Below are 65732 nucleotides of genomic sequence, written 5' to 3' on the forward strand. Positions count from 1 at the left end.
CCCTTCTGATTATAATAAGTACAATGGAAAGGAAACATTTGCTTATGTTGACCAAACGGTTGTGCACGTGACTCATTTGCAAAAATAGATTGTTCTTTAAAATTATTTTGCAAATGGGAAACTCTCTTCAAATCAAAACAAAACTTGGTCAAATGACCAAATCTACCACAATGATCACACTTAAACTTTTGTGGTCTTTTATAATGAACAATGGGTGCATGTGTGTGTACATGTGATGAAGAGACTTGATGAGATGCACAAGGAGCATTGACATTTTTATATTTGTGTGCATCATAGCAAAATTTAGCTAAATGGCCTTTACGACCACAAATGGAGCACTTGTAAACTTTGCTATACAAGTGTGCATAGTGTGTAGGTGATTTATAAGTTATAGCACTAGAGCCTTTACGGCCGCAAATAGTGCATTTGTAGACTTTGTTATATATGTGTGCATGATGAGTAGATGATTTTGACTTAGACTTGACACACATATTCACAAGCTTCTTATGGTTGTTAATGCATGTATTAAGAGTTGAATCTAAAGAAGAAATACGGTTTTTAACATTGTTCAACTCATCATTAGGCATATTAGCATTAACTTTAGAAGTAGAACATAAATAATTATTTATAAAAGAAGTAGTATCATTTTTTATGTTCTCTACTTCTAACATGACATTATCTTTTTCATGAGTTAAACTAGCAACATTTGAAGTTAAAGAAACATGATCCAATTTTCAATTTTCATTGTTTTCTTTAAGGATCATATTTTTATTAGAAATAGTTTCAAACTTAGATGCTAACAACTCATGATCGGATTTTAAATCCTCATGCTTGCTTTGTAAATCAATAAAATCTTTATGCAATTTGTTATAGCATGCTTGCTTTGTAAATCAATAAAATCTTTATGCAATTTGTTATAGGCATGCAATAATTTTTTACTAGAACAAGCAAGTTCATCACTAGATAAACCATTAGTGGTTTCGAACTCGTAAACCTCACTAGGGCTATCGCCTAATGGCCGTGTGCATGATGATCCATATGAACTTGAAGCCAGATCCTCCAAATCTTGTCAGATTGCCTCCAAGTCCCTTGATGTGCTTCAATAAATTTTCATAAGGTGTAAGCACTATCAAAATAAACAAACTTGTTAGGCATAGATGAATCAAGAGCATTTAGCAAGTATTCTAACAAAATATTGTTCATTGTAAACATATGATGATCATTTTTATTCCACTTGGATTTCTCCGAAGTGGGTATAATATAATCATCATCTATAATTTCCCATAAATCAAAATGTTTAGATTGAACAAAGAGTTTAAATCTAACAGACCATTGGGCATAGGGGAAATTATCTAAACGGGGAGTAAAATTAATGACATAACCTAAACAAGGTGCAACGTGCATATCCATAATGTATATATGTGCAATCAAGATAACAATAAAATCACAAAACTAGATTAGCACAAAAATACGATAACTTGGATCTTTAACTCAAGGCGAGTAGTCCTTAAATCAAAGAGCACCAAACTCTGATACCAATTGTTAGACCCTAGAGGGGGGTGATTATGGTCTTATGCTAATCTAATTTAATTTTATGCCAATTAAAAACTAATTAATAAATTATTCTTGTAAGATAGATATACAATATGTTACAAGCAAGAATAAGCAATATGAACAAATGAATATATCCTAGCAATGAGATATTATAAATATATGAGCAAGTATATATAAACTAACACAAGGGTGATATAATCAAACTACAAATGTGATAGGGCAAAATATACAAGAGTAATAGGCAATTGGCGATATAAGAAAAATGCATACGTAAATGTGCCAATGACAAACTCAAACACACTCAAATGATCACGGAGTTCGGACCTTCCGTCCTACGTCTCCACTCCCCACTCCCGGGGAGAAATCCACTATCATGACCGGGTTTTCTACGCTCACCCGAATAACGTTTACAACCACACTATGTCGGTTTTCAATGCTCACCGATCAATGTACACAATCACTCACAATGTCGGTTTACAACATTCACCGATCAACGTCCACTCCTCACACTCGGCTTTCTAGCTAACCGAAAACTTTACAATCTCACAATTATAACATATAATAAGTTTGTTCTCTACAAAAGATGAGAAGTCAATATAGCTCACTCTCAATTGTTACAACTCCCCACAACCCAAATTATACTTATGAATGTAAATACAATAAGCTCAATGGTTGTGTGTGTAAGCAATGGGAAAATAAAATCAATTCTAAACTCAATATAAAAACTAGTTTTAAAGAATGATAATCAACTAACTAAGTAAATGTAAAGCTAGAAAAGAGTTTAGAAAACTTCCCAATAGATGAAGAGGTAGAGGAAGAGTAGTTGGATGCTCAAACACCAATAGATAATCTCCTCAAGTTCTTGTGAAAGTTATCTTCACAAAACCAAACTTCCAAATGCTTAAAAGCTTTTAAACAAACTTAAACCAAACATAAACCCACTTAAACACCCTTATAAAACTTGTTTAAAAACTTCTTGGATTGCTCATGAAAGATGAGAGCAAGGGGGTATATATAGCCTCCCAAAATCTCAGCCAAAACCCCAAAGGAAAAGATCAAAAAACCCAAGAATCAGAAATCTGATGTGAACGGCGGTCGACCGTGAAAATCTCGCGGTCGACCGCGAGCCACTTTCGAAGCTGAGAATTTTCCAAAGACTTTGGCGCTCGACCGTGGTGGTCAACCGTGGGAAAATTCGACCTGACGATCGACCATGGCGGTCGACCGCGAAAGTTCTTGTTTGACTCCGTAGGTAAAAACTCAGGTACGGTCGACCGTGGCAGTCGACCGCAAACTGATACATGAACAGAACAGTTTGAAAGTTAATTTTTTGATTTTAAAACCCTGTTTAAAAATATCAAATAAATTCAGAAAAATATAAAACTTTGAGAAATGATTGTAGACATGATAATACATATGCTATAAAAACTGGTTTTTAAAAAGGACTTCCCAAATGAAAAATATCATCATTTTGCAAAATAGTCCAAAACATGAAAATGTGAACACATGAGTTTTGACATTTTAGCTTAACCATGTTTTGAAATATTACAAAATTATTTTGTAGACTTAATAAAAGATCTATATGGTTATTGTTAAGTCTATAAATCAAGAAAATAATATTTTCACAAATACAATAGAAAATGAAACATATGAGTATGTATATGAAAATATATTTGTTTCATATCTAAGTAGTTAAACCAAATCATAAAAATAAATATGAAATATGTAATTTCATATTTATAAACATGAAAACCAAAACTTGTGTTGTATATATATATGACTACATATATATAAAGAAACCAATAAAATGTGTGTGTATATGATATTGAGCTTAACATACTTAACACACATAATATAACACCTAAACTAAATTACCCAAGCTTGATCTTGATCTTCATTGTAGCTCAACTTGGTAAACTTGCGATGAAGCTTGAACTTGGATCTTCAATTTGAGTTGTATGGCTTCACTCCACAATTTCGCCAACCTCCATTAGATATGATCATGAATGCGTAATTCCATCCATCCTCCAACACGTTGTTTGCCTAGAATAAATACGAAAACACAAATACTAGACAAACAACATTAGGAGTAAATTGTTTGTTAAACATCATCAAAACAAGAAGGCCAACAATCTCCCCCTTTTTGATGATGACAAATAATTTACAAAAAGGATATATGCATGAAAGAAAATGAATATATAAATTATAATTCACATGCATATAGACAAGAAAGAATATACTCATAATATTTCTCCCCCTTTGACAACATCAAAAAGGGAACAAATGGATGAAGAGAGCGAAATCTCCCCCTATCATTATGTATGGGTGGGTATAACACATAGAAAGATATAGGGATTGCTCCCCCTATCAAAATGCTTTAATGAATATATGCAATGAATGTTAAGGCATACATATGTGAGCAAGCAAGAAACATGCTAAACACAACTCACATACAAAAAGATAATGAGAACACATATAAGTATGTCAAAATGAAAATAGTGTCTCATTAACACAAAAAATATAAAAGCCATATAAAAGAATAGATTTATGAAAACAAAAGAAGAGGAACATGAGAATCATGCAAAAAGTTTTCAAATGAAAACGAATCAACCAAAAGAAATCATAAATAAAAGTTTAAATCCAAAAACGATTAGAACTTGATCAAAGCACTCATAGAATACATTATAAAGCATATATGAAATTTGAATCATCTATTTGTGCTATATAATGAATTCAAAAGAACAAATCAAAACAAAATTTTCATAGTTCAAAAATAAGATTACAAATCATACAAAAATCATGAACTATGAAAAAAATCATCTTTAAAGTATAAAGTCAAATCATCATTGATTTTTAAAAATCAAGAGAGTCAACTATATCTAGCTCTTGAGCTAGTAACAACCCATATAAACATTTAAGCATCCGGTAAACATGATTTGGGAATAAACACCCAATAGACCCGGAGGGTTATATAAACACAAACCTCTCATCAAAACAAAACAAATAATCATGAAAACAAAAGAATTTGATCAATAAAAAATTGTTTTCATAAACAAAAGATTTTTAAGACATAATTTTCAAAACCAAGAAAAGAAAAAATAAGAACACTAAAATTCTTGGTTTAAAAATTAAATTTGTTTTAGTACCCAAGATCTCTTGGTACCAAAAGATTTAGGGACATGACCTCTATCATTTAAGCTCAAAGTCCTATGGTTATGAACCTATTTAGATACATGTGGTGCACTAACACGGTCAAAACAAAAATTACTCAAATGACCCTTCTGATTACAATAAGTACAATGGAAAAGAAACATTTGCTTATGTTGACTAAACGGTTGTGCACGGGACTCATTTGCAAAAATAGATTGTTCTTTAAAATCATTTTGCAAATGAGAAACTCTCTTCAAATCAAAATAAAACTTGGTCAAATGACCAAATCTATCACAATGATCACACTTAAACTTTTGTGGTCTTTGAAAATCATTTGGCAAAAGTGAAGTCTTTTTCAAATCATAGCAAAATTTTACCAAATGGCCAAAACGTCCACAAAGATCACATTTGAATACATTAGCATGTTTATGATGTGCATGATAAGCATATGCATGTGTATGTGATGAAGAAGCTACATGAGATGCACAATGAGCATTAGCATTGTTATGTTTGTGTGCATCATAGCAAAATCTAGCAAGATGGACTTTACGACCGAAAATTGTGCATTTAAAGACTTTGCTATATATGTGTGCATGATGAGTGGATGATTTTGACTTAGACTTGACACACATATTCACAAGCTTCTTATGGTTCTTAATGCATGTATTAAGAGTTGAATCTAAAGAAGAAATACGGTTTTTAACATTGTTCAACTCATCATTAGGCATATTAGCATTAACTTTAGAAATAGAACATAAATAATTATTTATAAAAGAAGCAGTATCATTTTTTTGTTCTCTACTTCTAACATGGCATTATCTTTTTCATGAGTTAAACTAGCAACATTTGAAGTTAAAGAAACATGATCAAATTTTAATTTTTTATTGTTTTCTTTAAGGATCACATTTTCATTAGAAATAGTTTCAAACCTAGATGCTAACAACTCATGATCGGATTTCAAATCTTCATGCTTGCTTTGTAAATCAATAAAATCTTTATGCAATTTGTCATAGGTATGCAATAATTTTTTACTAGAACAAGCAAGTTCATCAATAGATAAATCATTAGTGGTTTCGAACTCGCAAACCTCACTAGGGCTATCGCCTAGTGGCCGTGTGCATGATGGTCCATATGAACTTGAAGCCGGATCCTCCAAATCTTATCAGATTGCCTCCAAGTCCCCTTGATGTGCTTCAATAAATTTTCATAAGGTGTAAGCACTATCAAAATGAACGAACTTGTTAGGTATAGATGAATGAAGAGTATTTAGCAAGTATTCTAACAAAATATTGTTTATTGTAAACATACGATGATCATTTTTATTCCACTTGGATTTATCCGAAGTGGGCACAATATAATTATCATCTATAATTTCCCATAAATCAAAATATTTAGATTGAACAAAGAGTTTAAATCTAACAGACCATTGGGCATAGGGGAAATTATCTAAACGAGGAGCAACATTAATGGCATAATCTAAACAAGGTGCACCGTGCATATCCATAATGTATATATGTACAAGCAAGATAGCAATAAAATCACAAAACTAGATTAGCACAAAAATACGATAACTTGGATCTCTAACTCAAGGCGATTAGTCCTTAAATCAAAGAGCATAAAACTCTGATACCAATTGTTAGACCCTAGAGGGGGGGGGGTTAGGGTCTTATGCTAATCTAATCCGATTTTATGCTAATTAAAAACTAATTAATAAATTATTCTTATAAGATAGATATACAATATATTACAAGCAAGAATAAGCAATATGAACAAATGAATATATCCTAGCAATGAGATATTATAAATATATGAGCAAGGATATATAAACTAACACAAGGATAATATAATCAAACTACAAATATGATAGGGCAAAATATACAAGAGTAATAGGCAATTGGCGATATAAGATAAATGCATAAGTAAATGCGCCAATGACAAACTCAAACACACTCAAATGATCACGGAGTTCGGACCTTCCGTCCTACGTCTCCGCTTCCCACTCCCGGGGAGGAATCCACTATCATGACCGGGTTTTCTACGCTCACCCGAATAACGTTTATAACCACACTATGTTGGTTTTCAATGCTCACCGATCAACATACACAATCACTCACAATGTCGGTTTTCAACATTCACCGATTAACGTTCACTCCTCACACTCGGTTTTTTAGCTAACCGAAAACTTTACAATCTCACAATTATAACAAATAATAAGTTTGTTCTCTACAATAGATGAGAACTCAATATAGCTCACTCTCAATTGTTACAACTCCCCACAACCCAAATTATACTTATGAATGTAAATACAATAAGCTCACTGGTTGTGTGTGTAAGCAATGGGAAAATAAAATCAATTCTAAACTCAATATAAAAACTAGCTTTAAAGAATGACAATCAAATAACTAAGCAAATGTAATGCTAGAAAAGAGTTTAGAAAACTTCCCAATAGATGAAGAGGTAGAGGAAGAGTAGTTGGTGCTCAAACACCAATAGATATTCTCTTCAAGCTCTTGTGAAAGTTATCTTCACAAAACCAAACTTCCAAATACTTAAAATCTTTTAAACAAACTTAAACCAAACATAAACCCACTTAAACACCCTTATAAAACTTGTTTAAAAACTTCTTGGATTGCTCATGAAAGATGAGAGCAAGGGGGTATATATAGCCTCCCAAAATCTCAGCCAAAACCCCAAAGGAAAAGACCAAAAAACCCAAGAATCATAAATCTGATTTTGTACCAAAACTAGTCGTTGGAGTGAATGACGGTCGATGGTGAAAATCTCACGGTCGACCGCGAGCCACTTTCGAAGCTGAGAATTTTCCAGAGACTTTGGCGGTCGACCGTGGCGGTCGATCGTGGGAAAATTCGAGCTGACGATCGACCATGGCGGTCAACCGCGAAAGTTTCTGTTTGACTTCGCAGGTAAAAACTCAGGTACGGTCGACCATGACGGTCGACCGCAAATTGATACATGAACAGAACTGTTTGAAAGTTGATTTTTTGATTTTAAAACCCTATTTAAAAATATCAAATAAATTCAGAAAAATATAAAACTTTGGGAAATAATTGTAGACATGATAATACATATGCTATAAAAACTGGTTTTTAAAAAGGACTTCCCAAATGAAAAATATCATTATTTTTCAAAATAGTCCAAAACATGAAAATGTGAACACATGAGTTTTGACATTTTAGCTTAACCATGTTTTAAAATATTACAAAATGATTTTGTAGACTTAATAAAAGATATATATGATTATTGTTAAGTTTATAAACCAAGAAAATAATATTTTCATAAATACAATAGAAAATAAAACATATGAGTATGTATATGAAAATATATTTGTTTCATATCTAAGTAGTTAAACCAAATCACAAAAATAAATATGAAATATGTAATTTCATATTTATAAACATGAAAGCCAAAACTTGTGTTGTATATATCACAAAAATAAATATGAAATATGTAATTTCATATTTATAAACATGAAAGCCAAAACTTGTGTTGTATATGTATATGACTACATATGTATACAAAGAAATCAATAAAATGTGTGTGTATATGATATTGAGCTTAACGTACTTAACACATATAATATAACCCCTAAACTAAATTACTCAAGCTTGATCTTGATCTTCATTGTAGCTCAACTTGGTAAACTTGCGGATGAAGCTTGAACTTGGATCTTCAACTTGAATTGTATGGCTTCACTCCACAATTCCACCAACCTCCATTAGATATGATCGTGAATGCGCAATTCCATCCATCCTCCAACATGTTGTTTGCCTAGAATAAATACGAAAACACAAATACTCGACAAACAACATTAGGAGTAAATTATTTGTTAAACATCATCAAAACAAGAAGGCCAACACTTTCGTCCTAAAAAGCAAGCGTCCAAAAAACGCCACGTCAAAGTGACGATCAATATGGTTGGTAAAGGCAAGGGTAAAACCCAAGCTGATTCATCTGAGTCCTCCGATCTTGAGTTTTCCCTAGTATTACGAGAAGCACTCATTGAAAGATAAGGTGCATACCAACACACCTGTACCCGTACTGGAGCAAGGATTCTGTTGGATTATCGAAAATTAGCGGGTATGTCCTATAATGTCGATGAAGAGCCTAAAAACTCTGTCATTGCAACATCCCAACCTTCCAGCACCGATCAAAATGAGCAAGTGAGTGCTCACATAGCCGGGAATGAATAAGAAATTGCAAGAAGGATGGAATAACAACATGTTGCTCTCCTCCAACAACAAGAAACCATCAGACGCTTGGAGGATATGGTGGACAAACTCCTCAAGAAGAAGAAAAGAAGAAAGCTACAGCCGAATCCTCAGGATCAAGGTACCGGTGACCTTCACCCAGTGCTCGGGAATCTAGTCGTCAAAATCAAGATGACGATAATGAAGAAGATGAGGAGGAAAATATTTTTGATATTCACTCTGAATCATCCAAAGCTGAGTTCAATCCTCACAAGAAAGAGCAAGACTAGAAGTTGGATGACTTTCAGAAGCAGATTGATGCTTTGAAGCTTCATAGAAACTTCAGAGAACTAGGGGTGGTTAGACCGTACCCTGCTGAATGGGATGTCATCCCCTATCCTCCGAAGTTTAACCCACTCAACCTCCTATAGTTCGGTGGCAATGGGTCTCCTACCCAGCACATATACTACTTCCAGGCGCAAACTGGACACATAGTGGAGAATGATCCCATTATGACTCGATTGTTCATAAGCATCCTCAAAGGAATCGCTTTTGAATGGTTTCGCAAGCTGGAACCAGTTTCCATCAAATCTTGGACTCACATGGAAAGGCTCTTTATGGCCAGATTCTTCGACGATGACACAGAAGTATCTATGGCCATCCTACTAACTAAAAAGCAGAAGAAGACAAAGTCTGTCAGTAACTTTGTTAAGATATTTAGAACTCAGTCGCTACATTGCTGTGATCAAGTCTCTGAAAGTTCGTTGATTAAGATGTGTCGCAATAATCTCTTAATCCATATTTTATCCAAGATTGGAGCGGTGAAGACCTGAACTTGGAAAGAGCTTGTTCGCCAAAGAGAATAGTTGAAAGCATGGTCAAAAGACTAGATGCTGAAGAGCCATATGATTTTCAAGGAGGTGATGACCAAGACAAACTCACCCCACTGACTTATGTAAAAGGGAAAGATGCTTTGACGGTGAAAACCACTTCTTCCCCTAAATCTTCGTCAAAGCAGAAGGGCTAATCTTCGGATAACTGCTTTTAGTAGAAGTACGACTTCGAAGATGAGCAAATCATCCCGATACTCAAATTCTTGATCAAGACGAAAAAGATCAAGCTCCCAGAATCGATGCGACTTGAGGAGATGTCTAGAACAGATGATCCCAACTATTATGCGTATCACAGGAGGGTTCATCATCCCACCTCTAAATGTTACACCCTGAAGGATAAGATCCAAGCCTTGTTGGATGTAGGAGTCTTTATCCTTCAATCCTGATTTACATCTATCGCTGGAGTGGGGGTAGTTTCGGTTTCTCTGCAAAATCGTGTACTACCTCATGCTTTCTCTCTGATGGAGCTATGACGACCCAAAACTCATCATAAATCAACTCCAAGGTGAGTCCAAAGTTAGACATGAGCATCTGGTCCCTTACCAAAATACTATCACGTTAATGATTACCTCTGATAGTCACTTCCTCCAAATTCTCTCGCCAATCCTCTCCAATAGGATGGTAGGACTACAAAACTATCATGTTAATAATTACCTCTGATAGTCACTTCCTCCAAATTCCCTCGCCAATCCTTTTTAATAGGATGGAGGGGTCACAAAACTAACAAGTTAATAATTACCTCTGATAGTCAACTCTTACCCCCACTTAAAAATAATTTGTTAAGTAGTGTTCTACCATGTGATGATCACCTACTTGTCACTCGATCAAGATAGTGATCTACCATATGATGATCCACTGTCTGGTCTTTTTTGAACGTTTTATTTCCTTAGAATGATCGAAGATAGTGACCTACCACACGATGTGTCACTATTCCAATCATAGTCGTTATACTCCTATGTCATTGAATAACTTGATTATCTCTATATCGTCATTCCTACCGGTGACGTTGTTTCCAAAGTGGCCTATCATTCAATTAACATCTATTTCAATCATAGTCGTTATACTCCCATGCCACTGAACTACTTGATTTCCCTCGCCAAGTAGTGTTCTACCATGCGATGAATACCTACTTGTCACTCGATCAAGATAGTAATCTATCATGTGATGATTCACTATCTGGTCTTTTTTGAACGTTCTATCTCCTTAGAATGATCGCAAATAGTGGCCTACCATGTGATGTGTTGTAATTTTAATCATAGTCGTTATACGTTCACGTCACTGAACGACTTGATTACCTCTACACCGTTATTTCTACAAATGACGTTGTTCGTTGATAGTGGCCTACCAAGCGATGAGCCCCTATCTTCGTCATTGTTTCTAAATAGTGACTTACCATACGATGAGTCACTATTCATCAATGATACCACATCATCCAAGTGGGCCTATCATGCGATGAGCCTCACTTTCAAAATACCAGGTTGAGTTGTTATACTGAACGACACAACCAAACGCTAACACTTAATCCAACGCCTTGAATGGCTAAGGATAGAGAAGAAATCTTAGCATTAAACTTAAGAGAAACTCCTCGACAACTTACCATGCTAAGGGCAAAAGCATGGCTAGTCCAACTCAAACGGTAGTTTGTAAAGACATGTCAAGTCCGTTGATAGCTGAGAGTTTGTTAAAAATCCTGGATGGCGATCATTAGCCGCGTCTAAAGAGTTTAACTTTACCAGAATGGACAAGTTCGTTGGAAAGCTCCTCATTTCATCTGAATAGTGCTCATTTTGTAAGCCTTAAGATCCAAAGTATTTTAGACCTCATGCAACCTGATTTGGGTCTGAAAACTATGGAGGGGGTTTTGTAGGCAATAAAAATTACCTTAATTCCTAGCAAATAAGCTCAAAACTAACAAAAAACGCTAATATCTCTAAAACCGTAAGAAATTTGATGGAATGGACAAGAGCAAACCGAATCCTTTGGGGTCAGTTTGGTTGGCTTCATCTCATTGAGATAGTCAATTTTCATATATAATTCGTCCAATTCCGACTTACGGTTTGAAAGTTATGACTCGTTCTTCACAGCATGTTCTGAAGTCCACCTGCAAGACTGGACTTCGCCTGAACATTGAAGTTTGCCTGTAATGCTTAGTTCGCCTGATAACTTAGCTCACCTGAACTGATTGAAGCTCATGTGACAGCTTCGCTTACGGGGTTCGCCACGCAGCGAAGCTCGACATCAGAAGACGAGGTTCGCCATGCAGCAAAGCTCAACATCAGAAGACGAGGTTCTCCATGAAGCGAAGCTCGACATTAGAAGACGAGGCTCGCCATACAGTAAGGCTCAATATCAAAAGATGAGGTTCGCCACGTAGCGAAGCTTGACGTCAAAAGACGAGGTTTGCTGCATCGCAAAGCTCGACATCAAAGTTTATCACTGTGGACAAAGCTACTCTGGAAGATGAAGCTCGTCATTGAAGACAAGGTTCGAAGCTCATCATTGGAAACGAAGTTCAAAGCTCATCATTGGAAACGAGGTTTGAAGCTTGTCATTGGATACAAGGTTCGGAGCTCATCACCAGATGTGTAGCTCATTAGTGAAAATGAGGCTTGTCAAAAGGAAATTCACAAAACTTACTACGTAGTTAGACTCAACTATCAAAGATAAAGCTCATTAGTGAATACGAAGCTCATCAGACGGCATCAGTAAAGACAGAGTTCGCTATACTGCAAAGTTGCCCTTAGAAAACGAACATCGCTGCATATTGAGACTCGTTCAATCATGTTGGTTCTTTAAAAATTAGTAGCTTCTCTACTACTACTTGCTGGTACAAGAGATCAAGCTGGTTCTTTAAAAAATAACTTTAAAATATAGCACGTAATTTTTTTCCTTTAACCATATATGTTTGTTAAATTTATTTTCGGAAATAAAAAAAGGAAACTGTTCACTGGTGTCAATCCATTGTGTTAATAGTGCATCATACATTAACTATTCAGCTAATGCACAAAATTCTAATGCTCTAATATATTGATTTGATATCTCTTTGGTACCTCATTATTCCAATAGAACCATTGCATACTTCTCAACAGAAAGGCTAACATGTGATGAGTAATAAAGTTTCGAGAGAAAGAGAAACTAAATGAAATGTACTAAAGCTAAATAATTTTTTTCTTTTTCCCTCTTAACTTTTGCCAAACACTCCAACAAAGTTGAGTAAACTTGCAATATTTATTTCGAATACTGCCTTAATAGTTTGCTCCGCTCTCCCCTGATCCACGCTCTGTGCTCCGTCTCCTCATCCCCTGCTTGCCGTCGTTGAGCACCCTCAGCCGCTTGCCCTCCTCCTACCCCGTAGTCCGTCTTAACCCGGTGACAGGACGCCTCGCCCCCACTGACTCTCCTCCCTTATCTCCAAGCCTCCTGCTCCGCAACCTCCGCCTCCCTAGCCTCCGACCGATCGCCGCACAACCACATCCAACTCCTCAAGTCGCTCCCTGGCTCCAGATCCGCCCGAGTCCAAGCCGTCGCCCGAACCCAACCCTCGCACCTCCCAACACGCGACGACCAGCGCCTCCCTCCTTCCCAATCATGTCGCCTTCCCCAGATCCATCCCCTTCGGATGCTACTCCTTAGCGCCGCCACGAACCTGCTAGCTCCTTCTCCGTCGACAAAGCTCCAACCGACGAGCGACGGCCTGACCCCTCTCCTACCAGACCAGAACCGCTCACTCCGTCGCCGTCTATCTCCAATCGCAGATTGAACCCTCCCTCGACCTCAGATCTCGTCATCATCATGTCCTCTCGCTGACGTCGCAGACCGCTCATCATTCAGCCCCCGTCCGTACCCTCGCCCTTCAGACTACCGTCACCGCCCATCCTAGCTGGCGTCTCCGCCTCGTCCACAGGCCCCTCGGCCTCGTAGGAAAGACCCCGATTCTCATTTAGTTTTATTTCAATTATTATGTTTGTCGTAAATTAATTATGTGCAAGATCCCTCTTGCTCAAATCTAAATTTTAGATCCATTATAAATTATATGCATATATTTGGCTGTATTGTGATTTGTTGTAGCATGTATACTGTGATATAATTATCTGCGTATGATTTTTTGATGAATAATATTCTGTAAGGAAAAGAATTTTATTTTGACAAAATATTATTTTTAGAATAATTATTATAATTTAAAAGAATTTATTTTGAAAGAGAGAATATTAAAAAGAATATTTAAAGAATATTTTTAGAATTATTTAAAAGAGTTTATTTTGGAGAATATTAAAAAGAATATTTAAAGAATATTTTTAGAATTATTTAAAAGAGTTTATTTTGGATAAGGGATTTTTTTGAATTGTTATAATAATAAATAATTTAAAAAGAGTTATTTTGAAAAAGGGTTTATGTTGAATTAGTATATGAGAAAATAATTTAAAGGAAATTATTTTGGAAAAAGGTTATTTTTTTGAATTACATAGTTGTTGTTCATAATTTACGACTCTTAATTTTGATTATTTGTGATATGCCATAACATTAATGCATATGATCAGTTGCATTTATTGTTCTTATTGTGTTTGAAAACCATTAGTAGTTCATGACTTAGTGGCCTTGTGCGTCATGAACAAGACTTAGTGATATGTGTGTGTGTGTATTGACTGAATTTAGGAGGTGGGCGAGAGATCTAGTTCATGTTATGATTGTTGACTTAGAGAAACAAGAAGAGTTTGGATGGGAAAGTCTTGGTTCATATGATCAGATGTGCTTGTTGATGTATCTTCCAAACCCGCATCGGTGAAAATCGTGTAGTCACTGGGGTTGGTTTGTTGGGCCAAAGAGAAAATCGTGTAGTCACTTTGGTCATTGAAAATCATGTAGTCGCCCGAGTTTTGCTTGAGTTCGGACTAGGCCGAAATCGGATTGCGTGTAGTCCTTTGACCGATATCGTGTAGCAGCATTGGATGCATGTAGAGGATTTTTGAATAGTCAATTATCCAAGAATATGAACTTTGACCTATTTGAGATGTGGACCAGTGAGTTATTATAGGATGGTTAGTAGTGTGACCCATGTGGACCAGTGAGTTATTATAGGATGGTTAGTAGTGTGACCCCATTCTTGGATGAGTTGGATTTTTCCTCCTGACTATTATAATCTAGTGGTGATTTGTAGTAGTGTGACCCCATTCTTGGATGAGTTGGATTTTTCCTCCTGACTATTATAATCTAGTGGTGATTTGCATCTAGTTGTTAGAATTACAATTGCATACTTCTGTTTTTATTATTACTGTCATTGCATTGGTCATTCGACCGTTTCTTTTCTCCCTTGTAGGATCTTGTCGTATGTCATGCACGCTAACGTACACCTGTTTTCACTGGTGTATGTCAGATTTAGAGGATGGACAGGTCCAGTATGATGATGCATTAGAGCTGGAGTATTCCCAGCCGAAGTGTCTTCCAGATGGAACGGAAGAACAAACTGGAGCTTAGTTATTTTCTCTTTTGTAGTTGTTTATGGATACTTGATTACTTTTGTAGCACTTTCTATTTCTGTTTGATCGATGTATTTCTATATCTCTTTAGCATTCAGTTGGATAGTTTGTATAAGGGCATGTTGACCAGAATATTATGTCTGGGATGATATTTCAGTTGTGATATGTATTATTTTGTTCTGAGTTATTTATTATATTCTCGCTACTATGATTAGAGACTCGTGCCTTCGTTTTATATTGCTTGACGCTTAGCGTATTAGATTGAGTAGAAAATCTAGTACTTATTTATACTCAGTCTAATACGTCACGAGCTTGTTCACGTTCTGATTCTCCGGTATTTTGGAAAGCAGAGCGTGACACAGAACGATTGCAAACATCTAAGGAATCAAAAATTCTGCTAGAGAATGCTTTTATTCAGGAAGTAGATTATGAATATATACGTCTAGGATGTCCTTATTGTTGAAGTTGTACAGGAGTTTAGATATGTGTACTTAACTATTTCATTTTGTGGTGATTTTGTAGCGATGTTTTTGGGAAGTGATGATCTTGGACACTGAATATAAAATGTCCATTTAACTTTGTTATTTGAAGTTGTATGTTGTGTTGCATAGTGTGTTAATTTTTGTAGTGGTGATGTGTAAATGTTATTTCATGATGTAATTGTGTTCTTATTGGTTAAATTGCATCGTTTTTGATCTGTGTACTTGATGTTTCATGTTGTGTTGGCTTTGTAGTGGTGATTTTGGATTTATTTTCATTCAATCTCCTTGATGCATTTATCTATTGATCTTGGAATTGTTGTACACTAGTTTAAAGCTATGTACTTGATTGTTTAATGGTTGATAGATATGAATGATGCTCTAAAGGTTCTATAATTCCTTGACCACTTATTGGTTAAATCGCAACTTTGTTCAAATCCCAGCTTTGCTCAAATCTGCTATGTGCTTGATTTATTTTTTAGTTTTTAAAAAAGGATAACTCTTTATAGTAAAGTATAGCACCTTATCATGAAAGTATAGATCTATATGCCAAAGTATAGCTCTTTATGATCGTAGTATAGCTCTTTATTGATAAAGTATAGCTCTTTATAGTTTCTAAAAATTCTGAAACTCTGTGGAATATATCAAATCAGTTTTTTTGGAGTAATGTAAACATGTGATGATGTATACAATGTGTTATTTGATCAATTATTCATGTCGTCAAGAGGTCCACTCTTAATTTTTTAGTTTTTTGGAAAAGTATAGCTCTTTACAGTAAAGTGTGTCACCTTATCATGAATGTATAACTCTTTATGACCGCAATATAGCTCTTTATTGATGAAGTATATCTCTTTATGGTCTCTAAAATTCTAAAATTTTATGGAATATATCAAATCAGTTTTTGTGGAATATATCAAATCAGTTTTTTCTGAGCAATGTAAACGTGTGATGATGTATACAATGTGTTATTTGATCAGTTATTCATGTCGACGAGACGTCCACTCTTAATTTTTTTAGTTTTTGAAAAATATAGTTTTTTACAATAAAGTGTAGCACCTTATTATAAAAGTATAGCTCTTTATGCCAAAGTACAGCTCTTTATAACCGAAGTATAGCTCTTTATTGATTAAGTATAACTCTTTATGGTCTCTGAAAATTCTAAAACTTTGTGAAATATATCAAATTAATTTTTTCTGAGCAATATAAACATGTGATGATGTATACAATGTGTTGTTTGATCAATTATTCATGTAGACGAGAGACTCACTCTTAATTTTTTAGTTTTTAGAAAAGTATAGCTCTTTACAGTAAAGTGTGACATCTTATCATGAAAGTATAACTCTTTATGCCAAAGTTTAGCTCTCTATGACCACAATATAGTTTTTTATTGATTAAGCATAGCTCTTTATGGTTTTTGAAGATTTTGAAACTTTGTGGAATATATCAAATTAATTTTTTTCTCAGCAATGTAAACGTGTGATGATATATACAATATGTTGTTTGATCAATTATTCATGTCGACGAGAGGTCCACTCTTAATTTTCTAGTTTTAAAAAAAGTATAGCTCTTTATGGTAAAGTGAAGCATATTATCATGAAAGTATAGCTCTTTATGACCATAATATAGCTCTTTATTGATAAAGTATAACTCTTTATGGCCTCTAAAAATTATAAAAACTAGTGATAAATCAAATCATTTTTTAACAATGTAATTGTGTGATCTTGTATACAAGTTGTTATTTAATCAATTATTCATGTTGACGAGAGGCCCACTCTTAATTTTCCAGCTTTTTGGAAAAGTATACCTCTTTATAGTAAGGTGTAACTCTTTAGGTCAAAGTATAGGTCTTTATGTTTTCATTCTCTCCCTTTTATTTCTTTGTTTTTATTTTTTAAGATGTGGAACTAATTCTTATAGGAATTCTAGAATTGCATGAAACTAGTTTAATTTCTTTTATGAATTATGAATTACTCTCTTATACTTAAAATAATCATGTTTAGCATAATCAACTAGAGAACTAATTGATTGGAGGAATTCTAGATTACTGTGTAGTTGTTGTTCTTTTCATAAATGTTAATTTTACTTAGATGATAATTTGATAGGTTATGCTTTCCTTAAGTGGTTTGATAGTCTATGCTTAATAAATTTAAAGTAAAATATGATAAAAAGAGTATGGTTCATAATTTATAATTAAAATTGACTAGTGGATTCAATTCTAGATTCCTCATATCTTTAATTGAATCCTCTATCTTTTACTTTCTTGATTCCATAGTATAGCTTTTTATTGATAAATTATAGCTCTTTATAATCTCTGAAAATCTTGAAATTTAGTGGTAAATATCAAATTAGTATTTTCAGAGCAATGTAAACATGTGATGTTGTATACAATGTGTTGTTTGATTAATTATTCATGTCGACTGGAGGTTCACTCTTATTTTTCCGGTTTTTGAAAAATATAGCTCTTTATAGTAAAATGTAGCACCTTATCATAAAATTATAGTTCTTTATGCCAAAGTATTTTTCTTTATGACCGTGGTATAGCTCTTTATTGATAATGTATAGCTTTTTATGGTCTCTGAAAATTCTAAAACTTTGTGGAATATATTAAATCAGTATTTTCTGAGCAATATAAATGTGTGATGATGTATACAATACGTTGTTTGACCAATTATTCATGTCGACGAGAGGTCCACTCTTAATTTTTTAGTTTTCAAAAAAGTATAGCTCTTTACAGTAAAGTGTGACATCTTATCATGAAAGTATAGCTCTTTATGCCAAAGTATATCTGCGGTCTCATTGCAGGACCCGACTAAAGCACTTGGAGTATAGTCCATCCGCAGTATCATTGCGGGACTTGACTAACCCCACCCAACCGATCATAATTATAATATATATAATAATAGTCATTACTCTTAACGATTGTAACCTATTTGGATACCCCAAACAATGTAATCATGCGTACCCAAACCCCGTACATGTACTCTTTGAACTATGCGTGAATATCAGCTCACGTCTTGCACAAAAATGCTCACCAAACAAACACACAAGCAAAACGTTCAATCTCACAAAAGCTGACCTAATCAGTCAACCGACAACCTCATCGGTCGACTGATAGGGTTGTTCACAAAACAACAGGGCAAACACAAGCCCGTCAGTTGACTGATGGCAACTTCAGTCGACTAAACAGGCCGAAAATACACAATTTGTTCTTCTCTCGTGTTTTCTTCAAAAACTCGGGTTTTTATTAGATTATATGAATAAAACTTGATTCCATTATCATGTATACTTAATCAGGGGTTTGTTTAAACAAGATGAATAACATGAACACATAGATCTAGGGTTTAACATGCAAAACAACCTAATTCTTGTTTATTTCGACAATCTAAAGGATCTAGGGTTTAACATGCAAAACAACCTAATTCTTGTTTATTTCGACAATCTAAAGCATATAAATCATATTAAACTATAATTAACTCATTAAACAATCTAAAGCATATAAATCATATTAAACTATAATTAACTCATTAAAATAAATCCTAATGATCATGATCAGATCAATATCTTAGTTTTAGATTCGTTCTGCTATTCTTGACATAAGATTTAATCATAAACATCACATGTAACATGTTTAACATTAGATTTAAACCCTAAACATAAAGTTAAACTTATAAATCTCTTAAAAACATGATTTTTATTCAAGGAAAAGGTTTGGACTGAAGTGATCTTGCCTTTCCACGTGTACAAGCCTCTGAAAAGAATAACAAGTGATTACCCCGTCGCCAAACACCAAAAATCCCAACTTTTCCTCGACGTTCTCCTTACAAACTCTCCCAAAAACTCACTTTAGAATATATATATATATATGCAAACCCGAAATAAACTCATTTGACCTGAACCAGGAAACCTAGTCTGACTGGGAAATTAACTTTTGGTATTTTAGCTGTAACTTTCTCATTTGACCTCGGAATAAGATGATATAAGATTTTTGGAAATCTGTTAAAGAGACCTACAACTTTGATCTTTTGAGTTTTCTAGATTCAAATTGCATCGGTGTATAAAACATATAAACTCTTAACTGGTCATTTTTTCAGATTTCTCTTCGTGCATGTTTTATGCATGTGCACTCATATAATCACAAATATACATTGAATTGATCTCAAATCAATTCATATCATTCTCAAACATTAAAATATGTTATTTTTCACCATATAGCATATTATTTTTTATTTTTTACACATAATATTCAAATTTTTGAGATTTTACATTCTTCCCCCTTAAAAAGAATTTCGTCCCCAAAATATCGCAATCGTATCCTAGAGATTAATAATACCAGAAAAGCACGTTGAGAAGATAATCTAGACAAGGAAACCCTCACATACACACATCGTACCATTAATCTCCGAATATGAAACATAACTATATCTACACTTAACAATCTAGAATATGAATACTCCCACTTAACTCCTAACTAAAGGGAACTAGTACGTCAGGTGAAAAATCCAAATAAGGAACCCCCTCATATATATACCATGTGTTCCGAATGATTCAGAGTCAAGTGTTAATACCATCATTCCAGCGTTAAGTATAAACATGACTAAACAACATATATAATCATAACTACCAATGCATATAAGCACATATAAATATCAACATCTTACATGCTCAAAGAGGTGTGGGTAGTCACAATGTACATCTTCCTCGCACTCCTAAGAAATCTCTTCAGCTCCATGCCGGCTCTACTGAACTTTTACTAATGGAATAACTTTATTTCTAAGCTTTTTATTCTCTTTAGCAAGAATACATCCCAGAATCTCTACAGTAGTCAAATCATCCTGGATCTCGATCTCTGGTGCATCAATCATCCTCTCCTGCTCCTCGTCGTGCAAATGCTTCTTGAGTATCGAAATATAAAAGACATCGTGTACACTTGACATCGTTGTTGGAAGTTCTAATCTATAGGAAACAGCTCCAATACGCTCAATAATCCTGAAGGGACCTACATATCTCAGGGTAAGCTTTCCCCGTCTACTAAATCGTTGAACACCCTTTATCGGTGATACTTTTAATATAATTAAGTCTCTGAGCTGGAACTCTAGTGGTTGTCTCCGCTGATCTGTATAACTCTTTTGTCGACTCTGTGCGGCAAGAATACACTCTCTAATCAATACCACATTCTCTGTGGTCTGCCTAATTAGTTCCGACCCAAGTAATAGGTTATCCTCTGGCTCTGTCCAACATATAGGCGATCTGCAAGGCCTCCCGTATAATGCTTCATATGGTGCCATCCCGATAGTAGCTTGATAACTATTATTATATGCAAATTCAATCAATGGGGTGTGGTCCTCTCAGCTACCCTGAAAATCTATCACACATGCTCGTAGCATATCCTCTAACACCTGATTCACCCTCTCTGTCTGACCATCAGTCTGGGGGTGGAAAACACTACTAAATAACAACTGGCTGACAAACGTATTTTGAAAACTCCTCCAGAAATAGGATGTGAAGACTGAGCATCGATCTGATACGATCCTCTCTGGGACTCCATGTAATCGTATGATCTCTCGGATGAAAATCCTCGCATATGTATTCATCGTATAAGTCATCCTCACAGGTAAGAAATGCACCGACTTTGTCAATCGATCTACTATCACCCAAATAGAATCATTTCCTTTCTTTGTTTTAAGCAACCCTACAAAAATCCATAGAATTATCTGCCCACTTCCACTCAGGAATGAGTAAAGGCTGTAGGGTCCCTGTAGGTCTTTAATGTTCTGACTTAACTTGCTGGCGGGTAAAACACTTAGCTACATACTCTGCAATCTCTCTACACATGCCACTCTACTAGAAATGCCTCTTCAGATCTTTATACATTTTTGCCGTGCCTAGATGCACTGTACATCTGCTACGATGCGCCTCATCAAATAGATCTCTCTTCAGTAGTGGATTGTTCGACATAACTAATCGACCCTTCATCTGAAGGCCTCCATCTGCTCCAATAGTCCAATTAGCCTTGGGTTCCTTGGAAATCTCCCCCTTATGGGTTTGAATCCAAGAGGTCTCTAGCTAAGCTCCGATCACTCTATCACTCCAAGATGGCTGTACTGATAAAGCTCCTATGAAAGCACTGCTCCCCCCAATTCTGGCCTAAAATCATAGTGGCTGAGGGTATAAAGATCTCGATATAATGAACACCTCAAAGCTACAAGCCCGCGACGTTGCTTCCTGCTTAACGCATATGCTACCACGTTCGTCTTTCTCGGATGGTACTGTATAACGAACTCGTAATCCTTAGTAAACTCTACCCATCGCTACTGCCTATGGTTGAGTTCTTTCTATGAGAAGAGATATTTTAAGCTCTGGTGATATATGAATAACTCAAACTACACTCCATACAAATAATGCCACCACGCCTTTAGTGCAAAAACCACTGCTGTTAGCTCCAAGTCGTGCGTGGAATAATTTTACTCATGAGTTCTCAGTTGCCTCGAAATATAGGTCACAACTCTCTGGGTCTGCATCACAACACCTCCTAGACCCACTAACTATGCATCTGTGTAGACGACAAATATTTTATTAATGCTTGGAATAACCATTCCTAACGATGTATCCAATTTCACATTTAGAGTCTCAAAGGCTTCCTGGCACTCTGTGCCCCTAATCAAACTGTACACCGCGTAAGGCGTGTAAGTAGTGTTGCAATCTTCGAGAAGTCTTGAATGAACTTCCTATAATAGCTGACCAAACCTAAAAAAAATTATGAATATCTGTAACTGTCTTCGATGGCTCCTAATTAAGTACTGCTTTCACTTTAGCTGGATCCACTATAATGCCCTCCTTGCTGATAATATGATTAAAAACTTAACCTCAGAACTGATGCTCCCGTAAAGTCTGTAATGCCAAAAAAAGATGCTACTCGTGCTCTACCTCTAATCTCGGATAGATAAGGATGTCATCGATAAAACAATCACAAACTGGTCCAAACATAGATGAAAAATCCGGTTCACCAACATGTGCATTGGTCAGCCCAAATGGCAAGACAGGAAACTCGAAAGACCTATATCGAGTCAGAAAGGTGGTTTTGGGAATATCCATTCCCCGCACTCGTAACTAAAAATAATCAAAACGAAGATCAATCTTTAAAAAATGCTACACTCCCTGTAGCTAGTCAAACAAGTCATAAATCCTCGATAGTGGATACCTGATCCGGGAAGTGACCTTGTTCAACTCATTATAATCTATACATAATTGCATGCTATCGTCCTTCTTCTCCACGAAGAGGACCGGTGCTCCCATGACAACGACTCCAAAAAATAAAACTCTGAGATAACAACTCATCTAGCTGAGTTATAGCTCCCTCATCTCAGCAGTGCTATATGATAGGGTGTTCGGAATATTAGTACGGTGTCTGCTGTAACTCGATGTAAGAAAATAACCTCTCTCACTGGAGAAAATCTCGGTATATCTTGAAATACATCCTAATACTCTGAGATGACTCCGGTCTCGCTCAAATCTGCACCCTAATCTCGTATTATTACCACCTCGACGTATGCTAGAAATGACTCCATATTCTGGTTACCCTATGAGGTTGCTACTATCTATACAAACTCATTGAATGCTCACAAGCTGACTGTCTTTGGAAAACAGTCAATACTAATATGGTAGGATGATAACCAATCCATACCAAAAATAACATCAAACATCGGACATTCACAGGATGATTAAATCGACCACGGACTCAGACTCGTCTGAACTGACGACACTGTTAGATATAGGTGCCTTGTAGGCAATTATTGTATATTGTAACACGACCTATATGTATATAACATCCTTGTTCAAAATGATAGTATGCTATTTTGGTCAGATTTATCTGATGTTCTAAATATACAGATAATGTCCTTAGAATAAATACTAGACTATCAGACATTTCGGATAGTGATCGTAATGAAGAGATCTGATTAGTCGGTAACGTATATTCTAAAATGTTCCTAGTTAATGAAGTGTTGAGATAGTGAAGAGATCTGATTAGTCGGTAACGTATATTCTAAAATGTTCCTAGTTAATGAAGTGTTGAGATAGGATATCATCACTTTGGTTAAGACTAGTGTATGCTCTATTTCTCCTTTTGAGGGAGATGATCAATCTCTTAGATCATTGATGTGAGACATCAAGATACAGTATACAGGTGACTCATTAGTGAATGAGTTGACTGAACGACTCGCCGAGAGCATCAAGTTGGTAATAATATACTTAACTGTCAAATAGAAGTTCTCAAGTGATATAGTGCATAGTAGTCTCTTGACCTGAGGCATGAGTGCAATATCTTATATGTCTGTAAAGATGTATTTAGACTTTTACCTAACCACAGTTCTTATTGAATTGTGCATAATGGTTCTTGTTGGGTACATCCCGAGACATAAGTAGATATTGAGATGCTAAGAAGGGATTCGTCTCTCCCAGTATAGGGGTTGATGTCATAAGATTGTTTGATATAACTATAGCCTGGAAATCCTTGGCCAAGGTGAATAAGATAAACTGAGTGTCAGTTTGATCTTATAGGTTATGAGTTTAATATCAATAAACACTAATCAAGCTATTAGGGTTTGACAGTTTGCCATACCCTAGGCTCAATAGTTTGACATGGTTTGACGAAGAGACCGGACTGTACGGTATTATCATTGAGTGGTCCTGATAAAATTGGATAAGCATCTTGCAGACCTTTATCACAACTTATACCCGGGTGGTCTTCATGTGTAGCTAGCACCTCTGTTGTACTTATGGATATGATCCACTACCGAGTTTTTTAAGTTGGGCCCTAGAGTCACACCAAGCGCGTACTTGAATCCTATGAAACACAATTTATGGAGTGATGCGTATGATTGATACGCATATATGATTTCTTCCGGATACACATAAACGGTTATGTATATCGGTAAAATCGGAATGCTATGTGCTTAGGAAATGAATTCCAGTATTTTTCCCATAAAGTTAACTTTTAGTCAACTAGTTGACTTTTTGGTCAACAGTTGACTTTTGGTCAACTCTTGATTTATTTGGTCATATAGTGACTAATTAGTTAAAGATTGGAATAATACTATATACCGTATTTATGAAATACTGTATTAGTGATAATAATTTGGTATTCTCATTTATGAAATACACATACCATGTATAATGAGTCATGAGATGAGTCACTTAGTGGTATGGTTTGAGCACATGGTTTATTAGCACATGGTTTTGAAATGTAATGATTCATAAGATGATTCATTGCATGACTCACTAGATTAATCATTGATATTTGATGATTCATTGCATGACTCATAGGATGAGTCATTCATGTCATGAACACATTCCACTCTATAAATATGAGCTCTCTTTCTTATGGAAAGACTAATGAAAAATTAGCTAAGTGGTTTTTTTCCATAAGAGAATAAAAGAGAGCTTTTCTCTTACTAAACTTTAGCAATCTTTGAGCAAGAGGAAGTAGTAAGATTTTAAGAACCCAGGGTGGATATCTTGCCTTGTGTCTCAAGAAGACTCCCATTTTATCAAGCCCACTTGAAGACTTGGAGATCCCTTGTGTCTCAAGAAGACTCCCATTTTATCAAGCCCACTTGAAGACTTGGAGATCCACTACGAGGAGATTTTCTACTACAAGGAGCAAGAGCTAGGGGTTATTCGATCTTCCATCGAATCACGCTTCGAAAGTATGACTTTCTAACTCTTGTATGCTCTCTTTAATATAGGGATTATGTTAGATTTAATTAGGATGATCCTATTATGTATTTCATGCTCTCTACATGCATAGCATAATTATACATATAGTCTTCCATTGCGTATTTTGCATGTATTTAGCATGTATTTCCTTCAGACACATCTCCTATAGATACTCTTTAAGAGTGACACATTTCTCAAAGGAGTAGAAACTGATAATGGAACATCTAAAGGCTACGCTACAAGCTGATGTCTAATCATGACATCATGATAGATAAAAGAATGCAAAGCTTCTGAATCAACAAGATTCGAGCTGGGAAGAAAATCACTAAGAAAGCTCCGCCCACACCATGATCACGCGGTACGACTGCATAAACATTGTCGGTGGCTGGCAATTTCTACACTGATGGCGGTGGAACATATGGGATTGTCCATCCCTCAGGAATCTCCTAGATGACATGAATCTAGCCTATGGACCCCTCAATCCTCAAGATGGTTGGATGTGCCTCAAATCCTCAGCTACTTACCGTAACCGCGGCCCTGAGACTGTTGATTTTGACCTCTGTCATGCTGACCTCCTGCTGGTGTACTGTGACAATTGTAACATGTATGCAGAATTCTGCGCTGCTGCGGTGCTCTCAAATCATGCTATAGGTTGTGCTCTCTTCTTATGCTATCCTTGTTGCTAGCGGTAAAAATCCTTACCCCGCTACTGAGGCTCTCTAGATTCTGCAACATGTCTCTTGTCATTGCCATTATCACTATGCTGGTCATGATTCCATAATTAACTATAGACATATCTCCCCACTTTAATCGGACTAGCTCTACTGCTTGTCGAAGAAGCAAACAAAATTTTCCTAAATAAGTGGTATTCGCTGCTCCGACAAAAATCTAAAGTCGGTGTTATCCTCTATACTGAATACATCTAACTCCGCTTTAGTACTCAGTTGATGTTAAGAAATTTTTACATATTTTTTTCATTTATAGGTTGCACATGAGTCCGGTGTGTCCTGAAACTATGGTGCTCTCAGTGTCTAATGTCTTTCTTATTCTTACAGAGCCAAGTCTCCTGCTCCGCGACTCTATCAACAGCTGGTTGTCATGATGGTGAAATCTTTAGTATTGCCTTTTTCAATAGGCACGACTGGTATAACTGGTGGTGGAACTCCAGAAAATGTAATGTAGCTCATTACTCGCTTCTCGAGTATTGCTAGTCTCTGCTTTTGCGATCGTCATTACAGAGTCGATCAGATACTGTGAAGCCTGCTGCGGCTCGGGCTCTGCTTGCCCAACTCTTCGAGTACTAGTTTTATCTCGACTGCATCCTCGTCCTGGCATTTATAATATCAAGATGAGAGCTTAATAGACATAGTAAAAGAGGTCGCAAATATATACATAACATAACGTATCACATAGTATTCACGTAAATACTTTTCAATCAAAGTAAGATTGTCATAAAAAAATTTCGTAAATTTTTGAGGTATACATATTACGTCTTCACTCATTCTAGGAATTCCTAACGGACTCTATACATGAATCTTAGAAAACTCTATCCTACCTCCACGACTCGACACATGATGATCCTAAGGATGCTGGAACTAGAGCTCTAATACCAACTGTGACGCCCCCGAGTTCATACAATGCTACAGTCCAAGGTAAAACCAAGGATGTCAAACCTACCATGCACCTATACTGTGCAATGACATATTTCACTATCACAGAAATATCCCTCTAGTGGAAAAAAATAAGACAGTACAGGTACAAGCAGATATAAAAGAGATGAAGACAAGAAATAGAACATAGAAATATTTGATAAATCTCCAAATAATCAGGTCTCAATAGATATAAAAGAAAATATGGCCAACAATCTGAAATAAATGATCTAAAATCTCAACTACAAGAGTCAACTGAAAGTACATAAGCTCTCTTAGCCCTCAAAATGTAATACAAATCTAAACATCAAATAGAAATATAAATTAAATATCTGTGGAGTAGAACCACTAAACATATATGATAGCGAATATGCTGAAAATTCGTCAACCTGCGGCTCTCCGAAACTCTACTCTGCTACTTAAAAATAAGTGAAAACCACATCGTCAGAGAGCTAGCAAGATCATCTCCACCCGCCCCTAGGGGAAGGGCTACTAGGTATGATGGAGGCTCTACCTATAAGTGCATAGTCTACCTAGTTTATTTACCCCGTACTAAACTGGGTTAATTTTTAGAAACTCATAATACGAGACTGGTACGTCGAGCGAAATAATACAAATAAGGAAACCCTCATGTATATATCATATATCTCAAATTGTGAATCACTAAATATTAACTCAAAAACTAAGAATAAATGAATACAAGAAAGATAATACATGAAATACCACATCATACATCTCCAAAAATGTTATATCAACTCCTCATACTACCCTTAGTAGGTAAAACAGATATTGACACACTCGTGTATCTAAGTTGTAAAATACTTTCACAATGGATCATATCGTTGATGTCAATATTCACCTACACTTAGGTTATTTATCGAATCGTCCTTTGCTGGAATACTTCAACTCATCGCACCCCCGTGCGAATCAGTAAATAGATATGCCAGTTCATTGCACTCCCATGCAGACCAATAACTAGGTATACCAATTCATCACACTCCCGTGCGGATAGGTAACTAAGTATAATAACTCATCGCATAACCATAAGGACCGATAGTTAGATATATCAAACTCTACGCATCTTCGTGCAGACCGATAGATAGGTATTTCTACCTCTGCGCATCTCCATGCAGACCGATAGATAGGTATATCAACCTCTGCGCATCTCCATGCGGACCGATAAAGAAGTGTAGTCCATCTGTGATCTTATTGTCGGACCTGACTAAAGCACTCAGAGTATAGTCCATCCGTGGTCTCATTGCGGGACCTAACTAACCCCACCCAACCGATCATAATTATAATATATATAATAATAGCCACTACTCTTAACGATTGTAACCTATTTAGATACCCCAAACAATGTAATCATGTGTACTCAATCCCCATACATGTACTCTTCGAACTATGCGTGAATATCAGCTCACGTCTTGTACAAAAATGCTCACTAAACGAACACACAAGCAAAAGGTTCAATCTCACAAAAGTCGACCTGATCAGTTGACCGACAACCTCATCGGTCGACAGATAGGGTTGTTCACAAAACAACAAGGCAAGCACAAGCCCGTCAGTCGACTGATGCTTGCCATCAGTCGACTAATGACCTCCCGTCAGTCGACTGATGGCAACTTCAATCGACTGAACAGGCCGAAAAATGCACAATTTATTCTTCTCTTGTGTTTTCTTCAAAAACTCGGGTTTTTATCAGATTATATGAATAAAACTTGATTCCATTGTCATGTATACTTAATCAGGAGTTTGTTTAAACAATATGAATCACATGAACACATAGATCTAGGGTTTAACATGCAAAATAACCTAATTCTTATTTATTTTGACAATCTAAAGCATATAAATCATATTAAACTGTAATTAACTCATTAAAATAAACCCTAATAATCATGATCAGGTCAATATCTCAGTTTCAGATTCGTACTACTGTTCTTGACATAAGATTTAATTATAAATATCATATGTAACATGTTTAACATTAGATTTAAGCCCTAAACATAAAGTTAAACATATAAATCTCTTAAAAACATGATTTTTATTGAAGGGAAAGGTTTGGACAGAGGTGATTTTGCCTTTGCACATGTACAAGCCACTGAAAAGAACAGCAAGTGATTACCCCGTCGCCAAACACCGAAAATCCTGACTTTTCCTCGACGTTCTCCTCACAAACTCTCCCAAAAACTCACTTTAGGGCTAGAGTTTGAGAGAGAGGAAGAGGGACTGTTAGGGTTTGAAACTCTAATGTAAAGATGATAATTTTCATAAAAACACAGGTATATATACCATTTTCTATTTTAGTAGCTCCCAAGATTTCACTTCGAGCTTCAGTAGAAAGATAGTTGTCCATACTTTGATGCTAGCCATAGCACACCATTTTACTGGTGCTTACCTTGATGAAGGTGAAAGAATAAGAACTTTATTACAAAATTTTAGATGTCCTTCTTTAACACATTTTATATGGTATAAAGATACCTATTTAAGCAGAGTTATGTCTCTAAGTGATGCTAATAGCTCACATTGGAAAGCCATGGTATAAAGATACCTATTTAAGCAGAGTTATGTCTCTAAGTGATGCTAATAGCTCACATTGGAAAGCCAAATTTATAGATGGCTTAAGTGATGCTAATAGCTCACATTGGAAAGCCAAATTTATAGATGGCTTACCTACATTATTTGCAGAAAAAGTTCAAAATAAAATTCGATCTGAATATAGGGGATATATTCCCTACGATAACCTATCATATGGGTACTTATCGAACGCCTGTATAAAAGAAGTCTTAGCTTTATATAATGACTTAAAGCTTAAAAACCAATTAAAGTCTCAAAGACTTACAAAATGAAAAGAATTGGGAGAATTCTATGAGCAATTTGCTTATGATCAACCATATAAGGTTGATAAAGAAAGTATTCCTAATAAAGGAAAAAATAAAAAATTCTTTAAGAAAAAGAAGAAAAAATTCTTCAAAGAAAAAGAAAAAGAAAAGCCACAAAAGGCTAAAAAGAAAATTAAACAAGAGAAAAATAAAATTCATTGCTATAAATGTGGCCGTATCGGACACTATGCAAACAAATGCTATACAAAGAAAAAGATTGATGCTATAGAAGACGAAGGTCTTAAAAGAATGTTATATAACATTTTAATTAATAGTGATACTGAAGACGAATCATATTCGTCCACTTCAGAATATGAAGAAGAAGAAGAAAATTGTCAGTGTGCAATTAATAATTGCAACGAAGAAGCTGACTATTGGAAAGCTATAGTTCAAATGAATGGATTTTCTATTAATATGATAAAATCCAATAAGGATTTATTATCAAAAATTTTATCGGAAGATATAGCTCCCGACTTAAAAAATGAATTACTTAAAACTTTAGTAACTACAGAAAAAAGTCCAAAAATAGATAATGTTTTTAAATTCTTTGAGGTACAGAGAAGAAGGCAAAATATTGCATCTACTTCAAAAGATATATCTTTATCATCTCTTAATAAAGAGATACAAAAATTAAAAAAGGAAGTAAAAGAATTAAAATAAGAGAATAAATATATTCTCTCACGACTTGATGAAGACAATGAAAGTAATAAAAATATAGTTCAACAAAATGAACAGAGTGAAAGTGAAAATGAAAATAATGCTCTGTTACAAATATTGCAACAAGTTACTTCTCAAAAGTGGTATATAAGAATTACTTTAGCAGTTGCAGATCAAATGTATATATCAGATCTTATAGCTCTGGTTGATAGTGGTGCAGATCCAAACTGCATAAATGAAGGTATAACCCCTTTAAAATTCTTTGAAAAAACTACTCAGACTTTAAGTAGTGCCAATGGTAATCAATTAGAAGTAAAATATAAATTACCACAAGCACATATATGTGTGCAAGGGACTTGTATACCAACTCCCTGTATTTTAGTTAAAAATTTATCTCAACATATAATTCTGGGAACTCCATTTCTGCATACTATTATGCCTATTAGTCAAATTAACACTAATGGCATTCAAGATACATATGAGGATAAAGAAATTATATTCATTTATTAATGATCCTCAAACTAAAATGTTAAATGAAGTCAAAAATATCATTTTAAAAGAAAATCAAATAAATTTTCTTAAAGAAGAAGTGGTATTTGTTCAAGTTGAAGAACAAATTAAAAAACAAAAAGACTTAATAAGTCAAATCGAAAATAAATTTAAACTCACTGTCTGCAGTGATGTTCCAAATGCCTTTTGGAATAGAAAACAACATATTATTTCTTTACCCTATATAGAGGGATTCAACGAGAAAAATATTCCTACTAAATCTCGTCCATGCCAAATGAATCAAGAATACCTTGATTTATGCAAAAAAGAAATACAAACTCTTATAGAGAAAAAATTAATAAGGAAATCATATTCTCCTTGGAGCTGTATTGCGTTTTATGTGAATAATGCAGCTGAAAGAGAACGAGGAGTTCCTCGATTAGTTATAAACTATAAACCCTTAAATTCTGTCCTTAAATGGATCAGATATCCAATTCCTAATAAAATGGATTTGTTAAATCGCATTACTAATGCAAACATCTTTTCAAAATTTGATTTAAAATCAGGCTATTGGCAGATTCAAATAGAAGAAAAAGATAAATATAAAACTGTCTTTGTTGTCCCATTTGGACATTATGAATGAAATGTTATGTCATTTGGGCTTAAAATGCCCCTTCTGAATTTCAGAATATAATGAATGACATATTTATTCCTTATACGGGTTTTATATAGTCATATATAGATGACATTTTGATATTTTCTCATAATTTTGATCAACATGTTAAGCATTTAGAAATTTTTAGAAACTTAGCTATTAAAAATGGGTTAGCTATATCTGCCCCCAAAATAAAATTATTTCAAACTCAGATTAGATTTATGGGTCACAATATAGAAAAAGGAACTACTATTCCTATTGATAGAAGTATAGAATTTACTTCTAAATTTCCCGATGAGATAACTAATATCAAACAGTTACAAAGATTTTTTAGGAGCATTAAATTATGTTGCAGATTATTATAAAGATCTGGCAAAAGATACAGTCCTTTTATATGATAGGCTTAAAAAGAATGTGAAGCCTTGGACTCAGCAACATACTGTTGTTGTAAGAAAAATTAAACTTAAAGTTAAAAATTTACCATGTATTCATCTTGCTAATATTCACTGGTTCAAAATAGTTAAAACGGATGCATCTAACATTGGTTATGGTGGTATATTAAAACAAGTTGACCCCCAAACTAATAAAGAACAATTAGTTCATTTTACCTCTGGTAAATGGGATAAAGCCCAATTTAATTATTCTACAATTAAAAAAAATGTTATCCATCATAAAATGTTTCTCTAAATTCAGAGATGGTAGTTTAAATCAAGAATTCTTATTAAGAATAGATTGTAGTTCTACAAAGAGCATTGTTGAAAAGGATGTGAAAATCTAGTTTCTAAGCAAATCTTTGCTAGATGGCAAAATGAATTAGCCATGTATCAATTTAAAATTAAGTATATTAAAGGTGACTATAATCATCTTCATGATTTTTTAACTCGTGAATTTTTACAGGATACAAATGAGACGGAGTAATCCCTCCTTTTCAGGGAGGGGGAGAGGAGGCCCAAGCCCAACTTTCAGTTCAGGCCTTATAGGCCAAACTAGTTCAGAAAAGAGTTATACTTCATCTCAGTCCAGTTCATGGTGTACTATTTCAAAGAAACATAATTCGTCGCATTCATCTCAAGCCTTTTATAAAGGCATAAATGATCTTATTACACAGGAACAAACTCCTGAACCCTTTACTTCATCTCAAGCCTTTTATAAAGGCATAAATGATCTTATTACACAGGAACAAACTCCTGAACCCTTTACTTCTATAGTAAAGCGATCTTATTACACAGGAACAAACTCCTGAACCCTTTACTTCTATAGTAAAGCAAGAGACAGAATGGGTTAAAAAACCTCAGTCTGATATTGTTCTGTATCTAGAACAAGAGGATGTTCCCTTGATGAATGATCCAGAAAAATTAAGATAGAGATATCTGCAGGATACATATTATCCAACTTTATCTTTAAAACCAAGAGCCTCAATGAAGACTCTATTGATGCAAAAGGGCTTAGAAATTATGCATTTTTGGACGACAAATAATCATAATGTCCTTCCAAGATTCAGTAAATACATTATTCAAGAAGTTATACTTCCTAGAAATTAGGCACTAAATCCTAATCAGGAGCTGCCACTTGTCAGAGTTTAAAATACAAAAGAAGTTTATAACTTCAATTATTGGGACTATAAATAGGCCTTTAATGAGATATTCTTATATCAGAATCCCAAACAGAAGCACACTTGGCTTATAAAAATTTGTCCTATTCTTATATCAGAATCCCAAACAGAAGCACACTTGGCTTATAAAAATTTGTCCTGAAGCTCTTCAAAAGGGCGTTCCTACTTGGTTCTATAAATGAAAATTTGTCCTGAAGCTCTTCAAAAGGGCGTTCCTACTTGGTTCTATAAATGGTGGGAAACATATGGTGTTAAAATTAGTATTATTCCAGAACCCTTAATGAAGTTATACTCTTCTTGAGTAGATTCCCATCATATTCTTGCACGAATGGACGAAAGCCAGCTTATAGATGGCATGTGTTTAATACACTTCTTTGCTGAAGTTGAGATCCCATGGATCTAGAATTGGTCTATTATTTATGATTGGACCCCTTCTCATATGCTCGTTCGGAGAAGAAAATATTACTGCAGATGGTGGAACGGAATGTGCCTTGATACTAAGGTAAAACAACTTGAAGAGATAATACAGAAAAATACTTTTGTACCGGAGTCTCATATGACTCAAGAAATCAAACAAGATAATCCAATGATGAAGATTGCGAAAATGATGAGGAGAAAGAAATCAAACAAGATAATCCAATGATGAAGATTGCGAAAATGATGAGGAGAAAATACCCTCATAGCTCCGAATCAGAAATAAAACAAAAATTGCGAAAATGATGAGGAGAAAATACCCTCATAGCTCCGAATCAGAAATAAAACAAAAATGTTTGGAGTATTTTAAAAGGCAATTTTTTGAAGCCTTTGACACTATTGAGACTCATAGTCATACGTCTTCAATGGAAGAAGATACACCAATTCAAGATGCCTAAGACCCTGATGATATATGGGCAGAAATATTCAATAATCCACCAGACCTTAAAGGTAAAAGCCCAGCTTCATAAGCAGATAAAGATTCTAGATTGAGCCTCGGGGAGCCGTTTAGAATTCACTCACTAAAGTTACTTTATAAAGTAGCTTTTCAAAAAAGTCAAAGCATCTTACTGTTCATAATATGAACGAATATCATTATACGCATGTCGCTGTCATCTTTTTGTGCTGCCACGTTAATGGAAAATAATGGAGAATCTTTCTTGAAGTTTCTTGGATGGTCTATACATATGTACAAAGTTTGAAGTGTGAAGCAGAGTTTTGAGAGAAGAGAATAAGTTTGTAAGAAAAGTGCTGTGAGTTTGTAAAATCCTCTTGTAATATTAAGAGTGTATCCCTTGTATAATATTGGAGATAATAAAGACTATATTCTAAGAATCGGCAGGCGTACTCTGTAAGTGTGTTTCTTTTCTATCTGTTTTTATCTATTTTATTTCTGGTATCAGAGCCATGATCAATTTCTGCATGTCTGATTAAAATTCTTCTTACAGTTTATCTTTTACTAGTTAGCTTGTAAGAATGTAGAATATTATATGTTCTTATAATTCTCTGATTATGAACTTGGTCTGAATGCTTATGGGACGTCAAAAAAGTCACGTTGTGTAAATCTCGTTGTTGCCGGATAGGCTGTTTAGGGTAGTGTAAGCCGTTGACAGACGTGTAAGCTTTTAACTAGGCTGATAGTTAGAGAATAAAAAGAAAAATAATATTCTGCCTCCTTACTAGTTAACTATTAAAGGATAAAACTGTAAGAGAAAAATATGTCAGACCTTGCTGAAACTTTGGCTCGTAAATCCAGTTATACTGGAATGAAAAAAGTAAAAAAATGCTCAGTTGACTTAATACAAAACTGACATAGAATCACTTAATAAGTGGACAATACCTGATAGCCCTAATAGAAACATATATAAAATTGGCTTTTTAGATTATAAATCTTTAATCAATATTAAAACCCTAGAAAGGACTAGTACAGTCGATATGAAAGAATAGACCATTCAATTACTTGGAGAAGAAGATGTAAATCCATATATGGATAAGTATAAATACATACATGTAGGTGTTATACAGATCGCTTTTTGACCATTGACTCTATCAGGGTTAAACGCATATTTATTAGTCTGCCTTAGAGACTCAAGATGTTTGAACTGGACCCAATCTTTAATGGGTATTATGGAAACCAGTCTTTGTAATGGACCGGTGTATTTTAATGTTTATCCTAATTTAAGTTTATCTTTAACTGATCCAAATATACTCGAATCTATTAGTCTTAATATAAAGACTCATGGTTATAACTTTATTCCTGGATCTGAAACGATTGCTATCATAGGATCCATTATAAAGTTCTTAATACTTTAGCCCCTAAGGCTAAAAATCATTCTAAACCAGGTAAAATTGTTCTGGTAGAATCTAATGCTTTATCTTCTAATGTTGTTGTTAATAGACAGGTAAAATGGGATGAAGTAAATTTTCCCGAGAACTGGGTTATACCCAATGCTGTGCAACCATTGCCTATTATTAATCAAGATATTGATCAAATTGTGCAAACTACAAATGGAGAAGTAGAAATAACATTTAATCCATCTAGAACTGTCCGAATATCTGACATGGCAGTATCTGCCAGAAATTCATTGTCTCGATCTGAATCTTATAGAACCAGTTCTGTTCAAGGGATTAATATATCCGATAATAATATTCCTCATCATTTATATAAGGATAAAATTTCTCCTCCTAATACGGAGATGAGTTTTCGAATGAACTAATGAATTTTGAAAAAGGAAGTTTAGAAAGAGAAATTCTAAATAAAGAATTTTACCTAGAAAAACATCAAGATTTTCGAAAATGTTTTTTAAAATTTTTTCGAAAAAAGACCAGTTAAACTGGGTAGATAAATATTATGCGGAACTTAAATTAAAACAAAATTTTAAAAATTTTATTCCATGGTTTTTTAAAAAACATTTGTTTTATTTTTGGTATCATATTATATATATATATATATGCAAACCTGAAATAAACCCGTTTGACCCGAACCAATAAACCTAGTCTAACTGGGAAATTAATCTTCGATATTTTGGCTGTAACTTTCTCATCTGACCTTGGAATGAAGTGATATAAGATTTGTTAGAAAGATGTTGAAGAGACCTACAACTTTTATCTTTTAGGTTTCCCAAATTCAAATTGCATCGGTATATAAAATATATAAACTTTTAACTGGTCAATTTTCCAGATTTCTCTTCGTGCTTGTTTTGTGCATTTGCACTCATATATTCACAAATATACATTGAATTGATATCAAATCAATTCCTATCATACTCAAACATCAAAATATGTTATTTTTCACCATATAGCATATTTTTTTATTTTTTTCACATAATATTCAAAATTTCGGGGTTTTAAATTCCCTCCCCGCCGACGCTGTCCTCCCTCCCCGCGACGACGCCCTCCTCCCTCTCCGATGACCTGCGCTCCTCCCTCTCCGATGCCCTCCTCCCCGCGACGACTACCTCCTCCCTCCCCGTGACGATGCCCACTGGTAAAAATTACCTATGCCCTACAATAATTAGCAAATACATATCGAATATTTGACGAATAATTCAAAATCAAAGTTGTAGAATAATGCTAATCGAATATTTGAGATTTTTTTCCGAACATCAATAAAAATAAACAAAGCGAATTCGAATTTTTATTACTATTCGAGACAAATTCGAATGCAATCACGAATAACACCATATAAACCAAACTCAAATTTGAACCTTGCACTATTCGTTCAAACTCGATTCTATTCCACCCCTACCTACTAACTCTCTTTGGAAATGTAGTAGGAAAATTTGAAAAACTACGGGGTTTTGTGGAATATCCCAAAAGCTCATATGTCACACACATGCCTCAAAATACGAATCGAGCACATGACTAGGCCGATAGTGCATGTACATGTGTTTGGTAATCAAAGTGATTTTATTGTAGTGTTTTTGTAGAAAAACATTATGCCTTGGTATTTTTTTTAAACATGTTTTGAAAAACACTATTTATAGTTATTATATATATAGCGGCGATGATGGAGGGCGGCTAGCGCTGACGAGGGCGGCCAGACGACGACCGTCGGTGACTGTGAGCGGCGGTCGGCCGACTGGGCGAGCTGGCGACGGACAGGCGGCGGGTCGGCGGAAGGCGAGTGGAGGGCGGGCGGGAGGTGGCAACGGGGCGGTGGGGCAGGCGGACGACGGGCAGTGGCCAAGCTGGTGCGACGCGGCTGTCGGCGGCGGGCGGTGCGGTAATGGACAGGCGGCGGGGGTGGCGCGGGCGCGGGGCAGGCAACTGCGGCTCGAGGGCCAGCGGGGCGACGGCGATGCGGATCGACGGGCTGCTGGTCTGCGGACGACGCGGCCGTGCGTTAGCGGGCGGGATCGGGGGCGGCGGCTTAGATTGAAAAAACGAAATATCGAAACACCTTTTTGGTGTTTTGAGAAAAGTGTTTATTTTTTAGATTTTGTAAATGGTCAAGTCAAAAAAAACGCCCCAGTTGCTAAACACGTTTTATTATTTTTTTTAAAAAAAACAAAAACGACGTGATTGCCAAACACTCCTAAAGATTTTGGCTTAGCTGGAGAATAGTTTTCATTAGTTTTTCTGAAGAAGCATGTGTTAACCTTTAGGTGTAGTTTGACACCAGCAAATGTTAATAATCCATACATGGAATAAAGCGAGTTAACCCATCTTAATTTGTTAAACACAAAAATTACAAAAAAGAAAAAAGAAAAAAGACAAAAGGGGAAAAAGCTTAAGATAGTCACTCTATAGGAGTTAAAATGAGTTAACGCCATGATGTTTACTGATCCACATCTTTAGACGGATTAGAAGATAACCCGTTATCTATGGTAGGGGTTATCTCAAAAAATGACCAAACTTAAGGGGGGTTCGTGAAATTTATCCTTTTAACCTTAATCAGATTATTAACTATGTTTAGCGTTTATTTTAACAATAGAATGTCAGTTTATTTATAATAAGAATTATCATTTGTCTATATTCCGATTATCACAAGTTATTAGATTTTTATAATTTTAACAAATTTTTATCAATAAATTGAAATTCAGAAATGAAAATGTTTTTGAACTTTAAGTGGTTGCATATTTAAGTTGAAGTTATTTTGGTGAATCAATTTTTGGTAATTTTTTTACTTTAGATAGCATGAAATTCTTCTTTGAAATAAAACTAAAGAGTTAAATACATTCAACCTGTTGTAAATATAAATACAATGAATTTAATTTATCAGGTTGTTTCTGTATCAGGTTGTTTCAAGAATCATACTGGTGCAATTCTTTTTATAGCGAAGGAAATGTTTAGCGACATTCCATTGCCTCCTTGTAGGATAAGCACTATACATTGCTAGCAAGTTCACCGCAAATGCAATATCAGGTATGGTGCAATTTGCGAGATAAAGAAGTGCTCCAATGGTGCTCAAATAATGTGTATGATTTTTTTAAATATGTTCACAATATGCATAGACTTGAAAGACTATCTTCTTTAGGGGGAGCAAATTCTTAAAGAACAATCCTGAAGATTGAGCCCTGAAGGTCTATTATCGTAATTTGCCTCTTTTCGCTAAGTTTTGTCCCACTGGGTTTTTCTTAGCATAGAGTCAGAAGATTATCATCATCAGGGGGAGCGAATTTTCAACACAATCCCGAAGATTGTGCCTTGAAGGACTATAGTTGTACTCTTTTTCCCTTTGCTAAGTTTTGTCCCACAGGGTTTTCTTAGCTAAAGGTTTTTAATGAGGCAACTAATGCAACACAAGTTTTAGATCCCGAAGATCTATAGTTGTACTCTTTTTCTCTTTGCTAAGTTTTGTCCCACAGAGTTTTCTTAGCTAAATGTTTTTAATGAGGCAACTAATGCAACAAGAATCTACTAATGTCGTGTACTCTTTTCCTCGACTAGTTTTTATCCCACTGGGTTTTTCTAGCGAGGTTTTTAACGAGGCATTGACATCAGGTAGTAATGTCCAAGGGGGAGTGTTGTAAATATAAATACAATGAATGTGGACATTACTAGAAAAAGTCTCTTCACCTACTTATGACTTTTAGTATTCTCTTCCACATCTATATAATGTAATCCATGGAAGACAAAATGTATAGATAGAGGAATGAGGAAGATGAATAAAATAAGAATTACTTTTCTCCCTATTTCTTCTATTGTCTATTTACATTTACATTTCATGTTTGATTCTTACTTTTGATATGTGATGTATGTAGATACAACAACGAGATTACAACACAACCATTATATATTTATCTTACAAAAGCATAGATCTTCACGTTAATTAATGAAATTAAAGAGCAGGTTGTTTCTGTATCAGTTTATTAAATCCTTAATGTTTTGAAATTAGTCCCTCGTTGGAGGTGCTATTATATCTTTAAATTCTGATAAATTGTTCATAATTACTCCCATAAATTATTAAATTGTTATCGAATCTTTTAATTTTTATAAGTTGTTTCATATTAATCTCTTCAATTAAGAGTAGTTGTAGCAAGATTAATAGAAATTTTAATGACTTGATGAACTAATTACAGAAATATTAAAGATTCAAGGTAATGATTAAAACAGGGTTACAGAAAGCGTCAAAAAAGGTTTTAGTTAAAACCCAACCCACTAACTCATTAAAACCCAAAGCCATGCCCAAGCCTACCGATTTTCCTCTTGATCACTTTTCCAAAATACCTTCTTCGCTATCGCCTTCTCATCGAGCTGACCAGTGCACTTCCTTCTCGAGCTGATCACTACACCTCCTCGAGCCACCTCCTCGGCTCCTCCTCTTCACCGCCTCTTCCTCTTCACCGCCAGCCCTTCTCTTCTCTTTTCAAGGTAAAATTTTTATTTTTTTTCACTGTTTTTATTTGTTTTCACCGTGATTGACTGATTGGTAAACAAATATGTACATGATGCAAATTGAACCTCTTTGTTGCCAGAAAAAAAATTATTTGAAAGATCGAAATACAGTTATACAAAGTTTCGTGAGATCTTGTTGATGAAATTGTTGATCTTTCATGTGGTTTGAGAAGCCAATCTTGTGATATAATGTAGAAAAGTTCAACTGAAGCAAATCGTCATGCTGCAGACCTGGAAAATTCTGACGAAAAAAAATTTCCGACGAAAAAAAATTAATCATTGTAAGAAAATCAATTATTATAATTAAATAATTTAAAAAATAGTCTAACGGCCCAAACACCTAGTACGCCTAGAGCTTTCTGTAACATCGAATTAAAAAAAAAATCTCCATTTACTTTTTAGGGTTAATTTAAGAAACCTTTCGAACTCTTGGGGGTTGTTATAGATAAGCCCTAAACAATTTTAATTCAAGAAGATCCCTCCAAGCAATTTTAATTTGAGAAACCCTTGCTAAACTTTGAGGAAATTGCAGATAACCCTTTGAATTTTGTTTATTTTACTAAACCCTTTGAACTTTGAAGTGTCTTATAAACATCTATATTGTTTTACGCTGAACTCTTTGTTGTGTGCAGACGGCGGTGCCGAGGAACCAAAACAAACGCCGATCAAAGAAGGCCAAAAACAACCAAATATCAATGCACAAACCCCAAACACTAATTTTAACGTGGTTCGGCAATTGCCTACGTCCACGGGGCAAGAAGGGGGAGGGTTTCCACTAATAGAGAAGGAGAGTACAAATTGAGATTACAAATCGCTCAAACGAACCAACTAATCTCACCAACAAATCTCTCAACCTCTCAACCAATAACCCTAACCAATAGCTCAGAAAGATCTCTCTTTTCTGTGCTCCAAAATCCCCAAATATGCTCCTACAAAACCCTCAAATCGTATTGGTATTTATACCAAAACAAAAACCCAAACAGACTGCAAATAGGAACCTGAACTTTCCAAAAAAACCCGTCGTAAGTTGACTTATCAGTCTGCATAAGTCGACTTGGCAGAGCGAAAAACGACAACTGGAGAAGAGTTCATAAGTCGACTTAACAGGTCTGATAAGTCGACTTGCCAGAGCCCAAAATCAACAATCCACAGCAGATCGTAAGTCGACTTACGACACAAACATAAGTCGACTTACCATAAGTCGACTTATACCTGTGCATGAGTCGACTTATGACCAAAAATCTGCTTTTTCCAAGTTCTTCTCCACAATTCTCCACCTCGGCGAAGTTTTTCCAAAACTAAACCGACACCAACCAACAAATGCCTCACATGTTGAGACCCAAATGGGAGTGCGAACACTCACCCCAAATGTTGATGTCGCTCACCAAATCGGCTGCATCAAAATGACTGCCTACGTATCCTTTGCCCAAGGAATCAAGCCTTCACGTAGTTCATCCAACGGCCTCCAAAGGCCCTCAAACAAATAGAAAAGTCTGCAACTCTTCCCCAATATCGCCGACGGATCTGCAACTGATAGCGGCCCCAAACTGATACAAATCAAACACCTCCATATGAGGTGAACCAATGGCCGTATCCAAATCATGTCCACCAGTTGCAACCGAATCCAAAACCAATCCATCATCTGCATTCGAAATCAAATGATTCCCAATCTGTGCCACGTCAGCTGGAATCCCAAATGATGCAGTATGATCTGGAGTACGTGGAGTAATCTCCACCCAACGTGGAGTAGCATCACTCTCCACCTGCTGCGATATCCAAACAACCTGATCAACACTCTCCACCTGCCGAGAGTCAAAAATGACATACCTGCTCAGAAAAAAATCAGAAGCTCCCAAACGATAATCAACTGAGCCTCCGAACCCCAAACGCGCAATCAGATCAAATCTCACATCCTCAATGTGACCAAATGCTGGGTATCCAAATATCCGACGCAACCCAAAATCTGAAGCAGCTCCACCAGATCCAATAACTCCTAATGTAGCAGTCGGCGACCTGTGACTAAGATGATCCAAATATGTCGAAGCTCCAGAACCAATGCTCGACAACCAATACCGATCCTCCTCCAGAAAGGAATGACCCATCGAAACTGTCATCTCATCTCGTCGCCCCAAAGTCTCCACACCAATGAAGTGTCTCCTATTGCCGTGAGCTCGGCACAAACGCAAGAAAGGACCCCTACCAAATCTAGAACAACGAGTTACCTTTCTGCCAATACACTTTTTCCAATTGTTGTTGACTTCTAGGACTTTACACCAACGGGAACTGGTCGCGACCCAATAATGCCTAGAACAATCATCAATTGCGGAAACTAAGATATGATTACCTCCCAATGATGCCTCCTTGGAAGGCCCCCAAATGCCTGACTGAACACCTCCTAAAAGACCCCTCGCTCGATGGATAGGAATGTCAAGCTCCACCACGGTCTTGCTCATCCCAATACGCTCACAGGACTTCAATCGGTAGGTCATAGTACTCCTCAACAACCAATGCACAGCATTACCAATCATATACCCCAGCACCAAACAATGCCACAGTCTAGCCGAATCTGATGAAGTCGTCCTCTCCCTATCAATCACCGTGCTTCCAAGCAAATACCTTCTGACACCCTTCATCACAATCATGGACCCAAATGTAACCTTCAAGCGTGCATCCACCAAGGTCACCCTATAGCCTGCTGCCTCTAAAGCTCCAAGTGAAATGATGTTCTTCTTCAACTGAGGAACGAACCTCACTCCAACCAACTCCCGAATCACCCCGTCACTCATCCTGATCCGAACGGTACCGATACCACCAATAGAGCATTTGTGATCATTCCCCATGAGCACGAAATCCCCTCTTTCCAACTCCTGAAAGCTGGAGAACCAATCCCTCCTAGGGCAAATGTGGTATGTAGCCCCCGAATCCAACATCCACTCTGTATAATAGACAACACAAACTGACGGCAGTGCAGATAATGAGTAGCCCGAAGAATCCAAATCTGAATCGTTGCCACTAGCCTTGACAACATTCGCCTCTGAAGCTTGAATAGCTTTTCCCTTATTCTTCCCGGCTCGATCAACTAACTTTGGGCATTCGGCTTTCCAATGTCCATCCTCTTTGCAAAAGGCACACTGATTCTTACGAACTCCAAGATGTGCCCCTCTAGACTGCGACCTCCCACTACAGTTTGGACCCTTTGCTCTTGCGACCAACGCCCCCGCTACCGACTCAATCGAAGTCTCCTTATCCTTCTTTCGAAGCTGATAATTCACAAATGCAGCGGTGACCTCACTATACGAAAGAGATGTCTTCCCATTAATAAGAGTAAGAACGAAGGTCTTATATTCCTCGTCGGGCAAGGAACTCAACAATAACAACGCATTGTCCTCATCTTCAATCACCATATCTACATTCGCCAAATCCGCAAGAAGCTTCGTGTAGTGGTTCATGTGATCACCAATGGAGGTTCCTTTCTTCAACTGGAAGCGGTAAAGCCTCCTCTTCAAATGCAAGCGATTCTCCACACTCTTGGTCAAATACTTGCTCTCAAGGATCTCCCAAATCTTCTTTGCAGAAGTCTCATTGATCACATCATACTTTAGATCTTGAGTGAGACAAGACCTAATCACACCACACGCCGTTCGATTCATCTTTTCCAAACCTTCTCATCAATATTGTCCGGTTTCCCGTCCAACTCCAACGTATCTTCCAAATTTTGTGCGTTGAGCGCATCCATGACTTCGCATCGCCAAAGTCCAAAATTGTTTGTGCCATTGAACTTTTCCACGTTAATCTTCATCGAGTAGATATTCAAGCTTTGGACGGTCTTCACGCCGGAAGTACTGCCCATAACTCCTTCTTTCTCGGCCATAATCCTCAAAACACCACCAAACCAATGCGGAAACAAACGAGAAATAGATCCAAAACTGAAAAAGATGAGATTTTTACCAAAAAGACCCCACCTTTATCACCAAACGAAGTCCTTGACGAACTTCCAAAGCGATCTACTCCTCCAAATAGCCCAAGCGTAGCCCGAGCTCTGATACCACTTATTGAGCCAAACAGCGATATGCTCTGATACCACTTGTTGTGTGCAGACGGCGGTGCCGAGGAACCAAAACAAACGCCGATCAAAGAAGGCCAAAAATAACCAAATATCAATGCACAAACCCAAACACTAATTTTAACGTGGTTCGGCAATTGCCTACGTCCACGGGGCAAGAAGGGGGAGGGTTTCAACTAATAGAGAAGGAGAGTACAAATTGAGATTACAAATCGCTCAAACGAACCAACTAATCTCACCAACAAATCTCTCAACCTCTCAACCAATAACCCTAACTAATAGCTCAGAAAGATCTCTCTTTTCTGTGCTCCAAAATCCCCAAATATGCTCCTACAAAACCCTCAAATCGTATTGGTATTTATACCAAAACAGAAACCCAAACAGACTGCAAATAGGAACCTAAATTTTCCAAAAAAATCCGTCGTAAGTCGACTTATCAGTCTGCATAAGTCGACTTGGCAGAGCGAAAAACGACAACTGGAGAAGAGTTCATAAATCGACTTAACAGGTCTGATAAGTCGACTTGCCAGAGCCCAAAATCAACAATCCACAGCAGATCGTAAGTCGACTTACGACACAAACATAAGTCGACTTACCATAAGTCGACTTATGCCTGTGCATGAGTCGACTTATGACCAAAAATCTGCTTTTTTTCAAGTTCTTCTCCACAATTCTCCACCTCGGCGAAGTTTTCCCAAAACTGAGCCGTTAACATTAAATCCTAAATTAATTAAATAAATTAGTCATTGCTTAAATTTGTACTAAAAACATGACGATATTTTGCAAAAAATATTTATAAAAAATGTAAAGCAATAATTATCCAGGATTGAGGGGTATTTTCGTATTCTTTATCACTTGCTTAATATGTGACGCAATCTACACTTCTATACTTAAAAGGAGGATCCAACGAATCACTATTAATGCTATAGTAAAAAACTATAGTGTTTACGGTTGCGTAAACAATAAATCGACAGCTCCAGCTATAGTAAATAATGTAGCGTGAATAGTAAATCAAGCAATGCTTTTTTACCGTAAACAGTAACTCAAATCCGGCACTGTAATTTTTGAAGTTACTGTTTATGCTACAATATTTTACTGTATCATAAATAATATATTAAATCAAATGTATTAAAACTTAGATTTCCCTCTAAGTATAAAGGAGTAGATACGATTTCTAAATCTAATGTATTAAAAATTTGGTCTTCCTTTAAGTACAGAGGAGTAGATATGATTTCTAATTTTAAATATACAATAATCAAGTTAAATATATTAAAACTTAGAGGGAGGTAAGTTCAAAAAACAATACTTAAAAAAATAGGGGGCCATCTTTTTCGCACGGGGTGCACACTAGTTAGATTTAACCTTGTTACTTTTGGGGGTCAAGTGAGAAATCTTGAGAGGGTTTTGTGGAGAAGAAAAACCTCGGGGTTCTTCTGCAACAGCCTCAAAGTTCGGTGGAGATTTCTCGAATTAGTAATAGCCAGGGCTTCATCTGAGCATCAAAGACCCTCTCTCCTTTTCTCTTCTCTCTCCTCTTTCTGACGACACCGCCGATCTCAAAATTATTTAGGGCTTTGGGAAAAGGCACTAAATTTTTCCTCAAAGTTCATCGCTATGAAGCTCGATGTCAATGCTTTGCGTTACCTCTCCAAGGATGATTTTAGGGTTTTAACCGCCGTAGAGATGGGCATGAGAAATGTAAAGATTTTTTGCCGCCTCTCTTTTTTCAATTTTTATCTTCTCTTCTTCTTAATCTTAATGTTGAATATATATATTTTTTAATTTGCTGATTCAGCATGAAATCGTTCCGGCTGAGCTTGTTGATCGAATAGCCGGCCTCAAGTAAGTACTCGAAATTATTACGTTAATGCTATCAAAGATCGGATTTTTATGAGATCCTTGTTTTTCAGGCACGGAGGCACGTATAAGGTGCTGAAGAATTTGCTCAAGCACAAGCTCGTCCACCATGATTCATCAAAATGTGAGCTTTCTTGCCCCCTTTTTATACCCTAAATTTTGGGTTCAGCTTAGGGTTTATGGCTTTCTGATGATTCAATTGTCTTCAGATGATGGGTTTCGGCTTACCTACTTAGGCTATGACTTCCTAGCAATCAAAACTCTCGTAAACCGGGGAGTCTTTTCCGCAGTTGGCCGCCAAATTGGAGTTGGAAAAGAGTCAGGTATATCCTTTTGATCCCCTTCTTCGTACTTCTCCGTCATAATTTCATGCTGCAGTGCGTAAATTGACTATCCTTATTATGCAATTTCTTATTGAGTTGAAGTATGTGCTGTTGCCATTAGATAGATCTCATCTTTCTGTTATCGCACTATTAGTTTTACCTTTCGCTACTATAGAAATTAACAAATTCTGATGTTTTACGTTGAAAAGATATATTTGAGGTTGCCACTGAAGACGGGACAATCATGGCAATGAAGCTGCATAGGTTGGGGAGAATTTCTTTCAGGGCAGTGAAGTCTAAGCGAGATTATCTGATGCATCGAAGCAGCTACAATTGGCTTTACTTGTCACGACTTGCTGCACTGAAGGAATATGCCTTTATGAAGGTTAGCTTGAAGAAATTTGTTCGTTTCAGTTCTCTTAAGCATTGCTCTCAGTTTATTAAGATATAGTTGGTTCATTGTCTCGTCACTAAAGGCTCTAGGAGAGCATGGATTTCCTGTTCCAGAAGCTGTGGATTGTAATCGGCATTGCGTGATAATGTCCCTAGTTCAGGGTTATCCATTGTAAGTTCTCATTACTGTCTAGGGACCTTCTTTCTTTCTGTTCAGGCCCTCTTGCAAGTTTTCATTACTTTATATAGATTAGTGCATGATTTTAATTTTAATTTTTTACTTGATCTTTGCAGGGTCCAAGTGAAAGAGTTGGGAAATCCTGATGAAGTGTTTGATACAATTATCAATCTTGTTGTTCGTCTAGCTGAACATGGACTTATCCATTGCGATTTCAATGAATTCAACATTATGGTTTGTGTTCTGTTTCTTATTTCCATTTCTCCTCTATTGTTTATCACAGTTGATTTGATCAGATGCTCACATATTCTCTGAAGTTTTCATATCAGAGTCTCTTAGCGATATTTCTGTCACATATTCTCATTATCTGTATGTGTGTGTGTGTCTATATATATGCATATATATACATCTATATATATACATACATGTATGTATGTATATATGCGTGTGTGTACATATATATGTCATATATGTATATACAGATATATGTCATATATATGTACACACACCCATATATATACACGTACGTACATATACATACGTATACGTATACGTATATATACCTATATATACTATGTATATGTATATGTATGTATATATACCTATACATACTATGTATATGTATACGTATGTATACATATGTATGTATGTATATATATATATATATATACATATATATGCATATGTATATATATAGAGAGAAAAATGGGTATGCTTAGTACCAAACACAAATTTTGTGTTTGGTAGTGAGGTGTCCTATTTCCCATCCACTCATTCCAATTCCCAACCACTCCCTAACCCATGTGAATATGGGTCCCGATTTCAATGAGTGGAGGGGAATATGCCACCTCACTACCAAGCACAAAAACTTGTGCTTGGTACTAAGCATACCCATTTTTTCATATATATATATATACATATGTATATCCCAGATATAGATACATACATATATGAGTGTGTGTATATATACATATACATATACATATACATATACATATACATATACATATACATATACATATACATATACATATACATATACATATACATATACATATACATATACATATACATATACATATACATATACATATACATATACATATACATATACATATACATATACATATACATATACATATACATATACATATACATATACATATACATATACATATACATATACATATACATATACATATACATATACATATACATATACATATACATATACATATACATATACATATACATATACATATACATATACATATACATATACATATACATATACATATACATATACATATACATATACATATACATATACATATACATATACATATACATATACATATACATATACATATACATATACATATACATATACATATACATATACATATACATATACATATACATATACATATACATATACATATACATATACATATACATATACATATACATATACATATACATATACATATACATATACATATACATATACATATACATATACATATACATATACATATACATATACATATACATATACATATACATATACATATACATATACATATACATATACATATACATATACATATACATATACATATACATATACATATACATATACATATACATATACATATACATATACATATACATATACATATACATATACATATACATATACATATACATATACATATACATATACATATACATATACATATACATATACATATACATATACATATACATATACATATACATATACATATACATATACATATACATATACATATACATATACATATACATATACATATACATATACATATACATATACATATACATATACATATACATATACATATACATATACATATACATATACATATACATATACATATACATATACATATACATATACATATACATATACATATACATATACATATACATATACATATACATATACATATACATATACATATACATATACATATACATATACATATACATATACATATACATATACATATACATATACATATACATATACATATACATATACATATACATATACATATACATATACATATACATATACATATACATATACATATACATATACATATACATATACATATACATATACATATACATATACATATACATATACATATACATATACATATACATATACATATACATATACATATACATATACATATACATATACATATACATATACATATACATATACATATACATATACATATACATATACATATACATATACATATACATATACATATACATATACATATACATATACATATACATATACATATACATATACATATACATATACATATACATATACATATACATATACATATACATATACATATACATATACATATACATATACATATACATATACATATACATATACATATACATATACATATACATATACATATACATATACATATACATATACATATACATATACATATACATATACATATACATATACATATACATATACATATACATATACATATACATATACATATACATATACATATACATATACATATACATATACATATACATATACATATACATATACATATACATATACATATACATATACATATACATATACATATACATATACATATACATATACATATACATATACATATACATATACATATACATATACATATACATATACATATACATATACATATACATATACATATACATATACATATACATATACATATACATATACATATACATATACATATACATATACATATACATATACATATACATATACATATACATATACATATACATATACATATACATATACATATACATATACATATACATATACATATACATATACATATACATATACATATACATATACATATACATATACATATACATATACATATACATATACATATACATATACATATACATATACATATACATATACATATACATATACATATACATATACATATACATATACATATACATATACATATACATATACATATACATATACATATACATATACATATACATATACATATACATATACATATACATATACATATACATATACATATACATATACATATACATATACATATACATATACATATACATATACATATACATATACATATACATATACATATACATATACATATACATATACATATATGGGAAATTTTGGAGAGAGGCGAAGCCCTGCTGGATTGAAGACTCAGATCTAAAAAAAGATCACAACTTTGAAGGCTTGGAGACTTGGACTTTCAGATCCGGTGCTCGGCGATCACCAACGTCAAATAAGGCAGGAGTTCGAGAGGATTGGATTTGAGATCTACACGATCATACTCCGGATCTAAGCTTGGTCTTAGATCCCGAGACTTGGACGGTTGTTTCCTTGGTGAAACAATCCTCCCCGGCTATTATTCCCTTGGTGGAATATTACCCGTCATATCGTGTAGATCCGACCGGATCGAGATCACGCGGTGGTCCACGGCAAATAACCCCGGCGCAGGCAAAGAACCCACCAAAGCGAGCGACCGCAAAACAGGAGCTCGCGATTAGTTCGACAAATAAGGAAAATTGTAATCTTTACTTTGTTTTATTTTGATTTTTCATTGTAACCGGATCTTATAAAAAGACCGGATCTTTGTAACGCATAAAGTTGTTAACTGAGATAGCAATGATATCAACAATGAAGAAAGACATAATTTTTCCCGCGAACAAGTACTCGGTCCATCAAGCTTCAGATCGATGGTCGGAAGCTCCAACTTCTTCGATGTTTTTGTCGCACTCTCACCAGCCGACAACTTCATTAGCTTCATCAAAGTTGACACCTCCGCGGGGTTCAACTTCTTGATGATCTCCTCCATCGAATAGGCTTCAGACCCACCACCTGTTCACCTTTTCTTCCGACCCTTGTTGTGTGCAGTAAAATTTCGGCAGCACCTCTACTGCACAACAAGAGTAGGATCTCAAACAAATTCTTGTTTCTCAGAGAAAACAAGAACCAAAAACAGTTATATATCTCATCGATGTGAGATATATACTCTTCCTGTCATCAGTTCGAGGACTGAGTCAAGGGAACCCATGCCAAACTCTAGGTCCAGCATAGCGCAGCAAGCGGCGGGCAAAAAAGGGGGGGGGTTCCGGTGGGTCTGGGTGGCGGCGGCTAGGGTTAGGGTTTGGATGGAGGCTCTGATACCATATTGTATATGAAAACCCTAATCTTATTCATGAGATAACATGGGCTTATATAGGCCCCTACAACTTACACATAAACCCCTAAACTTAATAATATTTCAACACTAAATCTACTTTAGCTAAGTGAATGTAGTCACTCACCATTCTACGTTTAGTAGGGTTGTTCAACCCTCTCACATTCCAAGATCCAATCATCATTTGTGGATTGGAGGGGATCAACTTAGGAAAGGAGGTCAGTTAGGTTGGCTTAGTCCTTTCTTTCTCTGCTTGAATCTCTACCAATCCTAGGGGGTCAACCGACTCTTTGATGCCACTGTTGACTGATATATCACATAATTGTTATAAACTTAATGAATTAATGGGCAACGTAGAGGAGGAAGAGGAAGATTTACCCTTAGAACCCCCTAGAGGGAAGCTTCTCTTCATAATTGAAAGGTGCTTTCTGTGGGGTAAATGAGCCAGCATTCTTCTGGATGATTTCCTCCTTGTCTGCTTCTTGCATTCTCAAAGCCTGGGGGAGGGTCGGAAGAGGATGCAACATCCATAGAGTCAGAGGAACTGTTGATGTTGAGGGGAATAATCGGAGTTTAGTAGCTGGGGATGCACGACACCGGAGAAGCTTCTGCTTGAAGAGGGAATGCAGCAGTTAGTAGATCCCACGAATCATTGGTGATCCTAATTAGGACCCCCTTGAAGACGACATCAATGAGCTCAGAAGGATCAGCCCTGGTGGTCTAAGGGGGAATGTAGAGAGAGGTGGGGATAAGCATGACTTAGATGTTTCCCCAACATCTAACATGGGATTTTTCACTTTAGGATCCGAGGTAGGGGGCAACTTCTTCAGTTTTGTTTACTTCTGTAGAAGAGGGGTTCTTGGGGGGACCAGTGGCGTGTCATCTAAGGATAGAGACAGTGCTCCCTCTTTGCGAACAAAACGTTCGAAGTACTCCAAGCATTTTCCTTTCCTTTCTAGGAGAGGTTTTCCCACGACCTTAAGATGAACCGTGTCTTCCATCAAGTGCACATCGTCGAGGGATGTATACCTGCAAGTAATAGATCGAGGGATCTCTGATATTTCTCAGATGCTAAGCATGGTCTTGCATTCTTTTGCATGCTTTTCAATCATGACATTGTCTGAGACTGTAATGACATCACCAATGTCTCCTAACAGCTGCATGAGGAACTCTGAGTCTCATAGATGAAAGGGGAGGTTGGTGATTTCGACCCATACATAGACAAACTTGGGAAGAGCTTTGAGCCCCATCTTCTCTGACCATGGGGAGAAAATCCTCTGAAATTACCCATGTCAAATAATTCCTTGGAACAAGCTAGATCTAGAGTCTCTTCATTTGGGAATTGGATGAAGTAGAATGAAGGAGAGGTTCGCCTGATGTCGTACGTCCATCTGTCGATCTTGAGATGGAACTCCAAATTCTCAATGAGCTCTTCGTAAGATGGATTACCCACTTGCAAGTTGAAGAAGCCAAAACAAGAATGGGCCTCCATGTTGCTAATCACTGAAGGGGGGAGGGTGATGTTAGGGATGAACAAGGGAGGAGGAGATGGAGAGGGAGGAGTGATGTTAAACGGCGGAGGATTGTTTTTATTGGGGCAGCAGAGCGATGTGTGGCCGACTCTATTGCAATCGAAGCACTTAAAGTCACCCGGAGAACAATATCTCGCCATATGAGCTTTGTCTCCACAAAGAAACACCCTTAGGGGTTTGGGAGGATGAGATTGGTAACTGGAACGAAAATAGGGCTTGGGTCTATTGGAGCGTCTTTTGTAGGATACTTTAGTCTAACCTTCTTCTAGAAGGGGGAGGATCTCCTTTCGAGAAGCGGGGATGGGAAGACGAGAAGAGTGAGACTGAAGGCCCTAAAAAAGGTCTGTGTTAGGATATAGAATATATTCATGTAAATCTTAGCATTTATTGTAATCATATCTGATTGATATTTACCTTGTATAGGTTTCCTCATATGGTTAGTGTAAGAGTTTTCTTTTGTAACTCTTACCTTTTTTGCTTTTGTAATCCCTACATATTGCGAGTAATGAAACACTAACCATTCACGGCGAATATTACCTTCTATCTGTCTGCGAATGATGAGAAGAGGGGTGGGGATCCCTTCTTGCTTGTTTCTTACTTTAATCCTAAATATCTAGAATGCCTCAGCTAGTAATCTTGCATTGTTTTGTTTAACTTGTTAACTAGACTTTTGTTGTTCAACATCCCTTCTTACAACTTTGTGTCTGGACTGGAGTTTCTCCAGAACGCTGTTCTGAGTATTATTTATTTTTGAGCTGATATGAATTAAATTGCTGCTTTAAGTTATTTTTCCCCTCTAATGAGAGTTATTTTTCACATTTCTGTAAAAAACCTTGTAGCCTTAAATCGGACAATATCGTTGAAGCTGAGAGGCTTTAAGTTTTTTTCTCATTAAGCTAGTAAGTTTTGCGTCTCTGCTATTCTTTTTTGGGTTCTCAATGTTGCACGTTTTCTCATTGAAGTCTTTTTCAAATGTTAAAGAAGGATGGACAAAAGTAATGAAAGATATTTCAAGAATGTAGTTGATATTTGTTTACTATTGATTCATGCAGTTATTAGGGACAGCAAGAAGGGACTTCGCTCTAAAAGTTCTCTGTTGAACATAGAAATTCTTCCCTCTCCTACGACCAACAAGGTGAGAATTCTATTCGACTCATAATACCAATGAGCTTAACTAATTGACAATCTTATGTATTCTTTATGTGGAATCATTCTTTGCCTTAAAATGCTTGATACTACAATCTACTTTGTTTCTTTCGTCAAGCAAAAATATATTGTTCTTATACTCAGTTACATCTTGTATTGCAGAGATCCCAAAGATGGAAATTTTGATAAGGTTTGGAATGTCAAATGCAGTTGAAAATCAAAGGATGATGGAGGGGTTGAAGATGAACTTTAATGTGTCAGTTTTTTAATCCCCATGCACTAGAATAGGTTGATTCATGTTTAAGAGATGTCAAGTTTGACAAAAACCTAAGTTTTCTATATTTGTGGATTGGACATGTATTAAGAGTTATGGAACCTTGAATGTATTGCTTGTTTCTTACTTTAATCCTAAATATCTAGAATACTTGTTTGCAAGATATCTTAGTATTTATAGCGACAAAACATGTTGTTGCAAACAAACATCTTTTGCAACAACCACAAGTTGTTGCAATACTCTTTAGTGATGCCCACATGTGCAACGATCCTGCAAAATATGTATCGCAGTGCTTTTTTTCTTTATCGCAATGACTGTTGTCATTGCAAAAGATGTGTTTTCTTGTAGTATCACCTCACGACTCTAGACCTGGAAAGCCCAAATTCGTAAGAGTAAACTCAAATATAGTTAAAAACTAGAAATTCTAACCCCAACAAAATTCTAGAGATATCCTACTAGGGTCCTCATAAACGCCTATCGCACTGCCTAGGGTGGTTTCCCAGCATTTCAAGATTGTGCTATTCAACAAGACAGAATGCCCGAGGCACCATCTAACAACTGGTTGATCTAACTTTCTCTATTTCTTCATTTGTCCTGACTCATATTGTCTTCAAGACGGAATACATGACTATAAGCCTCAATACTACAATTAACAGAGAAATAAGCTTTTCCTAAGATATTTCTCTCCACAGCCATCCATCAAGCACTAAAAATTATTAAATATAAAAGTGTCAAGATCCCAGTTTTCCAAGAAACCATGGTAAGAAATCAAGATATCATATCTTGCCAAATGATACATTTGCTCAACCTGAAAGAAAGAACTCCCTAAGAGAAGTGAAATGTCGACTCAATACCGTGCAAATGTAGGTTAAATTTCATTCATCCTACACCAACATATATTATTGCTGGAGTGGAAATAATATACCCTTGAATATCCAATACAATTATATAATATTCTTAGAAATTGTTTTTTTAGATCATGCACTGTGATGGTCACTTGATTGGAGATGTGATCTAACTAGATTTCTTAAACTTGTGCTTAACCTATAACTGATAAAAATAACTTATTTATAACAAGTTATTATGTATAAAACTGACACATGAGATGTGGTGGTGGGTGGTCTCAACCACCGGGAATAGAGATTCCCCGGGTGTATGTCATAAGCACACATTATGATGTGTAGCACTAGATTGTTTTGAATTCTCTTGTAAAAGTCACCGAGGAGATGGAGAATTTAAATTGTTAGATGGTCCATTGAACTTGATAATGTTGTTATTTTTGATTTGATAATTTAGTATGCTTTGATGTGATGGTTAAGCTTGTTTAGGAAGCGCTACACAACCTAAAATGTTGGGCTGCTAGATCTCATTTAGGAAAATAATAGATATCTAGATTAGATTTAGCGTACTCATTATGATAAGTTAATTTATTATGCATATCCCATGAAGTTATTAAAATCCCACTGGTGTGTGATTTTGAAAAATATTTTTCAAAATTTATTTTAGCATAAAATATAATTTTTTATGTTTTAAATAAATTTTTTAAGTTCATGGGGATTGTAATTTAGACATGAGTAATTAGGTGAACTGTCTTGCTCGATAAAGTTGCCTAAAATAAATGACACTTGAGGGGACTAAACGTAAGATAATAATATTCATAAATATTTAATCCTATATTATATAAGAACTTTATGAATAGTTGGTCGATTAGGGATTTGATTATTAAATTAAAATTATTAATTTAATTAATAACTAGTTATCGATATGAGACCCAATTGGTCTCACTAATATTACTAAAAGAGGTATAAATGCAATACAGTCTTATTCTATTCTTAACCATTATGGATTGACTTTTTAAATAATTTCAAATCGTTTAGAGTTTGTTACCTATAAAGCTAGTCTAATCCTATAAATAGGGTTCATATGTAGCCTTACGAAGACGCCAAAAATCTTATGAAAATAAGATGAAAATTAAGAAAAACAAAAAAATAGAAAATTTTAAGAACATATCTCTTTGTATTGCTCCTTTCGGTGATTGGTGTATTTCAATTGGAGGTTTTTTTTCTTGGGAAGCTTTAAAATTTTAGATAGATATTGGAAGATAGATTTTTCAGGCAGATATTGGAAAATGGATTATGAAAGATAGGAAAGTGTTCCACATATTCCCCTAATTTTATTAATTTTGATTAATTATCACTATATGCACATTCCGCCTTGTTGTATTTCGCGTTTCCAACAATTACTATAGCCTTTAATTAGAATTTATATTTTATTCATAATATCCATTAAATATGGCTATCTCAAATTGAGGTGTCTTAGGGGCTATTTGGTTCACCTATTTTATTGACAATGGCAATATCGTGAATAATAGATTTCTACAGATTTCTGCAGATTTCTATAAATTGTGTTCGGTTCTAAAAAAATTATATAAATATTTTCTATAAAGTAGAGAAAATGTACTATTTATAGAAATCAACTTCCTTCCCAAATGGGTGGAAATTACAAGGAAATATGATATTTATGTTAAAATAGTAATAAAATACACCCGTGCCACTTTTCCATAAAATTTAAAATTGTCTAGAAATTTGAAATTGCCTAAATTCTTGCATGAGTTTCACTTTTCTATAAAATTTTCTTATTTAACCAAACAAAAGAAAAGGAAAATAACCTAATTTCTATGAAGTTAGCAACTCATGTTCATGAACCTAACAAAGAAATAGCAATAAACAAGAAAAATAGCATTTTTGAGTTCTATGAACTTCTCCTACAAATTTTTATAGAAATACAAGGAAATTAATTTCTTGACACTTTTCATTTTCCTTTTTTATATAGAAATTGAACCAAACAGCCCCTTAGCCTATTTCAAGTTCAGGAGATTGGTTGTTCATACTTGGTTAGAGATTTCACAGGCTTCTACTATGGTTTTTCAAAGGAGTTAATCTTGAACTCCAAGCATTTTTACTGTAATTCTTTTTGTGATGTATTTATTGGCTCTTTGGTTTTGTATCTTGTTCTGGAGCTTTATAAACTATTAATACATCTTAACATTTTTTTTTTTTGGTTGAGTGGCATGAAGAGATGATAATGGGAGGAGCTGTAGAGGACTATAGCTCGGCCATAACTTGTTGATTTTAGGCAACCCTAATAAGTCGTTATCATCCCTGCCCATGATCCTCAAACAGTTTACCAATCTAATAAAATAGAAGACAATCAACAAATCCAATACTTGTGTAAATATAATATTGTAACCTTTAAGAATACACAACCAACCTAATTGTAAAATAATAATATATTCATATCCATCCTACAGACATTTCCTTATTCTAACAAATCCAGCACGCAGATCACACAGCATCAAAATTCTAATGATATGACAATATATTAGCAAAAAAAAAGATAAAATAGATGATGAAATATTTCCCAAAATAACCCTCACCGTCCAAGATCTTGTGACCCTAAGTCCTAACATGCCAACTTGACAACCCTAATATCTTGCTCCCCCCAACAACTGTCAATTCCCAAAATGCCACCAGCGCATCCAAACTCAAAGATACAGTTACCATGCATGAATGCAGTGAAAATGATGCAGCTTAGTGTTGGCAGATGAGGAGTTTAGAGAGGGAAAGGGAGGGCTCACATGTCTGAGCATTTGGTTCTCATTCTGCAGAGTGGAGAGTCTCTCCTCCAGCTCAGAGTTCTTCTTCTCCAAATCCTTCACCTTCACCTCGAGATCGTTCAAGTACGCCTTCTTCCTCTCTCTTGCTTGCTGTGCTGAAACCCTATTCCGCAGCAACCTTGTACACACAACATTATAACCAAAGTCTGAGCCTTTTTAGATAAATTTAAGCAAGGAGCGCTCCCGAAACTTACATGATGATAATCACAATGAGTACGTTTATAAAAACCCAAAGTTTTTTTTTACGCTGATTTATTTTTTTAAATCTACCCTCTCAAAATCATACTTAAACCCAAAAATATCATATCGAATTCTGTTTAAACACGGCTTCTGTATTTTTTTTTTCTCTTTCTTTACGGTGTTCCGAAAATTATAGCGACTTAGCCCCAAAACATAGCAACTCAAACGCAAATATATCACACTCCAGTGAAATCAGAAACCGGGTTTAAAATATAGTAAAAGGTTGGGGTTTAAAATCCAGAAATATACTACCTTTTGAGGCGCTTGTGCTCTTTGTCAGCAGGGCTCCTCCCTCTCTTCCTCTGGCTGGCTTGGGCCGAGGACTGGGCCTGGCCGGGCCCACCTACCGAGCACGGATCACGGCCAGAGGTTGATGGACCCCCTGTCAGCTCACCCCCGAACTCTGGCACTCTCCTTACCTCCTCATCACTCTCCATTCCTACATTATTACCAAAAAAATAAAGTTACAAAATTGGCCAGATTCTATGATAAAGATCTTATCTTTTTTAACGCATAAAAGGGAAAATATTAAGCAGTTGAAGAAAAACAAATTTTTATGATTGGTTTTTAAATTTCAATGCAAAGTTTCACCAAATTTATTTGTCAGCCCACCAATTTCCAACATACTCTTAACCCCCAAAACATTACTCTTAATTTTATTTTTAAAATGAGCTTCTAGCTGTTTCAGACGTTTCACTGATGTACAACAAGTAGCCAAATGTGGATCTAAATTGCTATTTTGGACATATGAATGGCTAAATTTGGATTTAATATGCTTGAATTAAGATGATTTTAAAAGTGGGTGGATGTAAAGGTAAAACTGTAAAGAGTTTGGGTTTATAATGAGCTTCTAGCTGTTTCAGACGTTTCACTGATGTACAAGTAGCCAAATGTGGATCTAAATTGCTATTTTGGACATATGAATGGCTAAATTTGGATTTAATATGCTTGAATTAAGATGATTTTAAAAGTGGGTGGATGTAAAGGTAAAACTGTAAAGAGTTTGGGTTTATAATCCAAAAGACCAAACTATTAAAAAAGATCACAAGTCAAAAGCAGGAAAAAGAGGTCAAGGGGCAAATCCCAACAATATTCAAACAACAAAGAAAACCCATGAACCAAAATTTCATCTTTTAAAATACCCATAAAACGAAACCAAATAATTCAAAAAAAATTCCAAAATTCCAGCCAAATACCACTGATCAAAATTTTCTAAAAAAAAACTGAGCCTACCTTCTTTGATCTCCACCTGAGGCGCAGAGCTAGAGGACCTCTCGCTGCTCGATGGCAGCGAGCTCGTCGCAGGCTCCTGCATGTTTTTAGAGAGAGAAACTAGAGAGAGAAAGTTTTGCTTAAAAAAATATTTTTCTGCTCTCTTCGGGAAAGAGCGGGGAACTCAGCTGATCTCACTGTTCATAAAGGTGGGTTCGGGGGTTTAGGGATGAAATCGCAGCCGATGGATTTAAAGGAATCGGATGGTTGAAAAGAGGTTAGCGTGGACAATTATTTGCCCATGCATTTGAGGGAGAATCCAAAGGTGGAGAATAGGGAAGCGTGGACAGAACTTCGGCCGTTGGATTTGTATCAAATCCGATGGTCGATGAGCTGTGTTCTGTGGCTGGGTCCGGACTTTTTCGGGTGTGGTATCTGTGTGAGCAAACTGTCGAGATTGCCCTTTGTTTTGTCTGTTATTTGCTGGGATAATGTTTCCTGTGCTGAAGTGTGATAAAATACGAGAAAACTTGAAAAAAACGGTTCCCTGTGCTTCCAAAAAGAGATTTTTTTTTTTTAACTTTTTTGGAAAATTAATTAGCAAAATATTTTTTTTTTACAAAATGAGAGAGAGAATCGACTAAGATGGTTTGGTCATGTACAATGGAGACCTCTTAGTGCATCGGTTAATAAAAGTAATAGTATTATAGTTAATGATGATAGGAGATATAATGATAGACCTAAAAGAAATTGGTTAGAAGCAATTAAGGATGATATGATTACAATTAACTTAACGGATGAGATGACCCATAATAGAACAGAATAAAAGAACATGATATATGTAAAAACCCTAAAATTTTGGGATAAATGCTTTGAATTTGTTATTGTTGTTGTATATTTATACAAAATAATAAATAAAGTCGGCCCCTTTTTGGCCACATCATTAAGACTGGCTAAAAAGAGATCGATTTTGTAAAAAAATATCTTTAAAATATACGGGACTAATAGTTATGTGTAATTAGCAATTTGAAATTAAGATTAATCTGATTCTTATAATATAAATGGGACTAATAGTCCCATGTATATAATAGAGAGCTTGATAGTTAGGCAACAAAATACACGGGACTAATAGTCACGTACATATAATAGAGACTTTGATAGCTTTACCAACCCAAAACACTAGATTAATAGTCCCGTGTATTTATTAGCATTATATATACCACTCATGCCCTAATTCTCAAACAACGTAGCCCAAGGGAGTAATAGAATTAATCATGAAGAATATACAGCTAAGGTGTTCTACAACTATTTGATAAACGAGAATAGAACAATTGCTATAGAGATCACCAATAATTAAGAATTGATTGATACAAAATAACTCTTTGAAAAATAAATCTCAACCGAGTTGTTCATTGAAAAGTTTTTAGTTTCTGATATTGCCCAATTTTTGAAATATCCTAGAGAGTTCTTCCTCATGCTTGACTTAAACAATAACTTGAGTGAATTTATATCATCTCCAAGTGCCATAGGCTTAGAAAATAATTGAGTGAAGTGGCATAGACTCAACTACAACATCTAAGTAGGACTTCCCTTGGTGCCATGTCAAGTATTATGTTTGATTATGCTTCGGATCATGTTACTGGTTATTTGACAATCAGAACAATTGTAGAAGAGGAAGTAAATAATGAATCTGAGGAAGTTGAAGATGAGGAGCGAGTTGATAGTATGTAATGTGCTATTGGAGGTATCGATGATGCCACTCGTTTAATGAATGAACTTTGTATAAACAACGGCAATGTGAAGTCTGAAGAACTATTGCCAGAAGAGTTTTCAAATAAGGATTGGATAAATGCCTCAAAGGTAAATTTTTTATGTTGGGTCAAATTTTGAATGACCTAAAGAGTTCACTTTTAAAAAAGAGATCTAGTTGAGAAAAAGGATTTATCATTTTTTTTCATACATGAATTGTGCATCAAGAATCAGGTCAAATTCAAGTAGGTAAAAACTAATACTACAAACTACCATGTAAAATGCTACTTAAACAATGAGAATATGCAAGTGCTCGGGATGAAAAAAATGCAAAGTGACATTGGACGCTAAGTGCATCTATTAGAAAAAAATCAAATGGGCAATATATAGTTTCTAGTTATTACAGACTCATGGACGCTAAGTGCATCTATTAGAAAAAAATCAAATGGGCAATATATAGTTTCTAGTTATTACAGACTCATATGTTGCAATTCAACTAGCACTATTGATCACCGCTTTCTCTTATATATGTAAGCCAATTATGCCCAAAATTAGCAGAGAATTTGATCTGACTCCAAATTAGATAATTACAAGAGTATACTATATGAGAAAAACAAACACATCCAAATATAAGGCATATGATGCACAGGAGAATGCATTGACTAAAATATTTAGAGATTGGGAGAAATCTTATGAATTACTTCCACAATATTTTGAAGCAATTAAGAAAAAAATTTGGGTACAAATATGAAATATTGTCTAAAGATATTGCATTGAAGTGGATAAGTTCATGTGAGTATTTTGGGCATTTGTTAAAGGGGTTCAATTTTAGTTGTCTACTTTTAAGCATCAATGACACACATTTATATGGCAAGTATAAAGAAGTGCTTCTAGTCGAGACTGTGGTTAATGCAATGGTGGGTTATTTATTTTTACTTTTGTAGTTGTTAAGGTAAAGGACATGTCGAGTTGGAAGTGGTTCTCTAATGTATATACATGTTACTTCCTAGTGTCCAAAGTCACAGAATGATTGCTTTTATATCTGACGGGATGGAAGGAATTTCATGGGCATTACATGAGGGTTTTGGAGAACTACATCAACATTGATATTGCTTGAGGCACATAAGAGATAATTTTAAGGGGGAAAATATAGAGAGATTAATTTACAAAATCTGTTGTGGCAAGTAGCATATGAGTATTGTAGGGAGAAAATTAAGTCACTATCAGTAGAGGTACACAACTGGATTGAACATAACTTGAAGCCACGATACATAAATCATTGGGCATTATGTAAAGATGATGGGGGTGTGCTACTGTATGATGACAACTAATTGTTCTAAGAGTTTCAGATGTGTACTTAAATGGTGTATGAGTTAGCCAATTCAAGTCTTTGTTGAAAGGATATTTTATTGGTCGAACACATACTTAACAAATGACGTGGTAATGGTGCAAACTAGATGACAAATTACACACTAAAAATGAGAGCATTTTGTAGAAAAGAATTATGGTTGTAAGATCATGTGGAATTACTCCATTCAATGACAATGAGTGAGAGATTAAAGATTATGAAGGTACTTATATTGTTTATCTCTTTAACTGAGAGTGCAATTGCACTTGTAACATACCACAATTATAAAAATTATTATGTGCACATGTTCTAACGCCTAGCTCTTATCAAATTGATGGTGCAAGAATCCTTATGATCCATATTGCTCTCGTCGATATTCAACAAATCATTACTGAATCAAATTGATGGTGCAAGAATCCTTATGATCCATATTGCTCTCGTCGATATTCAACAAATCATTACTGAAAGACATATAAGCAGAGTTTTCATCCCCCGTCCATATTGCTCTCGTCGATATTCAACAAATCATTACTGAAAGACATATAAGCAGAGTTTTCATCCCCCGATGATAGTCGATATTGACTAGAATACGATAAAGCACGTTTATTGCCGCCTCAATATAAAAGACAAGTGGGAGGTTCCTGATATGTGCGCATTAAATGTACCATGGATCCAGGGTGGCAAGGAGTGGTGAAGTGAATTAAGTGTAGTCAATGCAATTAACTAGGTCTTAATAGGTCTCATGGTATATATAGAATAAGTAGATACCAATTAATTGGTAATAAATTATCCACATTTAATTCATGCTTTTTATTGTAATTTATTAGTATATTATTTTATTAATTCAGCAAGTACTGATATATGTGATAAATTGTATATGTAGGTATACACACCATGCTTCCTGCACTAGATAGTGATGAGGTCCTACATGATCGATCAGTCACGCCACCGTTTTAAGCATGTATCATTTTTATAGGTAACAAATTTGTTGAATACATAAAACTAATTTCTCCATTTTTATTTATTTTGTACTCTGATACTATATTTCTTTATTGTGTAGAATGAATCGGAGCTAGTCATGGTTGATCATAGCCTTGGGCATACCCGTTGGCCACTTGAAGATGAGTGTGTGATTAGTATGGTAGCATGAGCCAGTTTTCTCACATGCTCAAAGCTACTATAGATGAAATTAGATTGGCCATCTCTTAACACTTCGATGGATAGATGGAGGATGGAGACTAACACTTTCCATCTACGTCTTGAAGAGTCGACCATTACTCTCCAAGACTTATCAATCATCCATGAACTCTACATTGGTGTTATGTGCATTACAGGGATAAATAGACATGCATGGCAAGGAGTATGTGGGGATTTGCTAGGAGTAGCTCAACCCTCATTGCTCAGAAGGAGTATTGGATTAAAGTGGTTGAAAGAGACTTTTTTCACACCCATTGCTAGTCGATGCATCATAGGTCATGATCGAGCGACATTCATGCTCATATATTATGCACATTATCAGGATGCTTCTATTTCCCAATTCCAATAAAGATAAAGTATATTTGAGATAATTGCATTTGTAATTTAAATGTATATATAATTGAATTGTTTACTTGATTGTGTTATAGCACATTTTTTTAATGTGATAAGTAGTTATCACTCCTTGAGGACTAGGACACTTGTGGCCAATTATCATAGTGTAGTGCAATTTTAGCATATATATATATAGAGAAATGTTTGATGTGGCTTTCATGCAAAATAAAGAGCTTAAGGGGTGTCTGACCTTTTTGCAATGTTGAGCATGGGAGAGACTTATTCTGAAACAAGATTATACGAGACTTGAGCTTTAGATGGATAGGTTCTACTTGGCTATATGTAAATACTTTCGAATCTAGCCAATGCGAAAACATTTTTGAATTATAGTTGTGGTATAAGATGCTAAACTTTGATCAGTCACGCAGATGGAATATCCAGAAATACTATGACAAGATCCTGACATAACAATTAGACTTTTATATAAATGGGTTTGACCATATGAAGATTTATCAGGTATCGAACTTAACTTTAAAAAAAATTCAATCTTTGATGAATCAAAAACAAATCTATGTTATCTAGATACTTCTATTTGGAAGTCATACCCCATACCTAACACATAACCATACCCGCACCCAAACTTGTTCGACATATTCTGAATATATCCATACATCTGCTCAAGTGTATACTCAATTAAATAGTAATCTTGTGTAAATTATTAATTTTAATACATATAAATCTACATAACATTCGTATTTATAATTGTGTCCATATACCCTATCTTTTATAATTTATTGTGTCATGTAGTCGTACAATATTTTCAAAAGACTCCTCCTAGGCTAATTAGGCGTACACCTAGGCATAACAATACCTAGGCCGTCTACCTAGCACTAGCGCTTAAGTGATACCTAGGTTGCTCACTTAGGTTTTAGCAGTAGCTAGGGGAGTGTGGATTGCTTATGTCGACTGCACCCTTTGGTCGTGATTTTCTCTATTGCAACCTCCACATCCTCCGACAACCTCCAAACTCCTCTAGGCTCCTCTATGAATGCCTCTTCTACCTCCTTTGATTTTCATCCTCTGCCACTGCTTAAATGAAGAAAGAAATCTCTCTAGGCGCTAGTCCAGCACCTAAGCTTTCTATAATATTAACATTTACTAGCAATTATTATAAATAAAAAATAAAAATATAAAACTATCTAGGATCTACCTAAACTCCCGTCTAAGCGCCTAGGTGCTAGATGTTGGTAAAACGCCTAGGCTGCCTAGTGGTTTCTATAACTTCTATACATGTACGCATACAACTTAGATACTAATATGTGTAATGCAACTTAGATGCAAATTTTTTATTGATTGCACTACTCTTTTTTCAATGAAATATTAATATGTGTAATGTTTTCTAGTTCTTCTGAGAGACATATAGTGATAAGCTTGCTCATCTACCACCAATTGGTATGGAGGGTCTGTAGGCGTCAAAAATTACCTATAGGTCCCAAACACAGCTCAAGACGAAGAACGTCATCATCCAAGTCAAAAAGATCTAACTAATACAAAAAAGAAGCAAAGGAGCGCACAAAACGACAATTTGAAAGGAAGCAAAGCTGTCTCACAGTTGGTGAGACAGGGCACACTGTTTCGTGTATCCGAGATAGTGGACACTGTCTCGGATACC

At 35.2% G+C, this 65732-nt stretch overlaps 2 protein-coding genes across 2 annotated transcripts; one reads left to right on the forward strand and one right to left on the reverse strand.

The window, feature by feature from the left end:
* LOC109836185 (serine/threonine-protein kinase rio2-like) lies at positions 45696 to 47368 on the forward strand. Its single transcript, XM_020404062.1, has 7 exons — positions 45696 to 45990; positions 46088 to 46134; positions 46203 to 46273; positions 46359 to 46472; positions 46682 to 46857; positions 46949 to 47037; positions 47160 to 47368. Exons 1-7 carry the CDS (start codon positions 45907 to 45909, stop codon positions 47356 to 47358), a joined length of 780 nt encoding a protein of 259 aa, XP_020259651.1. The 5' UTR covers positions 45696 to 45906; the 3' UTR covers positions 47359 to 47368.
* On the reverse strand, positions 57169 to 59618 carry LOC109839498 (transcription factor HY5). Its single transcript, XM_020407953.1, has 3 exons — positions 59455 to 59618; positions 58474 to 58660; positions 57169 to 58099 (listed from the first exon to the last, which is right to left on the reverse strand). Exons 1-3 carry the CDS (start codon positions 59534 to 59536, stop codon positions 57862 to 57864), a joined length of 507 nt encoding a protein of 168 aa, XP_020263542.1. The 5' UTR covers positions 59537 to 59618; the 3' UTR covers positions 57169 to 57861.

The sequence above is a fragment of the Asparagus officinalis genome, chromosome 4 (genome assembly GCF_001876935.1).
Source record: "Asparagus officinalis chromosome 4, Aspof.V1, whole genome shotgun sequence".
NCBI classification, from domain to species: Eukaryota; Viridiplantae; Streptophyta; class Magnoliopsida; order Asparagales; family Asparagaceae; genus Asparagus; species Asparagus officinalis.

Excerpts from the sequence above, each read along its gene's own strand:
- LOC109836185 (XM_020404062.1), top strand. The coding sequence starts at position 45,907 with ATGAAGCTCGATGTCAATGCTTTGCGTTACCTCTCCAAGGATGATTTT. Across the intron at positions 45,991-46,087 it reads TAGAGATGGGCATGAGAAAT|CATGAAATCGTTCCGGCTGA; the intron begins GTAAAGATTTTT and ends TTGCTGATTCAG. Across the intron at positions 47,038-47,159 it reads CTAGTTCAGGGTTATCCATT|GGTCCAAGTGAAAGAGTTGG; the intron begins GTAAGTTCTCAT and ends TGATCTTTGCAG.
- LOC109839498 (XM_020407953.1), bottom strand. The coding sequence starts at position 59,536 with ATGCAGGAGCCTGCGACGAGCTCGCTGCCATCGAGCAGCGAGAGGTCC. Across the intron at positions 58,661-59,454 it reads TCAGGTGGAGATCAAAGAAG|GAATGGAGAGTGATGAGGAG; the intron begins GTAGGCTCAGTT and ends GTAATAATGTAG. Across the intron at positions 58,100-58,473 it reads GAGCACAAGCGCCTCAAAAG|GTTGCTGCGGAATAGGGTTT; the intron begins GTAGTATATTTC and ends TGTGTGTACAAG.